At 42.3% G+C, this 72,089-nt stretch overlaps 2 protein-coding genes across 3 annotated transcripts in view; both read left to right on the top strand.

Moving 5' to 3' along the window:
* Positions 1-18,644, top strand: part of B3GALT5 (beta-1,3-galactosyltransferase 5) — a 19,240-nt gene extending 596 nt beyond the window's left edge. The window contains exons 1-3 of one of the 2 annotated variants that reach the window (XM_059467020.1): positions 6,316-8,512; positions 14,223-14,405; positions 15,546-18,644. In XM_059467020.1, coding sequence (XP_059323003.1) covers positions 14,325-14,405; positions 15,546-16,499 — 1,035 coding nt within the window. In that variant the 5' untranslated portion in view covers positions 6,316-8,512; positions 14,223-14,324 and the 3' untranslated portion in view covers positions 16,500-18,644. Of the gene's footprint in view, positions 1-6,315; positions 8,513-14,222; positions 14,406-15,545 lie in introns of those variants that run through there. The other variant, XM_059467019.1, reaches the window with a different exon arrangement.
* A 14,480-nt stretch (positions 18,645-33,124) lies between these two features.
* Positions 33,125-64,850, top strand: IGSF5 (immunoglobulin superfamily member 5). Its single transcript, XM_059465900.1, has 9 exons — positions 33,125-33,266; positions 35,104-35,301; positions 42,158-42,478; positions 43,607-43,915; positions 48,013-48,141; positions 48,629-48,653; positions 53,584-53,696; positions 54,793-54,869; positions 63,814-64,850. The coding sequence occupies exons 2-9, from the start codon at positions 35,244-35,246 to the stop codon at positions 63,880-63,882; spliced, it is 1,101 nt and encodes a 366-aa protein (XP_059321883.1). The 5' UTR covers positions 33,125-33,266; positions 35,104-35,243; the 3' UTR covers positions 63,883-64,850.
* The last annotated feature ends 7,239 nt before the right edge of the window (positions 64,851-72,089 follow it).

Genomic DNA, 72,089 nt, shown 5'->3' with positions numbered 1-72,089 from the left:
CCTCTCCTCTCCTCTCCTCGTCTCTCCTCTCCCTCTCCTCTCCTCTCCTCTCCTCTCCTCTCCTCTCCTCTCTCTCCTCTCCTCTCCTCTCCTCTCCTCTCCTCTCCTCTCCTCTCCTCTCCTCTCCTCTCCTCTCCTCTCCTCTCCTCTTCCTCTCCTTCTCCTCTCCTCTCCTCTCCTCTCCTCTCCTCTCCTCTCCTTCCTCTCCTCTCCTCTCCTCTCCTCTCCTCTCCTCTCCTCTCCTCTCCTCTCCTCTCCTCTCCTCTCCTCTCCTCTCCTCTCCTCTCCTCTCTTCTTCTCTCCTCTCCTCTTCTCTTCTCTTCTTCTCTCCCTCCTTCTCTCTCTTCTCCTTTCCTTCTTCTCTCCCTCTTTCTCTCCCTTCTTCTCTTCCCTTCTCCTCTACCTTCTCCTCTCCCTTCCCTCCCTTCTCTTTCTCTCCACTCTCTCCCTTCCCTCCATTCTCTCCTTTCTCTCCCTTCCCTCCCTCCATCCCTGGATGTGCCCTCGGAGCCGTCGCTCCAACTTTCCCAGACTCTCTGCTGGGTGGGAGAGGGAGAGCAGAGCAGAGCAGAGGGGGGCTGCAGGTGTGACCCTGCTGGAAACCGGGATCCAAATCCAGCCCTGCCTATCCAGGGGTGTCCAGCTCCGGGCTGCCGTGCCCATCCCCTGGTAAAAGGGGTGTCACACACAGATTTGGGGGTGAAAACGGGATCATGAGTAACCTGACTTGCTGGATTTTATGGGGGGAACATTTTGGCAGCCCCACATAAAGACCAGGGATCAGTTAGGACAAAGCCAGGGCTGCGTTCTCCTCGCTGTCCTGCTCGGATAAAATGCTGAAAAACAGAATATCCACAAGGCACAGGTAAGTAATTTAAAATCCCTGCCACTGGCCCTGATCCCACAAACCTTTCTGTGTATAATCAGCACTTTTAAAGCCAAGTAGTGATTGACAAAGGATTTGACAGCATGAGGGCCCCATGGCTGGATTTGTGTTCCTTTGCCCAGGAAGATTTTTCCTCCCAAAGTACCAGACTTGATGCTTGAACAGGCACATGAATGCAAAGACTTAGTTCAGCTGTTAGGGGAGTATAAAGTTCCAAACACCAAAAAATGGCTTTGCCAAGAGGCAGAATGAAACAAAAGGGCAAAGCAGGAGCACCTGGCTCACCTGCTCCATGTGCTCTCCAAGCTTAAAATAGGGAAAAAACCATTTGCAATGTAACATCCCACAGTGGTTCTCATCCTACAGTGAGAGCATCAGGAATGAGCAGCAATCAGAGATTTAGGAGTGGTACTGGAATATCTTCATTGGCAATTTTTCCCATTTTGAATTTTTTTTTTTTAACTTGCATAATTATCACTTCTCTTCAGTGCTATTTTACTTCTTCCTTCATGTGTCTTGAGGCTGTTTCCAAGGGAGAAGAGCAAGATCCTCATTCTATCTGAAATAACCATTTCCTGTTTTATTTCTCTTTTGCATTAAGGTAAGGAAAAACAACCAGCAGTACTACTTGTAAAAGAGGGTGCAATAAATAATTTGGTTTGGGGCCACAAAATTACTTGGAGAGCTGGACTTTTGGAGTCCTGGCAGAGGCAACAAGAGGCAACAAGAGCCTAAGGAAGAAATTTCCTCATTACTTTGTTTATGAAGATAGGAGGAATGTGAGCAGGGTTCTATTCCTGCTCAGCACAATGAAGCACAGGGGTTTGCACAGGGTCAGGTTGCTCTGATTCCTCCCGTGCTGGACAATTGCTTATCTGTGCTGGGATCTGGGCTTTGGAATAGAGCAAGGAGGGTAAAATTGCTGATTCATGAGGCCACGCCGAAATAAGTTAAATGTGCCCATTAGCATCAGGGATAAAAGAGAGACGGTGGTGTTGTAGGAACAGAGGAAGCATTAGGAGAAGAGTCTATTAGCACTGGGGAGAAATCCAGACAGGGATGGCTGGCACTCAGCAGGTGAAGGGAGGACAGAAAGAGGAGGAGGAGGAGGCTTTTAGGCTGAAGGTTTGGGAAAAAACGCTACCAAGATGGGAGTGCCCCAGGGCACTGCTCCTCTCCCTGCCTGAGAGAGGATGGGAGAGGATGCCCTTGGCTGGCTGCCTGTCTGCTGTGTTTGCGTCCCCCAAGCCAGGGGAACGAGCCCAGAGTGTCCAAATGTGCTCCTGGCAAGGACACAAAGCACCTGCAGGGGAAGTTGGACCGCACTGGGTGTCCTGTACAGTGTCCCTGCATGGATGGTCTGAGCTCTCCAAAGGAGCCTGAGCCCTCACTGCAGCATCCCCTCCACCCTGGGAAAAGGATCTGGCCTCCAGAACACCCAAACTGAACATTTCTGTGGGTGTTTAAGGGCCAGGATCCATCCAGAGAATGTTGCAGGTGGCTCGGGAAAGCAAGCTGATATTTTAAAATAGCAGCAAGCTTCCTTAGCTTGGCTAAAGTCCCTGGGGATTCTATATATTTCTTTTGACTCCTCACTTGCAGCACTTATTTCCTGTGACATTACCAGAGCAGTGGCACCTCCTGCCAGACTGTTTCACTTTGAGTCACTCCAAGACACAAAAACTTTTTGTGTTTTGGTTTTGAGAGCAAAATTGCATCTAGGTCTGAGGATGCTTTTTTGGCTTATCAAAACAGATGTTGTGAGCAAGTTGGGTGGATGAGATCAAGGTGCATTAAGAGCTAATGGCTCTTGATTTCTTTTTTAATAAGGAGGGAGATGCATCCTCTGGTTCAAAAGATTCCTGTGCCACAAAGGCCTTCCCTCCTGCCATGATCTTGATTTTTATTTAGGCATCTGTGTGGGGACAGAGGCAGGACCCAAGGACACCTGGTCTGGGCCATTGCAACCATATAAATATAAATATAAATATATAAATATAAGCGTACATATAAATATAAATATATAAATATAGATATAATACACAAATATAAATATATAAATATGGATATAACTATAACTATAACTATAACTATAACTATAACTATAACTATAACTATAACTATAACTATAACTATAACTATAACTATAACTATAAATATAAATATAAATATAAATATAAATGTGATAGACATCTGGGTAGGGACAGAGGCAGGACTCAAGGACACATGGTCTGGGCCATTGCAACCATATAAATATAAAGATAGATATAGATATAAATATAGATATAGATATAGATATAGATATAGATATAGATATAGATATAAATGTTACGCCACCACCAATAATAATAATAGTAATAGTAATAGTAATAATAGTAATAATAGTAATAATAGTAATAATAGTAATAATAGTAATAGTAATAATAGTAATAATAATAATAATGTGGAAATTTCCACATCCAAGGTGACACTTCTGGATCTGAGTTGGAAACACTTTTCTGAGTGGATGAAGCCCAGGAATGTTTGGTTTTTTTCTGTAAAAAGATGCAGCTATTAAATGTTTGAGCAATCTGCTGGGACTGTGGTTAACCACCAGTAAGGTGCCCTGTGTGGCACAGAAAATACAATTCAGGAGGAAATGATGCAAATTTGCCTCTGACTGACTGGGTGAGGTTAAGGAGTTATTGAGGGTCAGTTATTGTGGGTCATTTCTCTTCTGAAACAGCCTCATAGCACCATAGGGCAAGGAAGTGAAACTTGAAGAGACTCTTGCTCAGGTACTGAGCAATTTAATCAATTTTAAGCCTGAATTTTTTAAGCCTGAATTCTTTAAACCTTATTTTTTTAAACCTGAATTTTAACCTAAATTTATATTTTAATTTTTTTGCTTTTTATTGACCATGGTTTTGCTTTGATTGCTGTGAAAAATGTTTCTTTGCTTATTATAGCTGTGCCAGGTACTGAGCAATTTAACCAACTTTAAACCTGAATTTTTTAAACCTGAATTTTTTAAATCTGAATTTTTAAAACCTGAATTTTAACCAATTTATATTTTGACATTTCTCCTTTTTTTTTGACCACAATTTTTCTTTGATTGCTGTGAAAAATGTTTATTTGCCCGTTATAGCTGTGCCAGTGTTTAGGCCATGTTGGCCATGCATATATCTACATATTAAACCTGAATTTTTTAAACCTGAATTTAAACCAATTTATATTTTGACATTTCTCCTTTTTTTTTGACCACAATTTTTCTTTGATTGCTGTGAAAAATGTTTATTTGCCCGTTATAGCTGTGCCAGTGTTTAGGCCATGTTGGCCATAGATATATCCGTATATATCTAAATGGTATTTCATTTTAATCTATAATATGACATCTGACTCTAATTTTTCTTCCTCTAGAAAATTCATAATTTTTTTTTAATAATTGTTTTTAAAATTAAAATGAAACAATTAAAATTCATAATTGTTTTTAACCATACATATTTTTAATTATTCTTAATTCTCTCCTTCTCAAAACCCCAACTGGTAAATAAAAACCAGCCCAACCTTCCACAAAGAAAATTCAGTCTGCTGTTGGAGCCACAGGGTCAATCAGCTAAATGGGTGTTAGTAACATAAAGGCAGAGCACAATCCAGGCCACGCAGTGGGATTTGCAAATCCATAACAGAAATGCTCCTTTTCTATCTGATCTCTAATTGATGGCTCTGGGACAGAGCCACTGCCTGGACAGAAAACATTTCTGGAGAACCAGGGGCTCGTTTTAAGCATGGAAATGTTACAATAAAACCCATTTTTTTTTCCATGCAGATCCCATCACAGCGAGGCTGGGAGGAAAAAATGGGAGAAAAACCAGAGAGATGAAAATAATCGAGACAAAAACGAACCCACGACAAAACAAACAGAAACCCAAGCAAAAGAAACCCCAACCAAACAAAACAAAACAAAACCAAAAAGCCCCCCAAAAAACCCTAAAACAAACAAACAAAAAAACCAAAAACCCAACCAAACAAAAAAACCTGTGTGGGTTCACCAGAAATGGGCACCAAAATTGGCAGGAATAAACTTTTCTAACTTTCTTGCTGTTGCTTCTTTTTACATAATTTGCCAAAAGCCCACTGGAATGGGTTTTTGGCAAATTATGTAAAAAGAAATTAAATGAAACAAAAAAACAAACAAAAAAACCTCACAAAAAAAACCCCAAACAAACACACACACACACACACAAAAAGGCAAAAAACAAAAAGAAAAAAAAAAAGGGCCCTAAATAATGACAAAAACAAAAATTAAACAAAAACAAACCCAAAAAACCTCACAAAAAAAAAAAAAAACCAAAAAAAAAAAAAGAAAGGAGAAAAAAGGGAGAGGATTTGGCCATAAATAATGACAAAAACCAAAAATGAAACAAAAAAAAACCCCAAAAAAACTCACAAAAAAAAAAAGGAAAAAAAAAGAAAGGAAAAAAAGGGGAGAGGATTTGGCCATAAATAATGACAAAAAACCAAAAATGAAACAAAAAAACCCCAAAAAACACTCACAAAAAAAAAAAGGAAAAAAAAAAGAAAGGAAAAAAAGGGGAGAGGATTTGGCCATAAGTAATGACAAAAACCAAAAATGAACCAAAAAAAACCCAAAAAAAACTCACAAAAAAAAAAAAAAAAGAAAAAAAAAAAGAAAGGAGAAAAAAGGGAGAGGATTTGGCCATAAATAATGACAAAAAACCAAAAATGAAACAAAAAAAACCCCAAAAAAACTCACAAAAAAAAAAAAAAAAAAAGGGAAAAAAATAGAAAGGAAAGAAAGGGGAGAGGATTTGGCCATAAGTAATGACAAAAAACAAAAATGAACCAAAAAACCCCAAAAAAACTCACAAAAAAAAAAGGAAAATAAAAGAAAGGAGAAAAAAGGGAGAGGATTTGGCCATAAGTAATGACAAAAAACCAAAAATGAAACAAAAAACCCCCAAAAAACTCACCAAAAAAAAAAAAAAAAGGAGAAAAAAGGGAGAGGATTTGGCCATAAGTAATGACAAAAAACAAAAATGAACCAAAAAAACCCCAAAAAAACTCACAAAAAAAAAAGGAAAATAAAAGAAAGGAGAAAAAAGGGAGAGGATTTGGCCATAAGTAATGACAAAAAACCAAAAATGAAACAAAAAACCCCCAAAAAAACTCACCAAAAAAAAAAAAAAAGGAGAAAAAAGGGAGAGGATTTGGCCATAAGTAATGACAAAAAACAAAATGAACCAAAAAAACCCCAAAAAAACTCACAAAGAAAAAAAAAAAGAAAAAAAAAAAAAGAAAGGAGAAAAAAGGGAGAGGATTTGGCCATAAATAATGACAAAAAACCAAAAATGAAACAAAAAAAACCCCAAAAAAACTCACAAAAAAAAAAAAAAAAAAAAAAAAAGGGAAAAAAATAGAAAGGAAAGAAAGGGGAGAGGATTTGGCCATAAGTAATGACAAAAAACAAAAATGAAACAAAAAAACTCCCCCCCCCCAAAAAAAAAAGGCACAAAAAGGAAAAGAAAGGGAGAGGATTTGGCCATTAATAACCCCAGCAGCTCAGTGCTGAAGTGATAGAAACTGGTGTGTGTGCAGAAGAGGCTGGTGACAGGTATCAAAGGGAAAAAGGCTCAGAAAATACAGCACAAAAAGTTTTTCCCTTTGTCCTGCATTTTTTGGGGGGGTTTCCACTCTTTCTGCCTCCCAGTTTGGGGAGCACACTGTTAATGATAAAGCTGGTGAGCCAGGCACTGCATCAGCAGAAATGTCATTTTGGAGAGCTCCAGACTGGCCCCTGCTCCTCTGAAACTCTTGCATTTAGAAAAAAAAAATGTTTTCTGCTGTTCTTGACATTTTCTTATTATCTATGTATGCTTAATCCTTCTCTGTGTCATGCTGAGCTTATGGAAAAGCAATTTAGGGGCTTTATTCCAAGGAAAATTGGGAGTTAGCAGCTTTTACCAGTCCTTATAGCAGGGCATGTGTTCCATTCAGTGATTAGGAGAGGCAAAAGGGAATAATGCTGCTGACTTTGTGCAGGATCTGAGTCTGGAGCTCCTGGTCCCACTCTTGAGTTGTGCCTCTGATTTTGGAACTGTTTCAGTCTTTTTACAAAGCAAGGACTTCTGCAGGTGGCCCAAAGCATTTTTGCTCATTTGTGGTTTGGGTTTTTCCCTGGCTGATGTGGGTTTGACCTGGGTGCAGAACATCAGCAGCTGAGCCTGACAGCAGCTCTGCCCCAGAAAAGGTAAGAAAAGTTATTTTTAAAAATGGATATTTCCAGAGGGACTCCAGACCTACTTCCCTGCCTCCCTGAGCTCTCTGGCACGCAGCCCTCATCTCCTGGAGCTCTTCAGATAATTACACTCATTAAAGGAGATGCCAGGTTAATTCTGAGGCAGTAATTAGGTTTTGGCATAGGAGTAACCATGGCTTGATGTCTGGGAAACACAAAGGATTTGCACCAGGGTCAGAGGTGTGAACAGAGGGACCCCAAAACCAACCCATGGCAGGGTGCAGGAGGGATGAGTCTGGTGGAAATAGGGACTTGAAAAATACAGAGTTTGGGACTGGGATCCCGGACCTTGGCCACCTTCTACATAGAATCCCAATGATAAATAACACAGAGAATAAACTTTCCACCTCCCCTTTAGAAGAGTTTAAAGACTAACTGGCAAGCAGAAATATAAAATAATGTATTTTCTATATAAAATGATGTGGAGGCGTGCCCAGAGGATGATAAACGTGTCTGGGACAGTGGAGGAACAGATAAAGAGGCTCGGTTTTTGGCAAATTATGTACAAAAAAGCAACAGAAAGAAAGTAGAAGAGTTTATTCCTGCCAATTTTGGTGCCATTTCTGGTGAACCCACACAGGACAAGTGCCTGGTGTCCCCTGAGGCAGTAATTGGGTTTTGGCATAGGAGTAACCACGGCTTGATATCTGGGAAACACAAAGGATTTGCACCAGGGTCAGAGGTGTGAACAGAGGGACCCCAAAACCAACCCATGGCAGGGGGCAGGAGGGATGAGTCTGGTGGAAATAGGGACTTGGAAAATGCAGAGTTTGGGGTTGGGATCCCAGACCGTGGCCACCTTCTACATAGAATGATAAATAACACAGAGAACAAACATTTCCACCTCCCCTGCAGGATCCCAATCCCGGACCTTGGCCACCTTCTTCACAGAATCCCAATGATAAATAACACAGAGAACAAACTTTCCACCTCCCCTTTAGAAGAGTTTAAAGACTAACTGGCAAGCAGAAATATAAAATAATGTATTTTCTATATAAAATGATGTGGAGGCGTGCCCAGAGGATGATAAACGTGTCTGGGACAGTGGAGGAACAGATAAAGAGGCTCCAGCGGGTTTTTGGCAAATTATGTACAAAAAAGCAACAGAAAGAAAGTAGAAGAGTTTATTCCTGCCAATTTTGGTGCCATTTCTGGTGAACCCACACGGGACAAGTGCCTGGTGTCCCCTGAGGCTCTGGGATTTTCCATGCTGGAGAAAATGACAGATTCCCCTGGGATTCCTTTGGGACACAGGGAGGAACCCACTGTGACATTGAGGCATTCTCTTGAGTTTGGGAATCCTGCCCACAAAAGACACCTGAAAATTGGTATTTTGGAATTGGGTGGTTTAAAATTTAATATCTTGAATATCTTGGGTTATTTTGATATTTCGAAGCTTGATGTTCTGGTATTTTGAGGCAGAATTATTTTAGCATTTTGGAACTTGGTATTCTAATATTTTGAAACTGGGTTGGTTTGGTATTTTGGAGCTTAGTATTTCAATATTTTAAATATGTGTGACTTTGATATTTTAAAACTTGGCATTCTGGTATTTTAAAACAGAGATTTTGAAACCTGGTGTTCTAATATTTTGGTGGAACAGCTACCAGCATTTATATTGTAAATGAAAAATGAAAGTTTAAGAATTAGCTGTAAAGTCCTGTGCATAGAGAACTGAAAAAGGCAGCTGCAGGCATGGACAAGAGAGACATTAAGATAAGAAAACATTTGGGAGGAAGGTAAAAGTTGCCTGGCTCATATTTTCATAGGACAATGCTCAAATGATATTAGAATTAAACTACCAAAAATACAAGAAATGGATGGTTTTAATACAGGTAAACTACTGGATGTTGTATGGGCAGTGTATCAAAAAAAGGAAAGGGAAAGGAAAGGAAAGGAAAGGAAAGGAAAGGAAAGGAAAGGAAAGGAAAGGAAAGGAAAGGAAAGGAAAGGAAAGGAAAGGAAAGGAAAGGAAAGGAAAGGAAAGGAAAGGAAAGGAAAGGAAAGGAAAGGAAAGGAAAGGAAAGGAAAGGAAAGGAAAGGAAAGGAAAGGAAAGGAAAGGAAAGGAAAGGAAAGGAAAGGAAAGGAAAGGAAAGGAAAGGAAAAGAGAAAACTAAATAGAGAATGATAGCAATTATAAAGAAAACAGCAAAAATTCTTAACCCCAAGGAAGAGTCCTGTAACAAGGGAAGGGCTTCAGTTCCTCCATCTTCATTAGGAAGATTGGGAATTCATCAACACTTAAATTACAAAATAAATATAAATATTGGAATTAGGAGTATGCTCAGGTAAAACCCAGGACTCCTCCAAAGCCTCTCATGGCAACAGCAGAGCCTCTGGTAAGAGCCATCCCAAGAAATCAAAACCTGCAATTTTCAGAAGACACAAGAACCAATTATTCAGTATTAAATATCAATTAGTCAGTATTAAATACCAATTATTCAGTATTAAATATCAATTAGTCAGTATTAAATGCGAGGGAAGTTTAGATGCCTCCATCACAATTGTTGGTGCCACTGGAACTTGTGAACTCTGTCCCTTTTTCAAACCTGTTAAGTTCAAACTAGAAAAAATATAATAACTTTTAAAATAATAATAATAGTAATAATAGTAATAGTAATAGTAGTAGTAGTAGTAATAATAATAATAATAATAATAATAATAATAATAATAATAATAATAATAATAATAATAATTTATTTAATTAATTATAAAATTATGATATTATAAATAAATAACTCATCAATTTTTGTACCCAACTCTCCAAAACTGTTATTAAGGAAAAACTTACTGGGAAAATTGAGTACAAAAATCAAGTTTCAGGAAGGATACATTCAAATTAAAATCCCTGATCTAAATACATGGAAGCTTCAATTTTTATATTACCCTGACTTCCCAATCTGAACCCATCCCAAAGATAATTAAGGATGCAGTAATCCCCTTTGTGTGGGCCAGGGAGATTCCTGGAAAATCAAAAAGAGCAGAACCTGTGAGAATGAAATTGAATCAGACAATGGCCTGGTAAGACAAAACCAACATCCTTTAAAATTAAAACATTGAAAAGGCTCATTACCTAAGATTAAGAAAATTTTAAGGTACAGGCTGTTGGTGAACTCCAATTTTGCCAGACAAAAATATGAATTGTGAAGATTTTCAGTTAGTAAAAGACTCAGGAGCAATTAATAAAATGGCTAACTAACCCAAAAATTGCTAAATTACCCAAAACACTCATAACCACACTAAAAAAAAAGTAAATAAATAAATTTTGAATGGCTCACTGTAATAGACTTAAAGGAATTTTGAATTATTAGTTCACCCGTTGTATGGAGTTTTAAATATTTTATATAGTAATAGCCAAACAGAGTTTATAGCTGTAAATACTTTTAAAAACATAAATACTTTTAAATACAGAAATACTTTATTATATGGCCTGATGCTACTCAGGCTGCTTTCAAATGACTCAAAAAGCCCTGATGAGGTCTCCAGCTTTGGGCTTCCTAGATCCTGTGAAATGTTTTGAATTATTCTCTCATGCCAAGGCTGGCCCTGCTCTTTGTGAGCAGTCACAGTTACAGAGATATTAAACCAGAACAAAGCAAAAAATTTCAGGTAATCAGAATTTTATATTCTAAATTTCCCCCTGGTGGATGGGCAGTCACCCCTGGTGGACAAGGAATAGTTTCTGAGGGAATAAATTAGGGATGGAGGTTATCAAATGTAGGAACTCTCCTGGAGATTATTGGCAAATTGGCTTTACAGAACTGCCATGCAAAGAGAGCTGTAAATTTCCTTTTAGTGGATCCCTGTTCTGGGTGGCCTGAAGCATTTCCCTGTTGCACCAACATGGCAAAAGCAGTAGAGGGAATATTTCTAAATCAGTTATTTCCATGCTTTGGAGCTCTTCTAGGAATTTCATCAGACAGAGGGTCTCATTTTATAGCAGGAATTGTGGGATAATTAAGCAAGGCTTGGGAATCCAGTGGGATTTACACACTCCATGCTGGTCACAAGAAAGGCAGAAGGAATGAATTATGCTATTAAACTTAAATTATTACCCCCAGCCAGAATAAAATTGAGGATAAAGTAACTTACAGATATGAGCAACTGGAGTATTGCTCATATCTGTAAGAGGCGTCTCCATAGTTCACCAAAATCTTTGTTTGCCAAAAACACCTTTGGAGTTTCACTGAGGGGTTAGGCATGAAAATTCCTATGAGAATTTCAAGTAGCTGAAATATGAAAGGTAATTAATTGCTGGATATGTTCTCAAGGCTCCACAGAACCACATGGCCTTAAGGAAAAATTTGCTATTATGGGACAAGAAGGTTGCATTTACATCAGGGATGAGTTTGCAGCCCAGCAGACAAAAATGGATAGAAAAAGCAATGGAAGAGTGGCAGAAATAAGAAAACTCTTGGATGAGGTTGGTTTTACTCATGGCCACCAATCTGGGGACTGCTACAAAATGCATTTGTGGAGTCATCTGTAATAATTTCAGTGTTTACTTGTTTGTGTTCACTTGCTGTAACACTTTGTGCTGGAAAATAAAGTATTGTGACTTGCCTAAAAGAGACAGTCTCAAGGAAAAGGAAGGATACAGTCTCAAGGAAAAGGAAGGATTTGATAAATAACAAAGAGAATGAAACATTTCAGCTCCCCTTAAGCTGCTGGGAGAGAGCAGAGTGGTTTTTAATGTGTTCATTTCAGGTGAGTGTGAGCAGAGGCTGCAGCTCCCACATGGTTTGGTGCCAGGATTCCATGCAAGCCACAGCTGCAGAGACCCATGAAGTGCCAGTCAGCTTAAGAAAAGTCTCTAGGACATGGAACAGGCAATTTTTTTGGCAAATGTTTTGCTCTTGGAACAACAAGAGATGGAAATAGCGTTGAGATAATTAAAAACTATGGTTTCTGATTGAGAGCACAGAGAAAAATCAAATATTTCATCATGCAAAAAGACTTTATATAAAACCAGAAATATTTGTTTTGGTGCAAAATGGGGAGGGGAGGGGGGGCTCAGCATCTCAGGGGTAAGGAGACAACACCAGGGTGGTTGAATTCCCTGACAGAGAAACTTCAGTGCTCCAAGGAACTGCCCTGACTGCATTATTACAAAATGGTTTTAGTGTTCAGGAACAGTTTTAGTGTTCAGAAACAAATTTAGTGTACAGAAACATCCCTGTTCGTCTGAAAGCAAGGATTGAATGGATGGTTTTCGAAGAAATATGGCCTTGGCAAGAGGAGGAAGCAGCTGTGTGTCTGTCATCCTTTCCCTTGGAGGTTGGACACTGGGGCTGGAGCAGCCTGGGACAGGGGAAGGTGTCCCTGCCATGGCACTGGGTGGTACTGGGTGATGTTTAAGGTCCTTTTCAACACAAACCATTCCATGGTTCTTCTCATCATTGCCACTGCCCACCCCTTGATCCCTGGGAGAGGATCCATGGATGCCTGTGCCACTTGCAAAGCTTCTAAAATAAAATATTTACAATTTGCATGCATTTGGCAGCATTTGCATTGCCCAGCTGTGTGTGTTTGTGGGTTTTTTGTGTGTGTGCTCCTTCACACATGGGCTGAGAGGGGAAGGCAATCAGATTCCGGAAATAAAAAATGGTAAAGGTGGGAGGCTGCTCACCCAGCTGTCCAAATCAAGGACAGTTTAAAAGTTTTTTTTTTGATCTGTTACCAATGCTGGAAACAAAAGTAAGTAATGGTCATTTTACATCAGTCTGATTCTACTGAAATCTTGTAAAATGGTTGTTGTGTGTTACGGCACCTTGAACATTTGTGGAAAGGTTTTCATGGGTTTTAACAGAATGTTGCTCTCCACTGTTTCCTTATTTCAGTATTTGGTTTGTACATGTTCTGGAATTTCTGTAACAGAGAAATATCAGACTCTCAAACACTCTTCTGTGAGCTGGTGACAGGAAAAAACCTCTCTAGATCTCCATTGTCAACCTCAGAACACCTTCCTGTCCTGAAAACATAATTCAGGTCATTCCTGTGCTTCCTCCCAGGCCACTGAAAAGTGTGAGAACAGATGCAGAGCAGAATTTAGTATAATTTTTTGTATACACATATAATATAACTGCAATTTTACATAGGTATTTAACTAAAGCACTTGTAAAATTAATTACAAAACTACAGTGAGCTATAAATACAAGAAAAAATCAGATCTGAGAATTACTCTATTTAAGGATAAAGCGTATTAAAATTTAAGTGCCAGAAGAAATGTGAACTTTTGAAATATTGTCAAAATTGATTAGTGAATCATTGCAAAAATGCACTTCACTGTGGGAGCAATTCCAGTAAACTAAGACTCCAGTTCTATTTGTTTCATGCTTTGAGAATTCCCAGAAGTCAGTGGGATTATTCTTGGGGGTAAATGAGCAGGATTTGGTTCCAGGGACACCTGGAATTTCCGAATGAGTTTCAATCCTGCAATGCAAAACCTTTGATTGCCTGGAAAGGGGAATTTGAGCAAAAGGAAGGCACTGAGGTGATTTGGGGGAGTCTCCACAGAACATTCCTGGTCAGAAGGCAGAGATCAGATTTCCATGAAATCTGCAGCTCTGGCCATGGTTTAACTTGGTTTGCTGTGTTTCCAGCTGTGTTTCCAGATACAATTCCTTGTTGAGGAGGGGGAAGGTGGAAGGTGTGCCCTGGTAAAAAATGCCCCATCCCAGAGCTCTAAAATAGCAGTAGGACAGACTATGGATTACTGGAATGAGAAATCAAGTCTTAAATTCCTCTCACCAGGTTAATTCGTGGAGATGTGTCATATTTTCGGCACAGTAAGGATTTGGGAGTTGCTTTGATAGTTTTTCTCTAACTCAAAATTTCTGTTAGATTTATAACCAGATGTCCAGCTCATTAATCTCTTACAAGGTAAAATGTTGTTGTTTGGATCTTTCTCATTTAAAAAGGGAAGGGGAATAGGAGAAGCCCCTTCTCACCTCAGCATGTCCTGGTGAGTCACTCAAACTCTGCACATTAAATAATAATGTGACCCTCTGCTGTTTTGGTTCTTTTCTCTTTTTCAGAGCAGCTGACCCAGCTTCAGAAATGTGACTCATGGCCCCTCCAGCAAAGGGATCAGGAGCAGTTTCTGGGTTGGTGCAAGAGCCCCACGGGAGGCAGAGGTGATGAAGATGAGAGGAACCTGGCTGGCTGTGACCCTGGGACAGCTGCTGGCTCTGGGACACAGGCACAAATGGAAAAACATGGTATGTAAACCAGAAAAAAAAAAACACCCAAAAAACCCAAACCAAACCAAAACAAAAAACAAAACCAAAACAAACAAAGAACCCCAAAACCCACAAAAAACAATAAAAAAACCCCAAAAACCCACAAAAACCAACCAACAAAAACCCCAAAACCCACAAAAAAACCAATAAAAAACCCCCAAAAACCCACAAAAAAACAAGCAAACAAAAAACTCCAAAAAAAAAAACCCCAAAAAACCCCCAAAACACCCCCAAAAACCAAAAGACTGTAATTGTTATTCTCTTCCCTCTGAGATAGATACATAAATCTGCTCCTTCTCTGGCCCTGGTGGGTGTAAACCTGGTTAGTAGGATGCTGAATATGGGGAGGGGGCTTGAAGCATCAGCTTCATTTCTTCTGCTGCTTTGCACTTGGGAGAAGAGACCAAGCCCCATCTCACCACACCCTTCTGCTCCTTCTCTGGCCCTGGTGGGTCTAAACTTGGTTTGTAGGATGCTGAAAATGGGGAGAGGGTTTGAAGGACCATCCTGGGTAATCTAGTGTCTCAGTGGACAGGCTTGAGTGTTTTTTCTGAGGACACACTGGCCTGGAGGGCAGTTCAGGTTAAGCCCAAGTGTGAATCTGCCAGCAGAACATCTCCTGGGGGTGACAGGAGGAGAAATTCAGGTGGCTGAGTGCCCTCAAACAGGATGATGAAAATGGGGAGGGGGCTTGAAGCATCAGCTTCATTTCTTCTTGTTCTGCTGCCTTTCACTTGGGAGAAGAGACCAAGCCCCATCTCACCACACCCTTCTCTGGCCCTGGTGGGTCTAAACCTGGTTTGTAGGATGCGGAAAATGGGGAGGGGGCTTGAAGGACCAGCCTGGGTAACCTGGTGTTAATGGACAGGCTTGAGTGGGTTTCTGAGGACACACTGGCCTGGAGGGCAGTTCAGGTTAAGCCCAAGTGTGAATCTGCCAGCAGAACATCTCGTGGGGGTGACAGGAGGAGAAATGCAGGTGGCTGAGTGCCCTCAAACAGCAGCTTCCCTTCAGAGCTGACCTGGCTTTGAATCCCCGTGCAGGGACTTGGCAGAGGAGCACTGAGAGGAACAAGAGATTACTTTTATGGATGTGCTGCTCCTCTTTGTTCCTTTTCAGATGGATTCCAGGAAGTTCAGGCTGTTTGTCTGCCTGGTGGGGCTCAGCAGTGCCAGCCTCTGGCTTTTCCACACCTGGACCGAGCTGTGCCTGTTCTGTGAGAGCAGCCAGGGCTACCTGCTCCCCACGGAGCCCTTCAGGAGGATGGAAGGGAACTTCTCCCAGCTCCCAGACGTTGACTGCCACAAGGACCCCCCTTTCCTGGTGCTGCTGGTGGCGTGCTCGTTCCAGCAGCTGGATGCCAGGATGGCCATCAGGCACAGCTGGGGCAGGGAGAGGACGGTGGCTGGGAAGCGCCTGGTGACCCTGTTCCTGCTGGGGAGCCCTGGGGAGCCCAGCCAGCAGGCTGGCCTGGCTGCTGAGAGCCAGACATACAGAGACATCATCCAGAAGAACTTCACAGACACCTACTACAACCTGACCCTGAAAACCATGATGGGCATGGAGTGGATGCACAGGTTTTGCTCCCAGGCCAGCTTCGCCATGAAAACCGACACGGACGTGTTTGTCAACGTGTTTTACCTCACCGAGCTGCTCCTGAGGAAAAAGAAGAGCACTGGGCTCTTCACAGGGTTTTTAAAACTGCACGAGTACCCCATCAGGACAAGAAGGAGTAAGTGGTATGTGAGTAGGGAAGAGTATCCAGGAGCGACCTACCCACCCTTTTGTTCCGGGACTGGATATGTTTTATCCAGCGACGTGGCCAGCCAGATCTATAACATTTCTGAGAGTGTTCCCTTCATCAAACTGGAGGATGTGTTCATAGGGCTGTGCCTGGACAAATTAAAGATTCAGCTGCAGGAGCTGCACTCAGAGCAGACGTTTTTCCCAGAAAGGATCAGGTTCTCTGTTCCTCGCTTCAGGAAAATCGTGACGTGCCATGGGATCAAACCTGCTGAGCAGATGAGCTACTGGAACCACCTGGTGGCAGCCACCCAAGGAGGAGTGCTGTAGCACCTGCCCTGCCCCACTGAACAGACTGAAATTCTCTGCTTTTACAGGGCTGCTCCCCACTCCAGCAAAATCCCAATGAACTCCAGCTCTGTCAGGTTAAAGGATTCAGAAATGGTTATTTTAATCACAGGATCAGAGAATGGTTAAGGTGGGAAAAGATCTCCAAGATCATTGAGTCAAACCTTTGACCAAACACCACCTGGTCAACTAAGCCAGAGCACTGAGTGCCACATCCAGTCACTCCTTGAATGCATCCCTAGGCAGCTCCTTCCAGTGCCCAGTGATTTCCCAATCCAGTCATTCCTTTCCTTCCTTTCCTTCCTTTCCTTCCTTTCCCTTTCTTTTCAAATCCTTCTTGGCAATGATTTCCCACATCCAGCCATTCCTTGAGCACCTTCCTGGGCAGCCCCTTCCAGTACCCAACGATTTCCCAATCCAGTCATTCCTTTCCTTCCTTTCGTTCCTTTCCTTCCTTTCCTTTTCTTTTCAAAGCCTTCTTGGCAATGATTTCCCAATCCAGTCATTCCTTTCCTTCCTTTCCTTTTCTTTTCAAAGCCTTCTTGGCAATGATTTCCCACATCCAGTCATTCCCTGAGCCCCTCCCTGGGCAGCCCCTTTTAGTGCTCAACCACCCTTTCTGTGAAAAAATTCCCTATTTCTGCCCAAAAACCTGCAAACCTCCTTCTCTCCATTCACTCCCACCTCTGTGCATTCCTTCTCTACACAAATTACAATTTTTTTTTCCCTGAAATATCCAGGCCTGCTAACTCACCCTCTAAACCTTGCTGCCAGAGTCCTGGGAACATTTCTGCTGTGCCAAAAAAAAAAAAAAAAAAAAAAAAAGTCAAAGCACTTTTGTTCAGGGAATAAAATCTGCAGCATCTTCTTGATGAATTGCTGCACCCATCTGTGCAGGCACTCAAGGGATGGCATTTGTAGCTGTCAGGATGCTCCTCCTGGCACAGGGAGCTGCAGCCCTGCCCTTGCAGCCAGCTCTGAGTGGGCTGAGCTGCATCCTGGCACAGATCCCTCCTTCATCTACACAAATTTTATTTTATTTTTGCAGAGATGGCAGAAATTGCCCATGCAATGCTCTCAGGACAACCTTGGGCAGTGCAGGTCAGCTGATGGAGGTGTAAAAGCTGCTGCAGCTCTTTCCTTGTCTGTGCTTCCTGCTGAAAATAATCCAGTGGTGGAGCCAGTGCAGGGTGTCTGCTCTTCCCATTAAAACAGACCCTGGAGACATCTTTTATATTTGTGTCTCACTTGGATTGCCTGAGAGCTGCTGTGAATGGCTTGCCAAGGCTAAACCAGAGTTACTTGCAGTGATTTAGACTTTTTATTTTTTTTTTTCCAAAGAGAAACTGGGTGTGTGAGGGAGAAGACAGGAGGATTTTTCTCCTTTTATAACAAGACCTAGTGGAAAATGTGCTCAAGTAATCATTCAGGCTGGGAATGCTATTTCTTATTTTCACTCCCAGGCAAGGACTCATGAAATCTTTGGGATGATGATAAGTTTCAGAGATAAGGAGAGGGGTCTTTACAGCAGATGCTGAAAAATCCCTCAGGGCTCTGAGGAGGCAGAAGGGAGCTGAGAAATCCTCCCTTATGCAATGGTCCTGTTTGATTTTCCTGCAGGCACAGTTAGAGCTGATAACAGCGGTCAGTGTTATCAGCATGGAATGCCTGTAATGTCTGTGGGAAGGGTTTTTTCTAAAAAAGCAGTGAAAGTGGAGCTGTTCCCAAGGGGAGCTGAGGGGATCCAACATCCAGCATGGGAAAAGCTTGCAAGAAAGGCAGGAAAACAGATTTTATTGTTTTGGAGTTATTTATTTTTATTGTTTCTTTTCATTGAAGAGAAGGGTCTTTCTTTCTTTCTTTCTTTCTTTCTTTCTTTCTTTCTTTCTTTCTTTCTTTCTTTCTTTCTTTCTTTCTTTCTTTCTTTCTTTCTTTCTTTCTTTCTTTCTTTCTTTCTTTCTTTCTTTCTTTCTTTCTTTCTTTCTTTCTTTCTTTCTTTCTTTCTTTCTTTCTTTCTTTCTTTCTTTCTTTCTTTCTTTCTTTCTTTCTTTCTTTCTTTCTTTCTTTCTTTCTTTCTTTCTTTCTTTCTTTCTTTCTTTCTTTCTTTCTTTCTTTCTTTCTTTTCTTTCCTTCCTTCCGACACTTCCTTCCTTCCTCTCTCTTTCTTTTCTTTTCTCTTTTCTTTTCTTTTCTTTTCTTTTCTTTTCTTTTCTTTTCTTTTCTTTTCTTTTCTTTTCTTTTCTTTTCTTTTCTTTTCTTTTCTTTTCTTTTCTTTTCTTTTCTTTTCTTTTCTTTTCTTTTCTTTTCTTTTCTTTTCTTTTCTTTTCTTTTCTTTCCTTGAAATTTCCTTTCCTTTCCTTGAAATTTCCTTTCCTTGAAATTTCCTTTCCTTGAAATTTCCTTTCCTTTCCTTTCCTTGAAATTTCCTTTCCTTTCCTTGAAATTTCCTTTCCTTGAAATTTCCTTGAAATTTCCTGAAATTTCCTTTCCTTGAAATTTCCTTTCCTTGAAATTTCCTTTCCTTTCCTTGAAATTTCCTTTCCTTGAAATTTCCTTGAAATTTCCTTGAAATTTCCTGAAATTTCCTTTCCTTGAAATTTCCTTTCCTTGAAATTTCCTTTCCTTTCCTTGAAATTTCCTTTCCTTGAAATTTCCTTTCCTTTCCTTGAAATTTCCTTTCCTTGAAATTTCCTTTCCTTGAAATTTCTTTTCTTTTCTCCAAGTATCTCATTTTACTTGTCTGTGTCTGAAGAGCAGGGTAAATATTTTCAGCAGGGAGATCCTGAGAAGTGTTTAATAATGGTTATAATGTATTATTTATTTTCCTCTGGTGTAACCCAAGATCATGCACTTATTTTTGACCACTGATGATGAAAGAAACAATGTTTATTTGTTTGTCAGAAGAATGGTCTTTTGCATTTTAAGCTTCTTTAATAAAATTTTAATATTTTATTTAAAGAATTAAAATATTTAAATAGCTGCATTTTGCTTAAAATTCAGCTATTTTTTAATACTTTAGCTGCCTTCAGAAGGCATGATGGCTCAGACTGATAAAGCAAAACCAACATCTTTTTAATCACTATTTTTTCCATGTAATATGCAGAAATATCTTGTGTCATTCATTGAGGTTGTGCCCAAGGTGCAAGATTGTTATTCCTTTAATTTATGGAAAATTGGTGAGCAGAAAGGGATTTACCCTGGTCATTCATTGCTAGCTCTTTGTCTGGAGGGGCAGAGCTCTGTGAGCTGGGACAGCATCATCAGCCTGATGCTCTCTTCTTGTTCTCACAGGTAACAATTCAGTCATAAAAATAATAATATAAAAATGAAATAATCCTGCGGGCAATTGCAGGTCTCACTCCCACCTTTGTGCCTGGTGCCAGCACTTTGTGGCTTTGCATCCACATAAAAAAAAAGCCACCCTTGATGGTGGCTTGGCCTCTTGGCTGGGGCTTTTATTTGAGTCAAGGAATGTTCCAAATTACTTGAATCCAGCTGCTGACTGTTCTTCTGCAGACTCAACCTCTGTATTTTTGGGGTTAAATTCCAGTGGAAGATGTCCCTGTCTGTGGTAAGGGGGTGGGAATGGATGTTCTTCGAGGCCTCCTCCACCCCAAACCCAGCCCCAAACCCAACTCCAACCTCAAACCCAATCCAAACCATTCTGTGGGGGCTCCATGAATCCATCTCTGCAGGATCAGGAACAAGGACCTGACACCAGATGCTGAAACCATCCTGGCACCATTTCAGGGAGATGGAATTGCCATTTCCAGTGACCTGGGCAGGATGTCTCTGTTGCTGCCTTCAGGATGTTTTGTCCCCACCTCAGTCTCCAAAGTATTTAATTTGGCCCTGCTGGAGCTCTGCGGAGGAGCAGATGAGTTTGGGTTGAAATGTCAGGGATTCAGATTTTCAGGGATTTTTCTGCTCCTCTCCTCTTTGCAGAGGGGTTTCCCAAGTGAAAGCTTTCAGTTTCTGCACAGAATTTTCCTCGGTGTAATGATTCTCTGTGTAAATGAGAAACTGATATTGTAATTCACAGAATCATAGATTTGTTTAGGTTGGGAAAAGAACTGCAAGTTCCCTGAGTCCAGCCATTAGCCCCAAAAGGTGTCCCTAAGCACCACATCTGCACATTTTTAAACACTTTCAGGGACAGATTCCACCACTTCCTTGGGCTGCCTGTCCTGTGCTTTACCACCCTTTCTGTGAAGAAATTTTTCATAAATTCAATCTAAACCTCCCCTGGTGCAACTTGAAGCCATTTCTTCTTGTCCTGTCGCTATTCACTTGGGAAAGAGACCAAACCCCATCTCAGCACACCCTCACTGCACTCCTCCATGAAGTGCAGTGAAATCCCCCTGAGCCTCCTTTTCTCCAGAATAAACCCTTCCCCTGCTCCCTAGGCCGCTTTGAATAAGAATATATTAATTGAGTAATTAATTACTTAAAACATAAAGTTACCCTGCTGGAAATTGTGATTTAAGAAAAAGCAGATGATTGCATGTAAGGCAAATCCATTTGTTTAAACAAAGCCACTGTGCTAGTGAGTTTATATGTATCTGCTAAATTAAATTAGCTTTTGCAGCTGAGGCCTCAGATCATGAATTTTAAAACAATCAAAACAGAATTAGTGGCCTTTTGTGAAATTAGATTAATTTTCCTATGAAAGGCCATCACAAAACGATCAGAAATGTAAGCAGAACTGTAAACACAATTCGGCAGTGTACATATACTTATTTTTAAAATTTTGTGTAGACTGATAAAAGAATTCAGGAAATTTGGGGACAGTTTGTCTGCAGAAGTTGAACACTACCCCTATGTTTTTATGCATTCTGGGTTAGAAGTTCATTAAATGTTTGTTTTTTGTTTTTTTTTTTTTTTTTTTTTAATGAATAGCTTTGAAAAGGTAATCTAAAAGTTACTCCACTGCTTCTAAGTGGGGAGGAGTGCAGAAATCAGCAGAGCTGGCAGTGTCTTAGAGTTGGTTACATTTCAGCACACTCTATTTCTTCCAAGATCAGTTTTTGGATGCATAAAAATTATTACAATTTTTCCCCCCACAACCCTAATTCATCAACTAACACATTCTCAGTTTAAATTAGGATTTTCAAATCTGTGCACAAAGGATTTGGTCTCGCAGCTCCTCTGACACAGACTTATTGAGGAGGCACAACCCTCCCAGGCACTGCTGAAAATACAGAAGGGGATTTTTGCAATGGAAGTTTTGCCTTATTTCAGAGTGGAAGGGGAGAAAAGGGCTCCTGGGGTGTGCTGGATGTGACAGGGACGCTGCTCCTCATGGATGTGTGCAGGTGACAATGCCATGTTCATCTCAGAGGCGTGACAATGTTTGTGTTATTTGCATAGAACATGAGAGTGTTGAGCCAACAGTTCCATGTTTGATATTTTATTAGTAAAGAATTTTGCTACCAGAGTTTTGTGTGTGTTCTCTTGCCTTTCTGGTTGTGAATGTATCAATGTTTTGATGTGTCAGGGGCTGCTTCCTTTTCAAGTTAAAAGCAGTAAAATTTGAGAATCATTTGGGTTGGAAGTGACACTGAAGGTCATTGAGTCCAACCTTTAACTGAGTCCTGCAGTCCCCATGTCCCCAAGTGCCACATCAGCACAGCTCTCGAACCCCCCCAGGGATGGGCACTGCAAAACTCCATGGGCAGCCCCTGGCAATGTTTTACAACCCTTTCCATGGGCAAATTGCTGCTGCTGTCCCAGCTGAGCCTGCCCTGGCCCAGCCTGAGGCCGCTCCCTCTGCTCCTGTCCCTGTTCCCTGGAGCAGAGCCCGACCCCCCCGGCTGTGCCCTCCTGGCAGGGACTTGTGCAGAGCCACAAGGGCCCCTGAGCCTCCTTTGCTCCAGCCTCAGCCCCTTCCAGCTCCTTCAGCCCCTCCTGGGGCTCCAGCCCCTGCCCAGCTCCGTTCCCTGCCCTGGACACGCTCCAGCCCCTCCAGGGCTCTCCTGCAGGAGCAGAACTGGGCCCAGCCCTGGAGGGGCCTCTCAGAGCCAGCACAGAGGGACAATCCCTGCCCTGCTCCTGCTGCACACACAATTCCCCATCCAGCCCAGCTGCCAGGGGCCTCTTGCCCCCCTGGGCACCCCTGGGCTCGTGTCCAGCCCCTGTCACAGCACCCCCAGGGCCTTTCCAGCTCTCCAGCTCCTCTGCCCAGCCTGGAGCTCCCCAGGGTTGTTGTGACCTACAAGCAGGATTCAACACTTAGTCTTCTTAAATCTGAATTTGAAGCTGTTGAATTTTCTCCCCTTCTCAAAAATTTTTTAGGAAATAGTGAGGGAAATTGAAAGAAAAAATAAATTTAACCACAGCTGATACCTTTGGGAGGAACAAGAGCCAAACTGTAGTGATTTCTGCCCCACTGTGTGCCTGAGGATGGCTGCCAGGGCCCTTCTGGGACCTGGAAGTACAGGGCTATTCACTTAAAGGAGAAATGTGAAATAACTGCAGACTGTCAGACTGATTTTCAAACACAAGCAGTTATGAACAAAAAAACCCCATAAAAGTCGCCCCTTACTGCCTTTATCTTTTATTTTATTTTGCTTACATTTCTGATGTATTTTGCTTGAGTTTTTTTTTTTTTTTCACTGGACTTCAATTCATTAGTTCATGACGGCAATATATTCCCAGGAATATCTGCAAATATTGTCATAGGTCTTAGACATATGCAGCACATAGGAGATCCAGCCTGAAAAAGCAGAATTGAATTTGCACATGTTCTGGCTGAGCAAACAGAGACTTTTTTTAAAACCTTGTAATACAGTGGATTTGAGGCTGTTCTTCTAAAGAGTTCACTTAAGCACATTTTCACTGCAAAATGTAATTGGATGATTTTAATGGTTGAGAAATAATGTTTCCCATATTCAAAGATGCATTATTTTTTTCAGGAAAAAAGAAATAAATCCATGTCCCTTCTTAAAATCTGCCCAAGTGAACCATGTACACAACATTCCTTGCATTCAGCTACTGACCTAACCTGACCTTGTTTAATTTATGACTTTGGGTGCAGGGACAGAGGTCTGCAATCACCTTCCTGCTCCTCAGGAATCCCAGCTCCATTTCCAGTTACACAATTCCACTCCACAAACTCCTGTACATGGAATGCCATAAATTACTGATGTGCTGTGATTTGCACCTCCAGCTCGTGGATCTGTCAGGCAGCTCTAATCCCTCCGTGTTTAGTTTAATTTAATTATTCCTGCTGAAACAGCAGTTGTAAGTAAATGTTTGACTTGGGTACACAAAGGGACCTGCAGCTTTTCCACCCTGAGCTGCTGCTTGTCAAGGTGCAGAGGGGAATGAGAGAGCAGAGAGAGCTGAGCTGGGAGCAGGATGAGGAGTGGGAGTGATGCTGCTGGGTGCTGGCAGGCTGAGGAGGGGTGGAGCAGCTCAGGGAGAATAGAATAGAATTAGAATAGAATAGAATAGAATAGAATAGAATAGAATGGAATAGAATGGAATAGAATGGAATAGAATAATAAATCAGCCTTCTGAGAACATGGAGTCAAATTCTTATCTCTCACCTGGTCCTGGGGACCTCAAACACCACATTTGTCTTCTGATCATTGGGCAGTTTTCCTTATCTCTTCCACAGTCATTCCTCCCTCAGGAGGGGGCATCTGCTGCTAACAGCTATTGAATGTCACTGCATGGCTGATAAGAACTACAGCATCCCACTGGGAGATGTGAGCCCAGAGGGAGGAGCCAAGCATTCCTACCTGGATATAATCTGGAGATTCTGGAACACCAGCACGGCTTCTGCACTGGATTCCCAGAGGAACAGCAGCTGCCTCTCCTTCCACTGGATCTTCAGAGGAAGATGCCCCTTTCTCCAGGATCCCTGCTCCAGCAGAACCACCCCTGACACGGCAGGAGGGCTGAGCCACAATTCCAATGGGACTGCTGCCAACAGCCTGACCCACAGGGTGTCAGGTTGGGTTCTGACTCTGTCAGTGTTGTTTTGGTTTACTGCATTGTTTATTTAATTTTTTTTTCTTCCCTAATACAGACCTGTTATTCCTGCCCCCATATTTTAGCCTGAGAGCCCCTTATTGTTTGTCTACAAGTGTTTCAAAGGAAATGACCAAACAGAATAATGAAATCAGAGTGGTTGGGTTGAAAGGACCCTTTAAAGTTCATCCAGTCCCACCCCCTCTGCTGTGGGCAGTGACATTTTCAACTTTGTCAGAGCCCTGTCCAGCCTGGCCCTGAAGTTTTCAAAGGATTGGAAATCCACCACTTCTCTGGACAACCTGTTGTGGTTTTCTTCATTGTAAAAAATTCTCACTCATATCTAGTTTAAACTGACCCTCCTCCAGTTTAAAGCCATTACCTCCTTTTCCTATCAGTACAAGGTCTTGTAAAAATTCCCTCTCCAGCTCTTTTGTAGCTCCTTCAGATAATGGAAAAGTGCAGTAAGATCTCCCTGGAGATTTCTCTGGTGTGAGCAGCCCCAACTCTCTCAGCCTCAATATCAAAATAAATTCACTGCTCCTCTACAGGAGAAAGCCAAAACACAGCAGTGATTCTGCCACATGAAGAGAAATTGAGTATCTGAGCCCATCTCTCCAGAGCCTCACAGTGTCCTACTGCAAAAGGGCAGCTCTCAGTCACAGACCTGGTACCACAAACAGTGCAGGGGAAACATTGATTTCCAAAAAACAACCCTGCTATTTCTACTTGGTGATCTTGAATGAATGCCCAAAGGGAGCAGCAAGACGTCAGCCATAGGGATGGATGTGCTTAATGAAAATGTAAAAGGGAGACAGGCAGATCTCCCAATATCACACCCACTGTGCTTGTGCCACTCTGGATCATCCCTGTGGGGCACTGTAGAAACCCAGGACACTAGGAATATTTCTGTGTCTGCTCTGACCCCCAGGGCAGCACTGACTCTGACCCTCATTCATGGAGAAAGTTTCCCAGACTTCAGGATAGACCAGAATCCACAAAAGTGTGAAATAGATTATAGAGAGCAGTGTAGGTGTATCACTTGGTGAGAAATTGAGGGTTTGGGGTTTTTAGTGTGTTGTGGATGGAAGCAAGATGGAGGGCACAGGGTGTTGTCCTGGGTTTCTTCTTCATGCTGCTTCTTCCTTCTTCTCCATGGGTTTGGGTGGCATTTTGTAATTAGGCAGAAAAGTCCCCATTGCAGCTCTGTGGGATCAGTTATTGGGGTAAGAGGGAAAATAATCCAGGTGTCAGTTCTTCACTGGATAGTTTAGTCTTAAAAGAGCTTGTACCAAGAGATTGTTGGCCATTTTGTGCCTTCTAATGAAAAGCTGCTGAACTCACAGTAGTGAGACTGTTTTACTGATAAGAAATAATAAATACTTGAGTGTGAACATGAAACACCATCTCAAGTGCCTTCAATCCAGATCCAGAGAAACCCACAGCTGGTATCCCCACAGGGCACTTGGGGAATATTCATTAATATTCTATTTTCAGAGGTGTGAGTAGAAATCTTTCTCATAACTGGCAGCCCTTGCAAAACCATCAGGAAAACAAGAAAGGCCTGGGGGTGTTGGACAAGATGAACTTCAGAGGTCCCTTCCAATACTATAAATTCTTTGGGATTCTGTGTGAAAAGGGGTTTAATTCCATAGTCCTATGGTAATTTTTCTGGGAAGTCCTGTGGGATTTGGAGCCCTGGACTCAGTGTCTGTGTGTGCATTCCTCTGACCAAGCTTTGTCCATCTGCTGTGCCCAGAGCTGGACTCACTGTGCTTGCAAGAGAGAGGTGGTGAGCACCAGTTTTAGAGGAGCTCTGGAGAGATTTGCACTTTGCTTGAACTCCTTGAGTAATCTGTTTTCCATGTAAGCCTCAGGAAGAGTGTAAAAAGCATGACCTTAAGCAATAATGAAAAATGCAATCATAATTATGAGTGTAGAGAATGATGTTTCCCTTTTCCTGGCACATTATCACGCATTGAAAAGTTCTTTAGAATAAACTGGAGGATAACCAGAGCAATTAAAGCTGTTTGAATCAGAGACAAAGCATTTCTAAAGCTAAAGAAAATGTTGCCAGGGGAACTGATGTATTAAAAAATTTCCTTCTCAGATTTACACTCCCTCTGACAGCACCCAGAGCTGCATCTTCTGTCACTGTGTGATAAAGTTTCTTACTTCATCTTGCCTGAACTGGCAAGATGAAGTAAGAAATGATAAATGTCTTCACCTACCTGGCCTGAATGATGACATTTTCATTTTTTCCAGCTACAACTCACTGGTTTCAGGGCTGGAGAGGAGAAATGCACCTGGCAAAGGGGAAGCATGGAATGTGGTTCCCAAGGAGTGCTGGCAGGAGAGGACTGGAGCACTGCATTCCAGTTGTGCAGATTTATTCAGGACAAATAAAAACTGTTGAGGGCATTTGTGCCAAAAAAAAAAAAAAAGTGTTTAATCCTGAGGCCTCCTGGGTGTGAAAGTCTGGAAGAAGATTATGTCCAAAGCTTTCCTCATTAACGGCCCACGGCAATTCTGTTTATAATATATAATATATAATATATAATATATAATATATAATATATAATATATAATATATAATATATAATATATAACATATATAATTAATATATAATATATAATATATAATATATAATATATAATATATAATATATAATATATAATATATAATATATAATATATAATATATAATATATAATATATAATATATAATATATAATATAGCTGTGGCTTCATTATAATCAGGAAATAATAATAATCAGCAAGGGAAAAAAAAGAAATTAAAGAAAAAAATCAGATTAGTTAAATTTGTGTTACAAGGTTTTTGAGAATTTATCCTGGCCTAGATTCATGGCAGCATAATTCCATGAAACTTTACAGCAAGGCAAATATTACCTGATTTCCTTAGAAAGAGACAAAGCAGGATTCCTCAGACCAGTGGGAAGCAACCTGGTGGGATTGGTCTCAGCAAATTTTGCAGTTTAAACCAGAAAGTCCAGTCCAGTCCTTCAGACTCCTCTGGAGTGAAAATAAGGAGGGAGACAATGGGGGAAAATGCATCTCAATGTTTACAAGGGTGACACAAAGAGGAAATGGCCCAGCCCTGTTATTTCCAGAGCTATTTTTCCCTCTAAGCTTCTGATTAACGAAAAATGTGACTACACTAACAGACTAATTATAAGATTTAAAAAAACTCATTAGAGACAGAGAGGGATCTGTGTGTCTCACTTAGACTTTTACAGTGAACACTAATAAAATCTGTTTTGAATGAGAAACACCTTGCAGAGCACCAGATATTTTGGACAACAGTAAAGGAAAGGAGGAAGAGCATAAAAAGAGAGGAAAAACCTGAGGCAGAGGTGGAAAAGTTATGGCTTAGCATCTCTTTGGCCTGATTTGCTGCTGGAGAGCAGCATCCTGTAGGCAGCAAGACAGAGATAACTAATTCAGCCCCATGGGCAGCTTTTTTCCTGCCTTTGTCTTTTCTAGGGGTTTCAACTCCCTTGCTCTTCATGAGAGAAAACAACATTTATTTCTTGGATAGGGAGCCATTTCTCAAAATCCTTGCAATGGTCCAACCTCCTTTTAAGCCCATTTTCATGAAGAAATGAAGAATCTTATTTCTGTTTCTGTCACCGACCTCAAATCAGCTTTAATCAGAAAGTGGCTTTTCTCTGCTGTTTTAGTGCTCAGACAATCTGATCATTATTTTCTTTGACTCAGCTAAATAAGCCAAAATACAGCATGGAACTGTAGGGCTTGGTGATTTTGCAGATGAAGGTGTCTAAATATTGCTCATTTTCTATCACAGAATGGTTTGGGCTGGAAGGGAACTTAAGGATCATCCAGTTCCATCTCCTGTGCCATGGCAGGGACACCTTCCACTGTCCCAGGCTGCTCCAAGCCCCAGTGTCCAACCTGGCCTTGGGCGCTGCCAGGGATCCAGGGGTGTTGGATGAAGTTTTTTTCTGACTTAGAGATGGAGTAACTGAGAGGCATTTTTAAAAATTTTGTTTTATTTTCAGTCTCATGTGAAGGGTGAGACAATACAGATGTTACAATTTACACTACTACAATCAGAAGTTAACTATTTCTTAATTACAATACATTATCAGCATTTCTTGACGTATTAGCTTTAGCCACACCATGTTGTAAATGCCTTAAAGCCAATAATTTAAAATTACCCCTTGTGGGTTTTACTACAATGCATCTTTCATAGTTCTATTTCTCTAAAATATCTAGTGTTTTTTGTAAGACTAGATACCTATTTGTATTTCTTTGAAACTTGTTTCTAGTTCTAGTTCTCACTCAACCATGTCTGTCCTATTCTACGGTATTTTTAAATCAGTATTTCTTATCTTAAAGTTTGCACACAGATGCACACACTGTGTGAGCCTTCTGTGTTTGAGAATTTTCTACAAACCCATTTCCCACACAGGGGCAGCCACAGCTGCCCTGGGCACCCTGTGCCAGGGCCTGCCCATCCTCCTAGGAAGAATTTATTCCCAATATCCAATCTAAACCAGCTCTTTTCATCTGAAGTCATTCCCACAGTGACAATTTGTCCCGTTCTCCTGCAGGGGAGACAGAAATTACACTTGTGGCCCCAGTGGCAGTGACAGAAGCTTTCCCTGAGTGAATCCCAGGAAGTCCTCAGAGCTCCTTGTGTGGAATGGCACAGCAAGCTGTGCAGACATATGTTCCAGCCTCACACACCCCAGAACAAAATTGTGGGGGTTCCTTAGGAGTTCACAGTGTACACACCATCCAGAAATGGGCATGGAAGGGCTGGGGGGGGCGGGGAAAAAAAGGGTGAAAATCCTCCTACTCACCAGCAGAAGAAAAAGGAAAAATTGGAAAGAAGTGTCTCGGGGAAGTGGAGTGGGAGGCAGGACTTGCCTGGTGATTCACAGAGTGACCAAGATGCTTTTCCATTGAAATCAGGCTGGCAAAGTAAGGACCTGGTCTTTTAAACATCATGAGCAAGGGTAGCCTTGTGCATGCACACTGGGGAACACATCTTACCACGCTCCATCTTATCACACTCCATTTTACCCACTCTGTCACAGACATCTTTTCATTAAAATCTTTCCTTAAGATTTTTTCCTCAAGATTTTTTCCTCCTGAGAAGCTGGAGGCCTCAGGGACAGAATGTAAACATTGATTATCTGCTGCTGTGGAATGCAACAGGTGCATCTGGGATTGGTCTCATGTGGATGTTTGGAATTAATGGCAATCACAGTCAGCTGGCTCAGAGAGAGAGTCCTTGACAGCTGCCTTTGTTATCATTCTTTTCTTTTCTATTCTTAGCTTAGCCAGCCTGCTGAGATGAAACCTTTCCTTCTATTCTTTTATTATAGTTTTAATGTAATATATATAATAAAATAATAAATCAAGCCTTCTGAAACATGGAGTCAGATCCTCGTCTCTTCCCTCATCCTAAGACCCCTGTGAACACCAGCACACCATTCCATCCCATCCCATCCCACTTCATCCCATCCTACTCCATTCTCACCCAAGGTTTTACTCATCCCAACACCATGGTTCATTAGGAAGGCCAAAGGAAGGAAGGAGCTGACAAGGGCAGTAATTAATAATTAATAAAATGTCAATGCACGTGCTGGTCTTTTCTAACATAGCTGACTTTGGCTCTGCCATCTCTGAAATTGCTCTTCATTGGTTCTTGCCCATCCCCTCAGTGTAGAGAGGACAATCTCTTCCCAGCAGTGCCAAATGATAGCTTTGTGAAAGTTCTAAAAGCAGCAATTATCCTTTCCAAAGCATTTTTATGAAGGGTTATCTTGATTAATTCAAGTTGAAAATTCATTTTAACCTTCTGCACTTCTCCTGCTTGGGCAACCATAGATGGAAAGTGCTCATTAGATGTTATTTATCTCTTTTTTTTTTTCTCTAGCTTTATTCAGACACACCTGTATGGAAAGCATTTCAACAATACTGTTATTTGAGTAGGTGGAACAAGAGTGTGACGTTTTAGACTTTAAAAAAGAAGGTTTGTAAAGTCAAGGAAATAGTAACAAAAAATTATAACTGGTCAAAAAAACCTCTTCCTGCAGCTTTCATGGTTTTTTTTTTTTTTAACAAATCTGGTAAATACTTTTTCTAATAAAGCAAAATTTTTAAAATTCATTTGCAGAAATTTCTCACTATTCCCCAAAGTGAATGATTAATTTCTCTTTGCTGAACCTTTCAATTTTGAGTCACTGTGGCACTAATTTCTTCTTGCTACTGTTACTGTGCTTATAGGAAATACAGTTTAGGGAAGTTTTACATCCCTTTTTTACAATTTAAAAATCATAAAAATTATAAGTTTAAATTGTAAAAAAGGGATGTAAAACTGACGTGTCACATCAGTTCAAGTTATCCCTTGACGTGTCACATCAGCTCAATTCACTGACCACAATGGCATAAAATGCAGGCTGCAGTTCTTGGAAGGAGACAAAGGCTGTAGGAACATCTCACACACACAACCCTCTCAGTCTCCCGGGCCATCAGAATGAATTTCATCACGGAAAAGGTGATTAAACACTGGTAAGCACTCCCGGGAGGTGGAGTTACTGTCCCTGGAGGCGTTTGAGGAAAGGCTTTGAGAGGCGTTTAAGGGTGTGGCACTCAGCGCTCCGGTCGGGTTGACGAGGTGATGTTAGGGCAAAGGTTGGACTTGATGATCTCAGAGGTCTTCTCCACCCTAATTGATTCTGTGACTCTGTGATGTTCCCCAGTGCTGCCACAGCCTGATCCATCCCTGCCCTTGTCCTTGGATGGGCACCTTGGTTTTACATGCAAAAGATTTACCTGAAAAGTTTTACACCTGAGCTCTTGCAAAGCCTTACCTGCAGCCCTGCCCCATCTCCTCCAGCTGCAGATGATCCCCTGGATGCTCCCTGGGCCTGGCCCAGCCCCTCACCCTGTCCAGGGCTGCTGGTGGACCCCAGCACCCCCAGCTGGGGTGACAGTGACCACTGGCAGCAGCATGGCTGGCACAGGCACTCCTGCTCTCTGCCACCCTGCCTGGGCATTTCAACAGTGGGGTGTGCTCCAGCCTCATACACCTGTGCCATTGTAACAGAGGACATGCATTCCAGACACATCACACTCACCTGTGTCACTGTAACAGGGGACATCTGTGCCAGGCACCATTACACTCACCTGTGTCATTATAACGGGGGGAATTGGGACCATGACAGTCACTGTGACAGGGGAAATTGGCACCATGGCTCTCACCTGTGTCAGTGTGACAGGGGATACCTATTCCAGACACAATCACACTCAACTGTGTCATTATAACAGGGGACACCTGTTCCAGGCACCATGGCTCTCACCTGTGTCACTGTAACAGGAGAAATTGGCACGATTGCATTCACCTGTGTCACTGTGACAGGGGACACCTGTTCCAAGCACTATCACACCTGTGTCACTGTGACAGGGGAAATTGGCACCATGGCTCTCAAGTGTCACTGTGACAGGGGACAGCCATCCCAGGGACTATGGCTCTCACCTGTGTCACTGTGACAGGGGAAATTGGCACCATCACACTCACCTGTGTCACTGTGATGGAAGACACCCATTCCAGACACCATGGGCGTCACCTGTGTCCCTGTAACAGGGGACAACTGTCCCGGGCACCATGGCTCTCACCTGTGTCACTGTAACAGAGGACACCTGTCCCAGGTACCATGGCTCTCACCTGTGTCACTGTAATGGGAAATTGGCATCATGGCTCTCACCAGTGTCCCTGTGACAGGACCACCTGTCCCAGGCCGTCCCTGTCTCGTGCCGGTTGCCCCCCTGGCCGCCCCGAGCCCTGTCCCCGGCCGTGCCCGTGTCCGGTCCCAGCTGTCCCACGGTGCTCCGTGTGTCTCCATGCGGGGCTGGATCCGTGTGTCACCGTGCGGGGTTGGCTCTGTGTGTCACCGTGCGGAGCTCTCTCTGTGTGTCACCATGGAGTGGTGGCTCCGTGTGTCACCGTGTGTCACCATGCGGGGTTGTTGGCTCCGTGTGTCACCGTGCGGGGCTCAGTTGTCTCCGTGTGTCACCATGCAGAGCCAGCTCCGTGTGTCACCGTGCGGGGTTCACTCCGTGTGTCACCCTGCGGGGTTGTTGGCTCCGTGTTGTCACCGTGCAGAGCCAGCTCCGTGTGTCACCCTGCGGGGTCCGCTCCGTGTGTCACCCTGCGGGGCTGAGTTCACTGCGTGTGTCACCATGCAGAATTGTTGGCTCCATGTGTCACCGTGCAGAGCCAGCTCCGTGTGTCACCGTGCAGGGTCCCCTCCGTGTGTCACCATGCGGGGCTGGCTCTGTGTGTCACCGTGCGGGACTCAGTTCGCTCCATGTCACCGTGCAGAGCCAGCTCCGTGTGTCACCGTGCAGGGCTGGCTCCGTGTGTCACCGTGCAGAGCCAGCTCCGTGTGTCACCGTGCGGGGCTGGCTCCGTGTGTCACCGTGCGTGTCACTTCCTCCGGGCCGGTTAAACATTGACAGGCACAGGGCGGGGGAAGGCAGAGGCCATCCCTGCGTGTCACAGTGCCAGGCACGGCCTGCGGCTGGGGCACAGCTCGGAGCGGCCTCCCTTCCCTCGCAGACAGCGTCCCCAGCACCCGAGGGACGTTCCTGGGGACACAGGTGCGGGCAGGCCCGGGACCCTCCCCTGGATCCCCTCAGGCCCCTGTGGGCAGCGGGAGCCGGAGCTGCCGTCAGAGGGGAGCGGTGACAGAGCTCAGCACCAGGGATATGATCCAGGTAAAGCCCTGGATTTGCTTCCCGGATGGAAGATAATTTAACCCTTTTAGCCCCTTTCCCTGCTCCTGCCTCAGCATGGAGCTGCCCTGGGTGGCAGGAGGGGTTTGTGGCTTTGTCTGCTGTTCTGCTTCCTGGCATTTGGGGTTGGTGTCTGTCGTGGGGTGCCCAAAGCGCTGAGCCCCTCTCTGGGTCCAGCTGCCATTCCTGGAGGGAATGATTATTGTTGTTATCCCCTGCCTGTGTCATGGATGAGGAGGGAGCAGGCTCAGAGCAACCTGAGTCACCCATGCGCCGGCAGAGGAGGGGAAAAGCAGCCCAAAACAAACCCAGGCATTTAATTCATCCTCGGCCAAAATATCCTGTTTCATCTGGAGATCAGATTGTATTTCCCAGCCCTTTGAAAGTCCATTTTGAAACCAAGTAAAACAAAATATTATAGATCCCTCCCTTTCCTGCCTTGCTTTACTTCACCCCAAGCTGTTGACTGATTTTTGTCCTGGATTTGGCACAATGCTCTTGCCAGTTTATTCCTCACCATGTAAAACTTTGCCCAGCTCAGATTGCTTTGGATTTGTCAGGGGGGGTATGAAGGCTGCTGTTCTGGTTGGAAATCCTGCTTGGTGTCACAGCTTCCTGGAAAAGGACCCAGCCCTGTGTTTTGGATTTGTTCCCTGGTGCTTTACTCGGGCTGTTTCCCTTGGTGTGACAGATGATACCAGCTCCTGTAATCCTGACTGCTTTGTGTGTGACAGCCAAGAGCTGTGACAGTGACAGAGCGCAGAGAAATCCCTGCAGGCCCTGCACAGTGACCCTCCCTCCCCACCTGCCTGCTGGGGACTCCTCCACACAGAAAATATGGAGATAAAAATACCCCAAAACCTTTTAAAACACACCAGGAAAACCTGAACAAACAGGTGAAGAAATCAGCCCACAGGCTTGGCTGAAAATGTTGATTAAGTTGACAGGGAACCTTGAAGGTTCCCAGGGTAAACTGAAAGCTTGAAAAACGGGAAAATGTGGATGAAAATGGGAAAATGTGGATGGAAATGAAAGCTGAGCCTGCCAGATTCCATCCAGGAACGGAGCTCTGGTACCTCCTGGTGCTGAAGAACCCAGGGTGTCCTTATGGTGACACTGAATTGTCATGCCCTGCACAGAGCTGCCACAAAGAGCACCCCAGCAGTCAGAAACACTTTTCCTGACAAGAAATTTGGTCTGGCCACAAAACCACATCCCCTGGCCCGGGTTCCTTTCACAAAGGCAAGCTTCAGTGGCCCAGATGAGGAATTTGTAAACCAAGCGCAGTCAAAACCTCTCCCACATATTTTGAGGGGGAGGAGGAGAATATCTGACAAGTGAATCACAAACACTGAAAAAGCAGAAAATATGGGAGTCAGGTGGTGTCTCACACCCAGAATCTGTGCATTATTTCTGACCACAGTGGAGAGCTGCAGGTGGTTTATTGTGGGGTATATAGGAGGTACTCTCAGGTTCTGAGGAATAACTCTGGGGATCTTTTTTTTGCATTCTCAGCCTTTCTGAGGGCTCAGTCTGGGCAGCTGGGGGGAGATTTGATGTTTCTCATCCCCACAAGTGCAGCAGCTCAGAGAATTATTTTTCCTAATTGTTCAAGGGTAACTTCAATGATGCAGCTGGAGCTGCCCTGGCCCTGTCAGTGCTGAAGCAGGAGGGGCTGAGGAATGGGAGATCTGCAGGAGGAGGTTTCTCTGCTGAAAACAAGTTCCTCTGTGTCTTTAAAAACAGTTATTTGAAGAAAGATTCTGCTCTGCTTCCAAACCCTCCCTCATTTAATCTTTTCCCCTTGTTGGTGGAACAGGTCACACAAAGTCACCCTTGTCACAGGACCCAAACTCATTCCTGAGTTTCTCCAGGAGTTCTGTCCTTCAGCTCTGTCCTCTCAAGCATGCAGTGACCACTGGTGGCTTCCTGCCTCGGGGACCAGGAGAGAATGCTCCAATGGAGAGTTTCCAGAAATGCATTTTGCTCCCCCTCATCCTGACTGCCTCGCTGCCAGGTAGGACCCGTTCATAACCTGTGAGATGAACCAGCAGGGATAAAATGTGGGCTCTCATTTCAGGGTGGTGGAAATGGCCTTGGGGATGAGCTCAGGCTGATTATTTCAACTGTTTGAAAGGAGATGTTTGTATTTCAAGCCTGAACAACCTAAAGTGTGCTTGAGTGTGAAGGACTGAGCAGAATGTGGGGTGGGGAGGAGGTGGGAGGGCTGCCCTCTTTCAGTTTACTTGTTTTTCTGTTCCTCCTGTTTGGGACTGCTTTTGCATCTGTAGAAAACTCAGCATCAGCAGCTGGTTTTTACTTCCAGAAGTAAATGCAAATTATCACATTGCTGTTTTACCACCAATTCACATTTCACAAGTCTCAAAGTCAATTCAGATTAACTGTGTCTTGGTGGCAAAGCTTTAGAGGAAAAGTGAATATTAAGTGACTAGTTGGGTAATGGAGACAAGGCTGATTTTTTTTTTTTTTAATTACAGTCTAGCTGGAGTTTTAAGAGGCTCTGACAGGAATGAGCTGCAGTGGGATGAGGGGAAAGGTGTTGTCATGGATTGATAGTGAAAGGAAACACAATGCAGGGATAAACATGGAGTGTTCTGAGCACGGAGCTGCACAGGGATGTGTGACATTCAACAAGCTCTTAAACAACCTGGTGAAGAGGAGGGAGCTGTGAGGTGGCAGACTCTGCAAGCAGTGCAGAATTACTTAGGGCAGCCAAATCCAAAAAGGGACCAGGAAGATTTGCCAGAAAATGTCACGATGTCAGATCTGTAAGTAAGAAAGGCAGAAAAAGCATCTAATGCAAAGCATCTCTTAAATGCAGTGTCTAGTGGGGAAAATAATAGATGTCTTGGAAAGAGAGTAAATTGCTGAAAAAGAGAGAAAATTTCACCATTTAATGTCTTCAGCAAGGGCAGGTAAAATGAAACCTGGCATGATGTAAATCCACAGAAAGGTTTCATCTCAGATATTGCTGTTTTGTTAACCCTTCCATCACAAACAGGACTGAGAAAGCTACTAAGTGTGATGGAGCTGTTCTAAGGCAGAGAATAAAGAATCATTGGAGGGTTTGGGTTGGAAAAGACCTTAAAAATCTTCCAGTTCCAGCCTCCCTGGTTGGGCAGGGACATTTTTCACCAGAGCAGCTTCCTCAGTGCTCCATCAGCCCTGAACGCTTCCAGGATGGGGCATCCAAAGCCCCTCTTGCCCAGGAGGGAAGAATGAGGAGGCTTCATTAGACTGGCATATCTTTTTCCTGCTTGTAAAGAAGAATAAATGGTAAAAATGTATTAAAAAGATGAATTTTATGGAAGTGAATGGTGAAATGATTATCCACAATTTCTCGTAACAAAAAGAATTTGAGGTAACCACTAAAAGTATCAGATTTAAGGCTAATCAAAGACTGTTCTTTTCTCAGAGCATGTCATTAAATAGTAAAGCTCATGGTCACTGGCTGTGAGGGGTATCAAATTATAAACAGGCTGAAAAAACCTAGAAACAAATATCATAAAGGGTAGATCCATAGGTGCAGAAGTGTCACCATCACATTTTCTGAAAAATCCCTTCACCAGGATTTCTCCTCCTGGGAAGCTGAGAAACCTCAGAGGAAAAGGAAAACAATAATTATCTGATTTGCTTCTCCTGTGTTTTGCTGCTTTGGAATATGGTTTGGAGATTTTTTTTATCCAACCTGTGAATTGTTTTGACTTAATGACCAATCACAGTCAGGCTGTATTGGGACTCTGGGGAGAAAGTCAGGAGTTTTTAATTAGGATCTTGTTAAGCCTTCTGTCTGTATCCTTTATCTATTCTTTAGTATGATTATAATATAATATAATATAATATAATATAATATAATATAATATAATATAATATAATATCCTCCTAAGAACATGGAGTCAGATTCATCATTTCCTTCCCATGATGAGGACCCCAGAGAATACCACAAAAAAAGCAATTTTTGGCTCAGGAAATCCCAGGATGTCTATTTTTTTGAGCACTGGGAAGTTCTACCAGGGATTTCTGTCAAACATTGAGTGAGAGGAGAGAGCAAGACAAGCCTGGGGGCTGTGGAGAGGTTTGTGTGCAGGTGGGAGGAAATAACAAGTTGCTGAGCATCAGGAGTCTGGTATTACTTGACAGAAACATCCTGTAAGCATTTAAAAATTCTTGTTAACACAAGTGAACGAGCCAGTGCCTCGCTGCAGGCTCTGACAAGCTCTAACCTACTTCGGTTTTCAAAAAGCTCAGCTGCAGGGCTCTTGGGTTTTGAGACAAACTCGAGCTGCTTAATTAATTTATTTATTTATTTAGTTATCTATTTATTGTTGTTTATTTATTTATTTATTTATTTATTTGTTGTTGTGTGTTTAGCAGCTGATAGCAGAGCTGTGGCTGGAGCAGTGGTGAGGAAGGGGAGGTAGGAGGCAAGGTGGGGTGAGCGGGAGAATGAAGAAAAAGTGAAGAGAAAAAGGAATTTCAAAGAGACTGGGAAGGAAAAAACAAAAAAGATGTAGAAATTCAAACAGAAAGGCAGATATTGGATACAAAAAAGTGAAGGATGAAAAGCAGTGTTTGTGGATGGGCAATATGGGTAGAGAGGGGGAGATTATTTTGAAATACGATAATGAGGCTGAAAAAAAAAGAGGAATCATTATGGCAAAAGGATAAGCTCATCCTGTCCTTCCCTGTGCTGCATCCAAATAGGTCACTCACAAAAGAGGAAAGGCAGAGCCAGCAGAGGACAGGAGGCAAGGAAGAGGAGGTAGCCAGGTCTCAATGCTCCTGTTGTTGAAAATCCAGTGTGGAAGAGAGGTCCTTTGGGGTTCATTCAAGTGTGGAATAAAATCATTGCTGATGATGGGCAAGGGTGGCTCTATGGCAAATGAGCTTCCCTCAGTGCAGGCACCATCCTGCACAAGGTGCATTTTCATTTCTTCACCACCTGCAGTGGTGTCACAGGGAATTTGTGTGGCAGAGGAGGGAAAACCCCAGCTCGCAGAGGAGTTGGTTTGTGTTGCTGGGAGGCGCCTGGGACACCAGAAACACCATAAACGCTTCATTTAAGCAAATTTTCACCCCCGCTGACTGCTCTGCAGACATTGAGTGATGTGCCTCAGAGAAGGTGTCCTCCCTCAGCCCAGGGGTGATCAGGGAGCCAGCCCAGCATTTCCCTGCTCTCTGCCTGGGTGGGATCTCTCCCTGCTGCTGTGGGGGGGAGCAGATGCTAAAGCAGCTGTTAAGAGCTGAACACGTAATTCCTGTAAAGTGCAATGAGAATCTAGCCCTTAATTTGTTTAAAAGCAACCATCTGCAAGGTATTTTTGAAGCGGGATGCAAATGAAAGCAGCACTAACATTTTTCCCCCCAGTGCATGAGGCAAGGTCCAGCACTGGCTGGAGGCATTGGTGGCTGGGTTTAGGTCCCTTTTGTGCCATGAATGTCCTCTGTGACCTCCCACAGGTGACTTTGTCACTGTTTGTGCACGGCTTGGACAATGGAACACGCTGTTGGTTCAGGACTCCACGTGCAGAACAAACAATAAAAGCAAGGAGATAAAGAGGCAGAGGAGAAATCACCAGAACCATTCAGGCCACAGGTGGAGAAAGCTGATGGAACTCCTTCATGGGCTGGGAGCTAAATGCAGGAGAGGTGATGTCCCAATCCTCAGCCCTTCTGCCTCCCCAGGGATCCCCATGCAGGGCTCAGGGACCTTTCCCCATGGGGCAGCAATCAGGGAAATGTCATTTATTGCTCCAGCAGACATGGCTGGTGGAAGGAGATGTAGATCCTTCCTTACCTATGGACTGATAAAAAATAATTATCACAGATAAATGATTAACTCATACCTACCTGCCTATACTGCCCTGAAGAAAGCAAAAGCAACACAGCCAATTATTTTTGGAGCCAATGATCACTGATTATTCCTGTTTAAGGATAAATTTAAAAGATTAATTAACAGCAAGCATTGTCCTGAAAGTTGAACCATTTATTCAGAGCCCTGGCAGACCACAGCTCCTTGAAAAAGCAGAGTGTTTGCACAGGCATGGAAATAAATTCCAAGTGCACAGAGAACAGTTTGCATTAAGAGGGGCAGAGTGGGTAAGTTTTAATTTGAACAGAAATATGATTTACTTAATCTTATCTGGCTTTATTAATTATCAGTAGGTAAAGTTTGCTTTTCATTTAATGTTTTGTTGCTCACACAACAGATATACTCAGCAGACTGAGGGGAATGGCAGAGGTAACATAATCCAGGAAGGTGGAAAATTCTTGTGGAGGTTTTTGTAAACATGACAGAACTCAGAGTCAGCCATACACAGAGCCAGGGAGAGCGAGGTTTGCAAAATCCTGCAAAACAAAGAAGTCTGAAAATGCCTGCAGCAGGTGGGAGGAAAGAGAGGAGCTATTTATATTAAAGAACAATCCCTGGCACCAGCCTGGTTGGATGTACAGGGCTTAAATGTGGGCTGGGTGTGGTGTTTGTGAGGGTCCCCAGGACGAGGTAAGAGATGAGAATCTGACTCCATGTTCTCAGAAGGCTGATATATTATATTATATTATATTATATTATATTATATTATATTATATTATATTATATTATATTATATTATATTATATTATATTATATTATATTATATTATATTATATTATATTATATTATATTATATTATATTATATTATATTATGTCATATCATGTCATATCATGTCATATCATGTCATATCATGTCATATCATGTCATATCATGTCATATCATGTCATATCATGTCATATCATGTCATATCATGTCATATCATGTCATATCATGTCATATCATGTCATATCATGTCATATCATGTCATATCATGTCATATCATGTCATATCATGTCATATCATGTCATATCATGTCATATCATGTCATATCATGTCATATCATGTCATATCATGTCATATCATGTCATATCATGTCATATCATGTCATATCATGTCATATCATGTCATATCATGTCATATCATGTCATATCATGTCATATCATGTCATATCATGTCATATCATGTCATATCATGTCATATCATGTCATATCATGTCATATCATGTCATATCATGTCATATCATGTCATATCATGTCATATCATGTCATATCATGTCATATCATGTCATATCATGTCATATCATGTCATATCATGTCATATCATATCATATCATATCATATTATATTATATCATATCATATTATATTATATCATATTATATAATATATTATATATTATAAATATAGTATATATTTTATCATATATATAATATTTTATAATAAAATATAATTTATATTATATAAAATATGTTATATCATAATATATATTCTATAATAAAATATAATTTATATTATATAAAATTTATGATGTTTTATATAAAATATATTTTAAAATATAATTATATTTATATATAAATATAAAAGGATATGATATGATATTAATACTATAATAAAACTATACTAAAGAAAGAGAAAGGATACATCCAAAGGCTTAACAAAAATGAATAATAAAATCTTGTGACTGACTCCTCAGAGTCTGACGCAGGTGATGGTGATTGGTCATTAATTAAAAACAATTCACATGTTTGGATAAACAATCTCCCGACCACATTCCAGAGCAGTAAAACATGGAGAAGCTGAGGCTTTTCATCTTCCCAGGAGAAGAAATCCTGGCAAAGGGATTTTTCAGAAAATATCACAGTGACAGCTGGGAACTGCAGAAGGCTCTGGGCAATGGAGCAATGAGGTTCCAGACCCCAGTCCTGGGAGCAGCTCACTGAGGCACTGGTTGCAATGTCCTCACTGAGTCTGGGCTCTGGTTGTATTTAAATAAACTCCAAACACCCCTGTTGTGTGAAAAATACAGTGTGTCCTTCTCACATCAGCTGCTGACTGAAAGGAATTTTTTTTTCTATAATTTATAGCTAATCCATTAATGAACAAACTACCTAAAAACCAACCTGGTGTGAACAAAACCCTTAAAAATTACTTCATTGCCCTGAATACTCTTAGCAAGGGAGTGACGACCATTTCAGGCTTCCTTTCTCCTGGAACATAACTGAGCACTTATTCTCAGGCCAAATTGGCTGGCATGGGGTTTTAATTAGGCTGCCATGGGCTGCAGTGTCTAATTGCTGTCATGGTGCAGGGCTCAGCTGGAAGCACTGGGGCACCACAGCAGGAATATTCCCTTGGGGAGCAGATCCCCCTGGCAGGAGGGAAATGTCCATGCTTGGACTCAAAATATTCCTGTGCAACTGGGGGAGTTGGCAATGGGAGGCTCTGGGTCTGTGAGGAGGAAAGGAAAACAAAGTGACTTTGTTGGGAGCTTTCAGCTCTGAAAAAATATTGGCCAAAATTCACACTGCCTTTCAAGGAGTTAAAACTAATGAGTTCAAGCACACCTTGGATAACAGAAAGCCTTTAGGAAGGCTTTAGAAGAAATACATGACAATGTGTGTGATGAATGATTGAGGAACAGGGGAAAGAGCACTGATGGGGCTGCAAAAAATCAGTGGCAAGATATGGAAAAGGGACTGGTTACACACTCCTTTAATTATTTCAAGTCTAGGCAATTCATGTATTTTCCTACTTAAAATGGGATTTTTCTGTCGGTAAAATAGTAGTCAGTGAATTATTGAAGAGAAACAGGTGATTTTGGAGTGGGAAAAGGAGAGACAAAATAATTAAAGGCATTTTTAAAGAAAAGCACTTAATCTAAAAATCTGAAAGAATAGATTGCACACCTCCATCTCTGAACTAGTTAAGATGTTTTACCCTATCCAACCACCTCTGCTGGTGTTGTAAATGTATTTATGGACTGATTTTGGCTCCCTCACAGGTCTGGGCTTTTGTTACTCCATCACAAAAGGCCCTGAGAACGCCACGGTGCTGGCTGGCTCTGAGGCCAGGTTCAACTGCACGGTGTCTGCAGGATGGAAAGTCATCATCTGGCTCTTCCAGGGCAGCCCTGTGCTCACTGTGCTCAGCTCCCAGGGCTCTGTGGAGACCACAGAACGCTTCACCTCCAGGAACTACAGCACTGGGGATGAGTTCACCTCGGAGCTGATCATCCACAACACCCAGCTGAGTGACTCTGGCAGGATCGAGTGCAGCATCCAGCAGCCCAGTGAGAACAACTTTGCCTTCCTCTCTGTTCAAGGTGTGTATGGCTGATGCCCTGGGAAGGCTGACCTAGAACAGAGCTACAGAATAAAGCAGGGATTTATGAAAATGGATGCACCTTGGGCAGCACAAGAGCCCAGCCAGGGCTGCACCCAGGATGAACCAAAATGGCCCCAAAATGCACGGCCGGGCACGGGCTCTGTCCCTGGGATCAGTTCTGCTCCATTTGCACCTTGCAGTTCATTGTCCCATTCCAGCTTTAGCCCTGCAGTCCCACCCTGCTTGTTTTTCTCTCTCCAGCCCACGGGGTTTGTGCTCCTGGGCTGAGATTTGGGTCATTTGTCCTTGGTGCCCAGCTGGAGCAGGAATTGTTTTGTCTCCCTGCTCTGTGCACAGAGCTCAGCATCCCATAATGGGAACCCAGCCCCACACACTGAAGCAGCACAAAATCTGAAAAACAGAAAAGCTCAAACCTGAAGCATCACAGCCACCAGCAAAAAGCTGTTTTATTGTGCTGCACTTCAGGGAATCCTCTGAAGAATTGCTCAGGTTATCCCTGGGAAGAAGCACAATGCTCCCATTTCCCATCCTTGGCCTCCTGCCCTCCTCATCCTCATTTTACTGATTGGGTTTGAGTCACATGCAGAGTGCCAATAACAGAGGTTTTAACTGCCCCTGTTTTTTCCTGCTCCATCTCTTATTCCTTATCATCCTGCAGCCAGGAAAGCAGGATGTCACCACCAGGCACCATCCATTTGTCAAGGAGGGACTTGGTGCAGTGTTGATCTCATCACCCACCTGTAAACCTCTTCTTATATGACCTGAGCATATTTAAAACTCAGAGAACAACACTGTTATTTCACTGTGTTGTCCTCCAGCTGGATATGTGTCAAGATGTCCAAAAAGTGCAATTTCCTGCTTTTTATTGGAAAGGTACTGAAAGTTGAGACTTGTGCTTTAGCATATTGGGTAATGGGCCAGTGTAGCTGAAATATCTGCATGTTTCCATCATGCATGTGGTGTATCTGTATTAATAATTGTTTTCCACTTCATATCTCAAGGCATAGCTATTTCTGGGTAGCGAGATAAGATTTAAAAACCACCAGCAGGAAAGCAATGCAGCGAAACGTTCTGAAGGAACAAAAACATCTTTTCCCTCCCACAGTTAATGGATCTTTACTCATCAAAAATAGCACCTTAACAGTAAAAGACAACCAAACAATTGAGATTGTTTGTGAAGCCTTAGGATGGGCTCCAGCTCCAGATATTGCCTGGATGACAAATGACTCTTGGGTTGATAAGTCGAGCTATGTCACCCAGCAAAGCCCAGGATCTCATGGCCTCCACAATGCCCTGAGCACCTTAACTCTGACTCCGAGGGACACGGAGGTTTTGACTTGTTTAGCTGACATAGAAGCACTCCCCAGCCCTCAGAATGCATCTGTAACTCTTATTTTTGACAACTCTGCCACGGGTAAGTGAATGTTTGTTGTGCTTTTCCCGGTCCTGTGCTCAGGGCTGTGCGTTTTGTTCTGGTTGGTTTTGCTTTAGAAAGTTGTTTATTTGCCAGTGAAATCCTCTGGGGTGTGGGATTCGGGGCCAGGAGTCACAGCATGATGTACAGGTAGGGTTAAATGAGCTTTTAGCAGTCTAATGAACCATGAAGCCCAAGGTAGGACTGAGCAGGACAAAGCCTCTGACAAATATCTCTGCCTCTGACTCCTGCGGATTCACTGCTAGGAAAACCAGCCTTTGCTCCTTGACCAGGAAAACACCCAAGGAATTTAGATGTTAAATACCCTTGATCAGAGCATGCCAGCCATATTAAATTAATTTCTTACAAAGCCAAACCCTTGTGTGAAATTGTTCTCTGGAATATCCAATACCAGTTTTACCCCTGATTTGGGAAAAAAAAACCCTCCCGGTTTCTGCACACAACCCAGAATAAATTCTGTCCTAACATACATGGAATTTTTTGGGCAGTGCATTAGGTTGCTTTTTACTGGCTTTCACTTAAAGAAATTCAACGTTGCTTTAATCCAAGTTGGGATGTCATGCAAATCTCTTCAGAGCAGTTAGCAAGGCCTTTGATAACTCTAAATATTTTTGCTAAGGTTGTAATCATGCTGACAGCTTCTCTTGATGAACTGATTCTTCTTCTGCAATGGGTGAACAAGGCACACACAAAACGTCCTTACAGGGTATCAATGAGGGGTTTGGTACAGACATTTTGACACATAAACAACTGAGAAGATTGAGTGGCTGTGCCCTTTGTTTTCTGTATGAATCATTATTAGCAGGCCTTTTTCAGAAGTGTTTGCTTGGTAATGCAGTTGGAAAAGGTGATTTTACCATCCTTAATATGGCCTTTTGTAGTCACATTGATCTTAATTACTGACTAAGCAAAACAGGACTATCCTGAGAAAATTAATAAATTCCCCTGCCCACTCATTTGTGATGTTTCCGTAGCTACTCCCTGCAAATCAGAAGAGGAGAAAAACAGATGTCATGAAGCACTATTAGTGTATAATTTGTGATTGTACAGGACCATCATTCATTTCTCTTTGGAAATACCATTGTGCAGCAGCAGCAGCAGCAGGCACTCAAAATTTGACAGGAGAGGAGAATCTGAAGTCTTTAAATGATCGGGATGAAATAAAAGCATGGGATTTGTGACACAGGAAGGTATATAATGTACACATCACACTCAAAATCTAAGAGCTTGTCCCAGTTTTCATACATGGGCTCAGCCTTAGCTGGCTCTTGGGAAAGAGCACAACCAGCTTCAAACATGTAAGAAATCCTTCCCAAAACTACTCAAATTTTCCCCTTAAAAGCTGGGGGAATCAAATTCCTTGTTTCTCTCAAGCAATACAAGAACTACAGAAAACCTGATCCTTCTCCAGCCCCTGGGGAGGGAATGTCCCACCTTCCTGCACCTCTGGGTCAGTCTTTCCATGCAAAGTGATGCATTTTCATGTCATTCACTATTCTACAGGGGTTTTTGGCTGTGCCTGAAATTTGGCAACTCCTACAGAGTTATCCCAGGAGATGCATTCACAGAGCTGCTACTTGGAATGGGATCCATGGGGCAGCTCCTTAGCTGGGTCCAAGCTGTCTTTGGCTTTGGTGGTGAATTCCTGCAGGCTTTTTGACCTGCAGAAGTTGAGAGCAGGGGGTCTCCCATGAGCCTTTGGATGTCCTTTGCTTTTGGGCTCAACCAGAAAGCTCCAAAGTGTCCAAGGAGACACGTGCAGGTTTTTCCAGTCTCTCATTCCTCACTGCCTCGGAAAATCCCCTTTTCTGCAAACACTTTGTCAATGTTTGGACAACTTAGGGAGGAGCCAGAGGTCGGGATGGCAGCAGAGGATGGGCCCTGTGGAATGAGGAAGTGGCTCTGTCCACACTGAACACTCCATGGAGCTTGGTTTGCATTTCCTAAGGACTCAAAGGGATTTAACTCCTTCACCCCTTTGTGCTGCCCTGTTTGTGTGTTCACCTGGCAGCTCCTCATCCACACCCAGCTCCAGCTTCTTTCTGCACCCTCCAAAACTGCAGAGACACAAAAATGCTGAACCTCTGGGAGTGTTTGTGTCGTTCCCTCTCCTTGTGGCTTCAGCTCCATAAATCTCTTGGAGATAACCTGACCCTGGCAGGGAGTGAAACACCTTGGTGTGGCTGGTGCAGGTTTGTTTATCCCCTCCCTTCTCACCAGGGTTAAGCTTTCCCCTCTAGCTAAATAGATGTAATTCATATTTTAGTCAGCTTGAAACCCCCATGGCACCTCTATGGAACAAAAAGTACTAAGATGTAGATATCTGTTGCAGTACTTCTAGATAAAAATACTATGAACAAGTTTATCACCAATTGATGGCAGCCTGCAGGATTTATTGCTAATTTTCAGCAGTAAATCCTGTAATTTTTTTTTTCCAATAAAACTGAGTGCTTGTTTTTTATCCTAATAGAAGAAATTCCAAACATGCTGGTTGAGCATTAGGATTAGAGAGGACTGAAACAAATTGCTTAATGATAGTGACCTGAGCTTTGGAGAATGCAGGTTCCTGGCAGAGGTTCAAGCTTAGTAGGAAGTTTTGGTTCTGTATCTTTTGAGTTTGAAACCTCCAAACCCCAAACACACAGCCAGGAAAATTCAAAAGGATTTAGTTTGAAAGGATTTAGTTTGAAAGGATTTAGTTTATTCCCTGCCACAGGTAAACCTGGTTCCCACATCAGGGAATTTCATCAATTGCCCTGACCTTGAGCAGCTCCCAGTCCCCCTCATTCCTGTGGTGCCTTTTCCAGAAGCTGTGTGCCCATGGAGTTGTTAATTGGGACCTCAAACGAGGAAAAGGCAATCACAGACCCATGGGACAGGACTGTGCCAAATCTGCACATGCCTCACACCTGTAATTTGGATTGGAAGATTGTTTCTAAACTGCCAAAAGTGTTTTGGGGCTGCTTTCCAAAGGGAACCCAAATTTGAGGTGCTTCTGGAATATTTGGTCAAACCAAGGGGCAGGATGATGTGACAAGCAGAACTGGCATCTTCCTTGTACATCCAGCTGCCTGAGAAATATTCCCCAGCCCTGGAAGTGTCCAAGGCCAGGAACTGAATAAACCTGGAATGGTGGAACCTGCCCATGGCAGGGGGTGGAACTCAGTGATCTTTGAGGTCTCTTCCAACCCAAACCATTCCATGATTCTCTAATTCTAAATGCAAGATGTTTTTAAAATTCTGTGCATGTGGGAGCTCTGTTTGGTCATAGCAGCTGATTTCAGCAAGACACTGAATTATCCTTAAATCCCCTCATTTAGCCCTGTAGATTACAGCAAAGATGAAGGAATCAGTTAAATGTGAGCATGCTGTAGAGAAGATGGGCCAGTAGCTGTGTGTTCTTCACTGGTTTTGCTCTTTGGTGCTCTTTAAGTGAGGAACAGGAGTCCCACCAAGCACATCCCAAAATCAAACACTTGTTGAAATCATTGAGAGATATCCCAAAATGGAGTGGATTAGAAAATCATTTTTCCAGGCTAGAGATCACCAACTGTTCTAATCCTCTACAACTCTTGCTGTGGTTTGTGGGGAGAAATGGACATTTTTTTCAAAGCAGTTCACCTTATTAAAAGGGACACATACACAATTGATCAAATTAATTGCAACCCAAAATACCTGTTTTCTCTCCACTGACAAGAGCAGCCAGGTAAGACATTCAATATTTGCAGTATGAACACCTAAACTGAATCTTAACGCCTTTCCCCAAATGTCTCCAAAGGACTCTGGGATGCCCAGCATAATTATAAAATAAAGTTAAGTTTGATGTTTGCAATCCTGTGCTCTTCAGACAAGAAGAAGCAGTGGGAGAAACTACAACCACAATAAAGGATTTGAATTCAGGAATATTTTAAATTCTTGGGTGCCATCCATAGAAACAGAGTCTGTCATTTGGAAAACAGAGTCTCCTTGTTAAATACTCACCAAACATTTAATAGCATCTCCCAGACAAGGCAAACATGCTGAAAAGGGTGTTGTGAGGGTCTGATAGTCCAATGTTTCTCCATTTAATTTAACAGAAAATTATTACAGTGAAGACAACACGAGCACGTGGGTTATTGTTCTTGCAGTTGTGCTCTCATTCCTTGGCATTGTTCTCCTGGTCGTTATTATTGTGGTCGCTGTGCGCTGCTGCCTGAAGAGGAGAGGTGAGTGAACCCTCACAGCTGGGCTAAACATTAAAAAGGGGTTTTGGTAAGACATAAATCTACTTGTGTCAGCTCTGATGCTGCACAAATTTTAATTTTACTTCTGTAAGCAGAAGACTGAGCAGGCAGATCCTGCTCTTAGCCATGACCTGTTTAAGATCCTCCTTAATTTCACCATCATGTTTCTCTCATGAATTTATTCCAGTCAGCCTTTCACATTAACTCCCGGGGGGGGTCATGTTTTTTGGGAGTTTTGACTTTTAAAGACATTTAAAGGTTATTTATTGAAGAATATTTTCAGTGCTGCGTGCCTAATTCCAGTTTCCACATTAGATGCTCTACAGGGCTGCCCAATTTTGCAGACAGGGTGGAGAGATGCTCCTGTGGTAGCTGGAACTCAAGTCATGCTCTTAGAGAACTCATAGAAGTTTTAAATTTGAATTTCCTGCATTTTAAACACATCTTTTTTTTTTTTTTTCATTTTTAGGATCTACTTATCAAAATGAAATAAGGTAAGACAGATGATGAAAAATTCTTGGTGTGTTTGCTGGATTCTTTGAGGTTGCTGCAGGGTGGCAAGAGGGACGTGCCAGTGTCCTTGTCCTGGCATCCATCATCCCAGAACTCCTGGGCTGTGTGAGCTTGTGGGACAGGTCAGGGATGGGGAACAGCATCCAGGGAAAGGGATTGAATCAGAGATGGGGGACAGCATCCAGGGAAGGGGATTGAATTAGAGATGGGGGACAGCATCCGGGGAAGGATCTTGTGACAGTGTTCACAGGGCCTTAGGATGAGGGAAGAGACAAGGATCTGACTCCATGTTTCAGAAGGCTGATTTATTATTTTATGATATATATTATATTAAAACTATACTAAAAGAATAGATTTCATCAGAAAGCTAGCTAAGAATAGAAAAAAAAAGAATGATAACAAAAGGATGTGTCTCGGACAGAGAGTCTGAGCCAGCTGACTGTGATTGGCCATTAATTAGAAACAACCACATAGACCAATCCCAGATGCACCTGTTGCATCCCACAGCAGCAGATAATAATTGTTTACATTTTGTTCCTGAGGCCTCCCAGCTTCTCAGGAGAAAAAATCCTAAAAAAAAAAAAGATTTTTCATGAAAGATGTCTGTGACAGACACTGACTCAGGGATGGGGGATGCCATCCAGGGATGGCACTGACTTAGGGATGGGGACAGCATCCCGGGAATGGCACTGATTTAGGGATGAAGGGAGAGCCCCAAGCTCTCAGCAGGCAGTGAACTCCGATCCCACAGCGCTGAACACCCCTCGGAAGCCCCAAAGCGCTGATGCGGCTCAGATGCCAGCTCTGTTAAAGCTGAAGGACAAAGCGGATCCCTGGAGCCGGCTGTGCCCCGGGTGTGCCGGGGAAGGCACGGACGGGGGAAGGCGGGACCGGAGCCGAGCCCGGCCGGCGATTGCCGCCGCCGCCACAGGGTGGCGCTGCCACACCGGCCGGCAGCGCGCCGGGAGCCGGGAGCGGCCGGCAAATTGCACCGGTAACCGGGGAAAAAAGGGTTCACAGGGCAGGTTTCGGAAAAGGAAGAAATTAAATATTATATATGAATACATATATTATATGTATGTATATATATTAGTTCTAGATATAATATATAATTATATATTATATATAATTAAATATTTGTATATATAATTATATATTATATATATTATATATATTATATATTATATATTATATATATTATATTATATTATATTATATTATATTATATTATATTATATTATATTATATTATATTATATTATATTATATTATATTATATTATATTATATATTATATATTACATAGTATATATAGGGAAGGTTTGGATTAGATATTAAGAGGAAGAAATTAAATATAATATATGAATATCTATTACATATATATTAAATATAACATATATCATATCATATCATATATATTAAATTAATCATTATATATTTGTATATATAAAATATATTTCATATAATAATTAATATAATATAATATAATATAATGTAATATAATATAATATAATATAATATAATATAATATAATATAATATAATATAATATAATATAATATAATATATAAATGTATTATATAAAATATATTTATTTTATAAATATATTTATTATTACATAAAATATACATTTATATTTTATGAACAATAGAGAATAATTTAAATAAATAAACAATATTATAAATAATTAGTATTTTATAAATAATAAATAAATAACATATATAGTTTCTATATAAATATATAAAATACATATTATAAAATAGAAATAATCTATAAAGATGTAATGTAAAAATAAAATATGTATAATTTATAGTATGATTACATTATATATTACATATTAAGAAATTCTTGACTGGGACAGGTTGTCCAGGGATGATGTGACTCTTCATCCCTGGCGGTGTTCCTTGGAGCAGCCTGGGATAGTGGAAGGTGTCCATGCCTACAGCAGGGGCTTGGAGTGAGATAATCTTTAAGGTTTCTTCCAAGCCAAGCTATTTTATAATAATAAAAATATAATATAATATAATATAATATAATATAATATAATATAATATAATATAATATAATATAATATAATATAATATAATATAATATAATATAATGTTTTAAGAATGCAAAAAAGTTAATAAAACTGTCCCATGGATTTTTAATTAAAAAATTAATAAAACTGCTCGGAACAAGATGATCTTTAAGGTTTCTTCCAGCCCAAGCTATTATATAATAATAATTAATATATAATATAATATAATATAATATAATATAATATAATATAATATAATATAATAATAATCTATTAAAATTTATAAAGCTGCCCCATGAGTATCAGCACCTCATACACTGATTTTCAGATGTATTTCAGTACAAAGTTGTTCTATTATTGCACTGAGATGGAAAACTTTAGAAATCATTAACTGGTGGCTCTCAGCATTAAGATCCCTTTTATCAGCAGCTGTGACAGCCGTGGCAGTGGGGTTATTAATATTATTATTTATATTTAGGCAGCATTGTGAATTCATTCCCTGCCTACGCCTGTGGGGGTTTAAGTCCCTGTCCCTTAATGAGTTTGCAGAATGTTCCACCCCGCTGCCTGGCACGTCAGCAATTCCCAGTTTCATTAGCAGCCTCTTGTGGGGAAAGTCTGTGCAGGTCTGTTGACAGATTTCCATTTTTAAAGCACTTTATTGATGGGAAACAAAGTAAGGAAATTAGATACCCTCAGTTTTCTCCCGAGGAAATGATGCTTATTATGCCATGCCATACGTGTAAACTTTGTGATTTCTTACTTTGTGGGGCTAAATTCATCATTTTGCCAAGTGCAGCTCCATAAATAGGGCAGGACTAAATCAGCAGGGATTGCTTGGATTCTGGCTTAGTTCAGAACCCCAAAAACTTCCACAAGGATCAACCCTACAAAGGCAAAACCAGTTAAACATGAAGGGAAGGACCTGCCCCGCAGTGGGGTCTGTGTCCTTGCCAGACCCTGCCTTGCTGCTGTGGATGTGCAGTGCTTCCTTCAGACAACCTGAACAGGTCCAGAACAGGGCATAACCTTTCTTTCCCCTTGTGTTTTTGCACCTGATGTGGGCAGAAAGAATTTTACCTTCATGGCAGAAACGTGGTTTTAGCTCACAATACTACAAAGTTACTATTTCTCCATTAAAGATGAGTTGTCTCACTGTGTTCACAAACCTTGCTTATACTTTAAAGTTCAGGCTCTGAGGCCCAGTTTGGACTTGAAGATTCAGTGTTGATTTCAAAGTTTGAAAAACAATGACCCTGAAATCACAGGAAGGATTATTAACAATCACAGATTTTGTAGGCTCAGTGTTTTTTCCCTTGGGGGGGAACTTCCCTGAAGAAAAAGAATGATGCTTGTCCAGATTTTGGAAGCTGCATTGCTGTGGTAGCAAAGAAGTAGTGAGACCAAACATACACTGGTTTATTTCTCACCTTTATTTTTAACTTGGCTGGCTATCTTCCTATGCCTCCCACACACCTTTTCTTTTTTTAATTTTTTTTTTGTAGCTGCTTTTTATTTGGCTACTCCACTGAGTTTGTTGGGATCTAAGGCTCAGATAAAAGTGACAGCACAGTGTCATGTAACATGTAGGGGTGGTAGCCCTAAACATTTGCTTTTGTCTTCTAGCAACCATGGCAGGGCTCTTAGTGGTGTCCAGCCTGTTCATCTCCTAAAAAAGCCCCATAGCTGAGAGCTGAATCACCAGATTTGTGTGTGTGCATTAGTGACACCCCTCTGAAGCTCTGGGGGCCTGCAAAGTGATTCCTACTAAATAGAAAAGAAGGAGAACTACAGAATAATGGAATCATTGAGGTTGGAAAAGCTCTGCAAGGTCACTGAGGCCAAGCTGTGCCCCATGGGCACCCTGTCCCCAGCCCAGAGCACTCAGTGCCACCTCCAGGGGACACCTGCAGGGATGGGCACTGCAAAGCTCCCTGGGCAGCCCCTGCCAAGGCCTGAGCTCCCTTTCCATGGGCAAATTGCTGCTGCTGTCCCAGCTGAGCCTGCCCTGGCCCAGCCTGAGGCCGTTCCCTCTGCTCCTGTCCCTGTTCCCTGGCAGCAGAGCCCGACCCTCACTACAACTTTTGTACAAAGAATGCAACATTTTCCACAAACGTCACCAACATCCCTTCCCGCCAAAAATTCCTGGTTTTCCATGGTGGATTTGTGTTTGCCACACCTCAAACCCAGGCAGAAGTGGACCTGGGAGTGTCCTGGAGATGGGTCCATGGTAGCAACAGATCAATAGTAGCATCTCTTCTGGCATCAGATTTTTGGGTGAAAAAGCACCCAAATTCTCCCTGTGCAGCTGTGAGGGCAGCATTCTGCAAATTCAGAGATGTGTAACTTTAACCAAGGAGTTTCTCTCTCATGTAAGGTAAATTTCAGAGTGAAAGATTAACTTCAGAGTGCACAGATGGATCCCTGACTGTGGGGATGTGAGAGGACACGCTTTGGGTTTGTGTTTGCAGCTGGGCACCAAAATGATCAGCTGTCATAACTGACCTGGCTGGTGGTCCACTATTGGGCACATAAATATCCTACAATTCACAATCAGAGATCATAATTAATTTTCTGCAAAACCTATGGATCTGGCACACTTTTGGAAGGTTGCTTTATTTCCATGTGTTTTGACATTGCAGCTGATGGAAACTTTCCAAACAGAATTCCATGGGCAATACCTCCATGCTAATTGCTTGGAGTATGTTTCACACCTAAAAAAAAATTAGGTGCAAAAATTTTAGGTGTAAAAAATTTAGGTGTAAAATTTTTTATATTTTTTTAGGTGTAAAAATACCATTTTTTGGGATGTGAGACATTTACTTCTTTCTAGTCTGCTACCTAAGAGTTCTCCCACCATGAAGAACTTCAAATGACACCTTTTTGTTTTCTAGAAAAGTTTCAGCTGAGAAGAAGAAAGAAGGTGGTTTGGAAGACAGGCAGAGGAGTGGCAGTGAAAATCTGGGATACATTCCAGAGGAACTGTGGAACACAGAGCACAGCTCAGGTGAATCACAGATTGTTAAATTGCTTCTCAACGTGGGCCTGTTGGACAACAGGTCAGACAATTAAAATTATGAGCTTTCACAATATTTAGTGAAGGACTTGTGCTTTTTCTGGACCTCTCCAGAACATTTTTGATGTTTTAGACGAAGATCCTCCAAAAATATTGTGGAAACACCCAAGTTCTTTGCAATTGAATTTAGATTTAGTCCTGCGTTAGTTTTTTTTTTAAATGCCTTTGTTCTTCTAATTGTCTTCTGGGGCCAGAAGTGGGAGGACTGGATTTTCATACAAGCAGCAATTTAGGCAATATTTTGCAGTTGGCCTGTGAAAATAAAAGAAAATTCACCACTGCCAACACACACACACACAAAAGAAAAAAAAATTAAAATAAGAAAAAGGAAAGAAAGAGAAGAAAGAAGGAATAAAGGCAGTTAGTGAACTATTATTTTACTGATAAATGACTAAGTTAGCATTATAAACTCTTGTCCTTAATCACAAAGACTCTTCAAAAGCAAATGTAAATCTCCACCAAATCATTGCCCACCACTTGCATTTTTAACCACGTTATTCTCAAAACATTTAATCAAACACTTAATGGCACAAAATTATTGTGCAGAGTCTATTATCCAGGCACACATCCTTTCCTCTCTGACAAATAAGTGGTGAAGAAATAAGTACAGGGGAAAGATTTTGTAGTACTATAAAATGCAGCAGTTATAAAAATTAAAAGGGAAATTAAGTGGATCTGGACAAATTGAGTCCACATCACCTCCCTTCTCCACTGATCTAGGTGTCTCCAGGACTGTTTCCTTTTCTCTCTCCTCTTTCCCAGGTCTTTCTGTGCTGGGGTTTTTACCTTTCCTTAAATAAGTTATGGCAGAGGTGCCACCAATGTCACAGCTCCTGGTCACCTCACAGAAATCACCCCTGCAAACTCCCTCAGTACAAAAATCCGGCCATGTTAGCCCAAAATATTAACCTTAGTTTTGCTCACAATATTAATCATTAATATTATTAATTAATAATTAATATTAGCCATTGTGTTTCCTGCCATGATGGACACTGAGTAACATTAATATTTTATATTCTTTTTGCAGGACTTTCCTCTCTTCCCCCAGTGTTTTCCAAGTTTGCTGGCCCTGATGACAATTTGCACATCAGTTCTGTACCAAAGGTAATGCTGATTTCTTGAATATCTCGACCTTTATTTTTTTTTTGCTTTTTCACAGAGTGTGTATTGTGCAAGAGCCAAACAGATTTTGGGCAGGTAGACAATTAGAAGTCAATTACAGCTGTAATTGGGTAAGTGGAATGTCCCCTCAGCATTCTTGACTGCATTTTCCTTCAGACTTGAAGGAAATGTGAAAATAAGATGGAGGCACTGTGAAGGTGAGGTTTGAGGTTCCTCTGCAAACAAAATCCAGTGTAGAGAGAGTAAATAAATGTGAATTTTCTCTGGATCATTTCTTGACTGTATTTTCCAATATTCTAGAAGTTGCTTCAATCAGGAACTTTACATTGATCTTGAAGTCTTTGTTATCTCAGGAGAGACAGCAAACACCCAACACCCAGTGCCCCCAGAGCTTTGCCCCTTTTCCATGTGGATAAAATGCAAAAAGAAGAGCTCAGTGTTTGCTCCTCCACTGGTTCCATTCTCAGTGACCTCATTCTGAAGGCTGGTGCTGCTCTCTCTTAGCTTCCTGCACAAGAGCAATGTGAACCTTAATTTATGCCATAAAATTTATGCCATAATTTTATAAAATCCATTTAGCACCTCCAGGATGGTTTTTTTTTTTTGCCAATATTCTCTTGAGAGAGTGGTGGTGATGTGGTACTGAGTTCACTCCTCAACACAGTGATAACTCATTTATTTCTGAAGAGCTGCTTCAACATGTACAATGCACAAATCTGTCTTGGGGATGACACTGCACATAAATCACAGCAGAGTGTGTCAACTTCTCTTGGCACACAATGAAATTTAGGAAGCACTCAATCAACAATTAAAACAATGATCACATAATACCAGTACAAAATAACAGCAATGACACTGATGCATTTGTGCCTGCTAGTTATGATGGTTGACATGAATTACTTGTCAAACAAAATAGTTTTAAAGGAAAGCTGAAAAGTCTGCACAAAACAGTGGAGGCATCAGTGTGGATCTGTAACTCCAAGCAACACTTTCAGACAGAGTTTGTGGTTGTGAATGGTTGTGAACAGAATTATGGGGCTTTTATCAGCTCCTGCATCACAATATACTGAGAAGCCATCACAATATACTGAGAAGCCCTGTTCAAAACTGAAAAATTTTTGTCTTCACCAAGCCATTTTTAGATTGCTAAGTATTCCTCTAACACATGAAAAATAGTTATAAATAATTTTCACCTCTTGATTCTCTCTTGGTGTTTTTCAAGAATGTGTGTGCAGCTCTTGATGCAGGTAGAAGCCACTGTGACAGTTTTTATATTGTCCAGGGACAACTGGTTTGAAAATCATAAATATTTCAATTTTATGCTGTGTTCCTGTGATGGATTCAAAGTTTCCCTGGCCACTTGATCTCCTGGGCCACCTAACCCAGGATTTCATGTGGAGGCTGCACCTTTCATGTCTCAGTTTGAATCAGGACAGTGAACCCTGATGCTCCCCACTCACAACATTATGGTGCTCACAGTGGATGGAGCTGCCTGAGAACACCCAAATTTGGTGCCTTTCAGATGTCACTAAATGCCTTAATGCCACCACAGTGCCCAACCAGTGCCCATGAACCATCAGTGAGCACCCAGGCACTGGGAAATGCCCAAAGGGATCCCAGAACCATCAAGTCCCAGAGGCACCAAGGCTGGCAGAGACCTCCAGATCATCCAGGCCCATCATCAACCATCACCACCATCATCACCCCTGAATCATGTCGCCACATCCAGACACCTCTGGGATCAATATCCTGCCCTTAAATGTGCCCAGGGTGCTCAGCACAACCTTTACAGGTTGTCAGAGCAGACACCACGTGCCACATGCATGGAAGCTTCTCTTCACTGTCCTGATTGAAACTGTGACATGAAAGGAGCATCCTCCACATGAAATCCTGGGTTAGGTGGCCTAGGAGTTCAAGTGGCCAGGGAAACTTTGAATCCATCACAGGAACACCGCATAACATTGAAATATTTATGATTTTTAAACCAGTTCTACAAAAACTCTGTCACAGTGGCTTCTACCTGCATCAAGAGCTGCACACACATTCTTGAAAAACACCAAGAGAGAATTGAGAGGTGAAAATTATTTATAACTATTTTCCATTTGTTAGAGGAATATTTAGCAATCTAAAATTGGCTTGTGAAGACAAACTATTTGTCAGTTTGTGTTGTATTGCACTAAATAGTTAAGTATATTGTGATGGCCCCATTTGTGCATGCAGGAGCTAATAAAAGGCTGCTGAAGTTTTACCCTAAATCGTGGATTTGCAGTCTGTGATTTAATTTTATCGCAACAAATGCAAACTGAGCAGCACATTTCCCAGACAAAAAGTGTTTTCCTTTTACATTCACAACCTTCCCTGTTAACTGCATAATACAGGTTTTCTCACAAAAGGTGTTTCTGGATATATTCCAATAAAGTTCAATCACCACTGATGCCAATACATTGCCTAATAACCATTGTAGTGCTCTTTCATCATATTTCTTGTCAAGTAGGTGAAATCAGATGCTCACTCATTTTGCTGTTTGCTGGCTAGTGCTGAATCAAACAAATTGTTCAGAAGCCACCTGCCTTCCTGCCATCTTCCAAGCACAGGAAGTTGTGATTCTCACTTGGCTTTCCCTGCCTGACTACTGGAGACATTCCCAAAGATTTTCATCTTTATTCTCTAGGGCCTTTTAGGGAGAAGCAGGGGGTAAAAAACCCAAAAAGCAACAGGAGGAAGAAAAGGTGAGGATTTTTTCCATAGTGAAGGAGGTTAGGAAGGGGTGGACTCCAATAAATTATTTCTCTCTACCTGGGTAATCAGGAAAAATGAGCAAAAGTCCTTGCAGTGCTTCTTTAGAGGTCAAGAAGAAGGAGGGAAAATCCAAGGCCTCTCTGAGGAGCAGGAAGTCCATCTACTGATGGAAAAAATGCAGATTGAAGATGTAAAACCTTGTCTATTCCTGTGTCTCTGAGGGTAAGGGCTTCAAATCTGATCCCTTCTGTTCCAGATGTAAAAAGTTACAATTTTAAATGATTTGGGAGATTGAAGGAGCCTTCATATCAAGGTTTTGCTTCCTCAGGATTTGTTACCCATAGACCCAGCTGGGTACAAACCTGAAGTCTCTGGTGTGTGTCACACAGGGTGACAACAGAAAAACACTGAGCTCAGCTTTTGGCCATTCAAACTCTTTGAATCAGAAACTAATGCAAAACGTCCACAGAAGATAAATGCTGCCCAGTAATTGCACTGATCAATTCACAAGCTGAACGAAAGGTTTGGCAAAGAACAAGGGAGGAAAATCAGAAGTGTGTGAGACGTTTAAAAAATGATGAGTAATGAAGCAAATTGTTGAGCTGAGGGAAAAATGACCAGGCACTGGAAGAAGAGGCCAGAAGCATCAGTCAGAGGTGCTGGAAGGTCTTCATTGTGATGATATTAACTGAGAAAAGGTCAAACTGAGAGCAGAGGTGCAGGCTTCTGTTTAATTGCAGATGTGGTTCCTGTCAGGGATGGGTGAGTGTGATCCTTGCTCCCAGTACCAGGGCTGAGCTGCCACAAAAATGGCTTTTAGGGACCAACATCCACTCAGGGAACAGTTCCTCATTCCCTGCCCCACCCAAGTTCCTCCTTCCCTTCCAAAACCCAAGAGCAGTGAGGGGGTGTGATGGTGTTCACAGGGGTCTCAGGATGAGGGAAGAGACCAGGATCTGACTCCATGTTTCAGAAGGCTTGATTTATTATTTTATGATATATATTACATTAAAACTATACTAAAAGAATAGAAGGAAAAGTTCTCATCAGAAGGCTGGCTAAGAATAGAAAAGAATGAATAACAAAGGTTTGTGGCTTGGACAGAGAGAGAGCTAGCTGTGCTGTGTTTGGCCATTAATTCCAAACATCCACATGAGACCAATCCCAGATGCACCTGTTGCATTCCACAGCAGCAGACAATCAATGTTTACATTTTGTTCCTGAGGCCTCTCAGCTTCCCAGAAAGAAAGGAATGATTTTTAATGAAAAGATGTCTGCGACAAGGGGCATCCCCTGCCTGGGATTCTGCAGATTTTGGGGCAGTGCCACCTCTCAGGAGCTCTGTTCTCCAAATTCCCACAGAAGGAGCTCTGAGGACTGAGCACCTTGCAGGATTGGACAATCTCCATAACGAGCTCATTTAACATGCCATGAAGGTCTCTGTGACAAACCAGGAGCCCATTCCATGAGGGAGGGAATGCTCATTTCCAATGGGCTGGGCCCATCCCTGCTGTAACTCCAGCACAGCTCCAGGAATCTTCCACAGCCTCACTCCTCCTTCCCAGTCCAGAGTGAGTCATGGCTCCCTTAATGGGGAAAGATCTATTTTTCTTCCTAACTACTCCAAATGACACTCTATAAACTGGAAATATTATTTAGCTGTGCTTGTGGTTTTATCCTGAGAAGGAAATGAATGATGAATTGCAGCTCCATTTATTGCCCCATATAGAACTGCTCTGACTCTGAGGGTTGTTGGAAAGAAAAATTAAGCTATCAAAATTGAATTAAAAGGTCAATAAATAGAAAAATAAATCGATGAAAGCAAACAATTTTACCCCTGCTGATGAAATGGGCTGCAGATATGTCATGTTATGATATCCATTGGTTAGCATATCTTGATTAAGAGAGCAATAAATATTGATGATACAGATAAAGAAATGGCAGGGGAAGTTTACAGATTTTTTTCTCCTAAATATCTGTGGGAGAAGGGGAGGAGTTAAGGCATAAGGGTGGGATTAACCCATGAAGAAACAAGGGGGAATTTCCAGGCTGTATTGGTGGGCAGGGAAATGTGCTGAGGGTCCAAAAAGTTGACAGAATGGAATTGGTTTGTTACTTGAAGTAATAATGTGTCTGAATTATTTTGTGGGTATCCACAATTTATGGGTGTAGGTGTTTTCCTGTAAAAGAAGCAGATTTCGAGTCAAAATTGAAAACTAAGGGCAGGGAGAGAAATAACCTTCAGAACCAGAAATCTGTGGCTTTGCCCCTCTGGGAGCAATAAATATTGATGATACAGATAAAGAAATGGCAGGGGCAGTTTACAGATTTTTTCTCCTAAATGTCTGTGGAAGAAGGGGAGGAGTTAAGGCATAAGGGTGGGATTAACCCATGAAGAAACAAGGGGGAAAGAAGTGAATTTCGAATCAAATTTGAAAAGTAAGGGCAGGGAGAGAAATAACCTTCAGAACCAGAAATCTGTGGCTTTGCCCCCCTGATTCTTTGTTCTGTTTTTGTCAGCCCAGTGTGTGATGCATGCAGACACATTTGGGAGCCCTCCTGCCACATTAATGTCAGCACTTTGTTCTCATGCAGTTGGGCTAGAATATTTCTTGGCTGGCTGGTAGCAAGCCTTGAGTTTATCTCAGCATCAGTGTCTGAGGATCTACCATCCCTCCCCTCAGTGCTGAGAGTCCTGTTCCACAGGGCCAGATGTGCTCATCATTCACATCATATCAAACAGGGTGCAGAAGTGACTGAAACCTGCTTGTAAGAGCAGAAATCCTTCTTTCATTGACTGAAGATCACTATTCAAAGCATCATGGAAGGATTCACCCCTGAAAGCAGCTGATACACACTCAGTTTACCTTCTGATTCATCCATGTGTTGCTAGCTCCCTTTTTGTCTGGCTGAAGAGCTGGAGGAGATGAAAAGATCTGTGCTGCATCTGTTTCCCCAACCAAACCAACAAAACTATGTGAAGCTTTTCCCAGTATTACAATCCTTTTACAGCAATCCCTGTGAAAAGGCACCCAAGGCAGATGATAAATCAACAGCATGTGACTGTCAGATATCCATGGTTAACTGGATGCCAAGCTGACAGCACAAAGAGATTTTAAACTATGTAAAAGAAATGCTGATGTTAGCACATCCTTCCTGATGGGGTGGCCACCTCAGGAACTCACTCCTGTGATGTTGTGCTGTGGACAAGCCACTGGAAATGGGGATTTTCCCCTTCAATCTGTAGGGTGTAATGAGTTATGAAGCCCTTTTTCCTCAGACTAGGACTGGCAGGAGTAGTAAAGCACTGAATTAATCTAAAGAGGAAACAACTTTGGAATCAGAACCAAGCAGGGGCTCCAGCATCTCCAGCAGGTCAGGGTATAAATAGGAAGTGGTTGTTGTGGTCCTGCTCCTCTGCATTATTATTTGTGATGTGTTGTATGAAATCTTCCATTCAGAAAATGAGTTTTAGGTCAGTGACCAGCAGCCAGCAGCCTCCATTTCAGTGAAGCGCAACCTCAGGAAGGCTCTGCTGCTTCAGAGAAAGCTTCCCAGAAAATGGGCCAGCACACAGCATGAGCTGATTGAAATTCATTAAATCATTCATTAATTGACACCAGAGCACAGTTAGCTTGAAGGAGAAGCAACTCTAAAGCAAATAACTGTGAGAGATGCAGCAGTGCAAGGGTGAATCCTCATGGACATCAGCGCCACACTGGGAGCAAACCCTGCTCAGGTCCTGCTTTGGTGGAGAGGAGAAATGCCATGACTGGGCTGGATGGTTCATTACTGAGGATGGGATTTTAAAAGAAAAATAGCCCTGGTGGGGTTTTCCTTTCCCCAGTGCTGTCATGGGGCTGCCTGGATCCAGCTGCTGCTCATCCTCTGGCTCCCTGCTGGTCAGGATCATCTACAAGCCTAAAAGAGAATATCAGAGTTATTGGGGTTGGAAGGGATCTAAAAAATCATCCAATTCCACCCCTGCAATGGCAGGGACACCTTCCACTGTTCCAAGCCCCAGTGTCCAACCTGGCCTTGGGCACTGCCAGGAATCCAGGGGCAGCCCCAGCTGCTCTGGGAATTCCATCCCAGCCCCTCATTTCCATCACAGGGAACAATTCCTTCCTAATATCCAATATAGGCCTTCCTTCTATCAGTAGGAGCCGTTCCCTGTGTGCTGTCCCTGCATCCCCTGGCAATTGTCTCTCTCCAGCTTTCCTGGGGCTCCTCCAGGCCCTGCAAGGCCACCCTGAGCTCAGCCCAAAGCTTCTCCTGTGCAGGTGAGCAATGCCAGCTGTGCCAGCCTTTCCTGCCAGCAGAGCTGCTCCATCCTCTGCCCATCCTGGAGCCTCCTCTGGGCTCTGCAGCAGCTCCAGCTCCTCCCTGGCTGGGGCAGCTCTGCAGGTGGGGAATCACCTGAGGGGACACAGGGACAAAATCTCCTCCCTAAATCTCCTGTAGCATTGCCCCCACATTGCCCCGAAATGTTTTATTTTTCTCTTTCCACAACACTGCTGGGAGAACTTTCTGATTTATGTCTTTTTTTCCTTAGGCAAATCTGGTGCAATAGAAAATTTTTCTCCAGCAAGTTCTGGGAAATATTCTCACCTCAGTATCTTGCTAAACATGGGATACAAACCATGACCTGTTTCAGGGAGTTTTAGAGACAGGGTGTTCTTGGGCCCCCTCTGAAACCTTCTGGTTGCTCACTATGCTACTGGTTCTGTATCCTTTATTCTCACAGACAACAATATGTGGGAATATTTCCCTTCCACAAACATAAAACTTGCCTTTGGATTTTTTTTTCAGATTTTTTCCCATTCTACTTGAAAATTTGTTATTTTGGTGGGGGTGGTAGTAGAGAGCTCCTCTGCTTAACACTGAGGTCTTTGGGCAAGACCACTGAGGTCTTTGGGCAAGAAATCAAGTGCAGCAGAGGGATGTTGGAAAAGGTCTTTGAACAGAGCCAGGCAATGCTGTTACTTCCCAAAGCACCTCTCCTCTGTGCAAAAATAAACAGTAAAGAAGGGTAAATTTAGAAAACAGCAGCATGTTCTGGCTACAAGAAGGGATGGGAGGGTGGAGAAAGAGAGTTGTGTTTAAAACAGAAGGCAGCTGTCTCATGAAATGCTCCTAGGATGGTTAAATTTATCCCACAGTGGTGCTGGGGCTCATTAAATACCAGAGCTGTGTTGTCCACATTTGTTATCTAACATTTGCCTCCATCTGTTATTCAATAATGTATATGTACCAAATGCATTATTGAGGATGTTTAATACTGGAAGAATACCAGAGCAATACAGACTGTGCATGATTAATGCTCCAGAAACAAACCTCAGGAAAATTGGTCAATAGTCAGAGAGCCAAGTCTGCCTTGATAAAACATTTCACTGAGAAAAACAGTGAAATTTCCATTAATTTCCAAGGCCTTGAGACCAGGTGAGGAATTACAGGGAGGAGCTGTTGCTACTACATTTAAAAATCCACAGTTTTTGTTACTCAGATGCATTTGAGAGCGAATTTTTCCTTGTCTTTTCCTCTGCAATGATATTTTGTGAAAGCACAGGAGTAGTTAGGGCTGGAGATGCACCTGCCCTTGTTTCAGATGAAGGAGGAGAAGCTTTCCAAGGCTGCTGAGTATTTTCCCTGCTCTGATCCCACAGTGCAGTCAGTGGCAGTGGAATCCTGGCAGTCTTGGGAAGTTTAAAAACGATAAACACTGAGACACTGAGAGTGATCTTCCAGCCACGTGAAATGCTGCTGTGCTGTGATTTCTGATGGGTTTGGAAAGCAAATACTCAGATTTTTTACAGCAATGTACAAAAAGCAAACACACAGATTTTTAAAAGGAAACATTTGCAGGTTCCTTTAAGAGAACCAGAGGAGGAACGCCCCAAATCACCTTTTGCTTAGGATCACACAGGCTGCAGAGGCCACAAGGAGTTCTCAGGCAGATCATGAATTCCCAGCGCTGCCAGCAGCAGCGTGGTGCATGTGGAGCTTTTGTTTCGCTCTGCTCTCGTGCTCTCCTTTGTGTTTGGAGTTTGAGTGGGCTGCTGGTGATAAATTCCATTTTGCTGTCATGCTCTGGGCTGAGGGGTTGGCAGGTAACCTCCCGAGGCCCTTGTGGGACTGCTTCTCTGGGATTTCTTCCAGCTCTCTCACTGGTTTTGCTCTCCCCTAGGTGCGGCCTCAAAGGCGTCCCGATTATCCCATCAGCCCAAAGAAAATCAGGAATGTGACACTCGTGTAGGATGTGCTTCTCCAAGAAGTTGCTTTTTCACATGTTTGGATGCCTTCATGCAATGCAGAGAAGTTTAAACCAGTTCTCTCAGTTTAACTTATAAGTTATTTTTCTTTTTTTTTTTTTTCTTTTCCCCTCCTGCAATGAAATAAAATTGCAACCTTTATAACACAGCATATGTTATCACAGCAAAATAAGGGACATGAATAATAATATAAATAGACTGCCCTCATTTCCAAGACAATGAGTTTGATGGGACTCTGAATGAAGAATCCAGGTTTTGGGTCCCCAGGAAATCAGCAAAAATAGGAATGTTGTGTTACAGCAAGATCAAGGACTGGAAATGCAAGATATTTATTATTTCAGAAGAAAATGGTTAATATAATAATGGTTAATGCAATATCTATGCTTTTAAACATATTTTATGTACAGCTGATCATCCTGAGCTTTCAGATCAACAACATTTTTCCATTCCTATTCTGTAATAAAATCAAGGGAAGTTTTCATGGGGACTGCTTCAAAATTTCTAACAAAACTATCTTTGGATCAGAAATGACATTTCTCCATTTCAATGCATTATTTTATGAGACGTATTTGCCTTAAAATTCCATTTCAAAATAAAATCCAATCACCCATGTGCCAAAAAAAAAAAAAAACCTTTTTAAAGAAAATTGAAATTCAAATATCTTAAGCTGAAAAATGTAGGTTTGAAACTCTTGACTTTGAAGAGTTGTTGCTTGAATGTTTTATGTCTCTGTTCTACTTCTGGGCTGAGTTGTGTCACAGCAATGGTGGCTTCTGGAATTCAGTCTGAACAGTGTTTTTTCCTCAGGGATACAGTTGATAATGACCATGGAAAATGCACTTTAACAAAGCAGCTTCTCAGCAGAGCAGATCCAGCACATGGACCATATCTAAAACTGATGAAATATTTTGTCTGAAATTTTCTATTTCATAATAAAAAAGTTCAATGTTAATATTTTATTTCTTTTCTTTTACAAAAAGGCAAACTTCTTCCAGAAAAACAAGATATTTTCAGTGTGCTCTTCTTCCTTCCCACTCAAAAAATTCTGAATTATTCAGTGTGTCTCACGTTAATCTTTGGTACAGACGTGCTCCTGAAAGAAGCCCTTGCTTCAAACCCCTTCCAGTGACTCTCTGTGCCACAAAACTGAGGAATGTGAGACCTGAACTCAGGAAGGAGAAGTTGTTTTGCACATTTAGCATTTGGTATCTCCTTAATTTGTGGCAGATTTTGTGTGCTGGTGGCATTTTCAGCCAGTCTGTCAGAACAAGTGCAGGGTCTGCCATGTGCTGTTTGTACACAAAGCTGTTTCAAGTTCTGACCATCCACTGCCTTTCTATCTTGTCTGCCTAAGGAGGAGCTTTGAAATGAATTTTATAATGTTACACAGACAAAAATATAAGCAATTTACATTGTGGCATATTGAAATTATCCTTGAAAATATCCTTATTTTGAATTAAACACTTGTGTTGAAAAAATCTACCTTATTCTGATACAAGGATTCCTATTGCTGACATTTGCTTGCTACCACTGTAGCTGAAAGCAACCTAAACAAAACGAAAAATCCACTTTATTAGAGGAATGTCCACTGCATGAGAGAGGGAAGCCCAGGGTAACACCAGCCTGGGATTTGAGGGGGTAAAAATGGAGCTTTGGCTTTCTGTTCATGTGCATTGTTAACAGGACCTGCTGGTTGTCAGAAAAGTAAAAATAATCTCTAAACTCAGTGGTTTCCCAGTAGGAAGTGTTGATTTATTGGGATATATTTTGCAAAGGGTTCAAGCTGTACTCCTTTATCTCCAGGTCCTTATTCTCAAGCTTAGCTTTGATATTATTTGGTGTCATAGCAAAGCAGCCAACCTAGGACTGAAGAAAACCTTTTCTCCACTTAATCTGAATCCTTCCACACTAATCAAGCACATTTCTGTGTTGATGCCATGGGCCCGAGGACACAGACTGTGTCAGCAGCAAGGAGATTTCTGTGCTGGGGAGTCCCCACTGAGATTCCCAGGCTGCAATTTCAGGTGCTCCAGGCTCTTCAGAGAACACCAGCAATGCTCCCAAAATTGGTTTGCAGGGCCGAAGGGCTCCCTGGCACTCCTGATGGGTGAAAAGTCTGAGAAGAAAAGGTTCTGATGCCTTGTGAAGGCTGACCTAGAACAGAGACTGGAGAGAGCTAAAGAATAAAGCAGGGATTTATTAAGAGGCCTCCATGGATGCACCTTGGGCAGCACAACCCAAAATGGCCCCAAAATGCACGGCCGGGCACGGGCTCTGTCCCTGGGATCAGTTCTGCTCCATTTGCACCTTGCAGTTCATTGTCCCATTGCAGCTTTAGCCCTGCAGTCCCACCCTGCTTGTTTTTCTCTCTCCAGCCCACGGGGTTTGTGCTCCTGGGCTGAGATTTGGGTCATTTGTCCTTGGTGCCCAGCTGGAGCAGGAATTGTTTTGTCTCCCTGCTCTGTGCACAGAGCTCAGCATCCCATAATGTGAACCCAGAGCCACACACTAAAGCAGCACAGAACCTGAAAAACAGAAAAGCTCAAACCTGAGGCATCAGTTGGAGATTTCATAGCAACCTGGAGAGGGGCTCCAAGGAGTCTGGGAAGGGATCCTTCATCAGGAATTGTAGTGACAGGACAAGGGGGAATGGCTTCAAACTGCCAGAGAGCAGGGTTGGATGGGATATTGGGAAGGAATCATTTCATGGGAGGGTTGGAACTCCTGATTAAGAGAGCAATAAATATTGATGATACAGATAAAAAAAATGGCAGGGGCAATGGAGAAGCTGTGGCTGCCCCTGGATCCCTGGCAGTGCCCAAGGCCAGGTTGGACACTGGGGCTTGGAGCAGCCTGGGGCAGTGGAAGGTGTCCCTGCCAGGGCAGGGGGTGGCTCTGGATGAGATTTAAGGTCCCTTCCAACCTTAAGGCAGCTGGAAAAGTGCTCCAAGGTGCCATTCTCACTTCAGGAACCAGGAAAATGCCCCTGAACATCCCACAGCAGCAGGAGGAGTTCACAGCCCCTGACTGCACCCCTCAGCCACTCAAGCAAACCAAGCTTTCTGCACAAACAGGTACCACAGCCATGGAAACTGCACATTAACCAGAGTCTGGAGCTCTTCTCCCTCTCTGCCAGCTCAAGGAATGCATCCCACACAGCTCTGGAACACTCCTAACAGCGCTGACACGAGGTTAAAAAATTCTCATTGCGTCCTTGGGATTTATGGTTGGGGGCATTTATTTCCTTGCAGGTTTGTTTGTTTGGGCATGTTGTACAGCCTGTATATCATCTCCAGTACTAGCTGTTACTTATGTTTGCAAATAGAGCTCCACAAATAACAATACATAAAATACAGAGACAATTTTCAGCTCACAGGGAATATAAAATATACAGGCACTTTCAGAAGGCACAGTAGACTAAAAATATTGAATTTCAGGCACTTTATGGAGACACCAATCTTTTGTATGCATGCATATTGATTTATAATTATGACTTGAGGGACATTTTAGTAATCTAGAAGTATCCAGCTTTTTACAGCTCACAGACTGTGCGCAGTTTGATAACATAAAACCCTTCCCTGTTTCCTTACAAAATCTTCTAATTTGAATTCCGTGCTTGTACACACAGGGAAAAAAATGCACTGAAGATAAACAGTATTTCATGCCACAGTAAGGTTTCCTAAACTTGTCTCACCAGATTAGTGTTTCACAGAAAACTCAGGCTACCTTTAATACAAAACCACTTAAAAATAACACTTGGCTTCACAGGGAGGTTTCTTGTTTCAACAGAATGCACCTCAGGTTTGTGTGGGCTGAGTGGAATCAACAGATGAACTCTTACTGAGGAGCACTCACAATATTGACTGAACATTTGGCTTCTCACTGATCTGATTGAACAGAGCCACTATTTTCAATATTTATTTGGTAGAATGTACAATATATGGTGCTGTTGAGCTAAAATGCAGCATTTTTGAGGATTTGGGCCTCCCAGTGACACAGATGGGAATAGCTCTCTTGGGTTGCAGGGCTCACCATGCCTTTTCTCAAAAGGATACTGCATGAGGCAAGAAAAACACAGCTTCCTACCAAATTCCCCAGCAAAAACTCATGGAAAACAGAAATATGGTCTCCTTAAAGTGTCAGAGATATCTCATTTTCCCATCCCTCACTCTCCACCCAAGCAGATTTTCCCCATCCAAAGTGGGGAAATGAGGCCAAGCCCCAACTCTCCCTCTCTCTGAGTTTCTCTAAATCCCACACCCACATATTGAGTTTGTGGGGTCCCCAAGATGAAGGAGGAATTGAGAATCTGACTCCATGTTCTCAGAAGGCTGAATTATATTATATTATATTATATTATATTATATTATATTATATTATATTATATTATATTATATTATATTATATTATATTATATTATATTATATTATATTATATTATATTATATTATATTACATTATATTATATTACATTATATTATATTACATTATATAATGCTATACTAAACTATACTAAAGAAAGAGAAAGGATACATCAAAACGTTAACAAGAATGATTATGAAAAACTCATGTCTGACACAGCTGATGGTGATTGGTCATTAAGTAAAAACAATTCACATAAAACCAATCAAACACTGACCAGTTGGTAAACAATCTCCAAACCACATTCCAAAGCAGCAAACACAGGGGAAGCAATCAGATAATTATTGTTTTCATTTCTCTCTGAGGCTTCTCAGCTTCCCAGGAGAAGAAATCCTGGCAAAGGGATTTTTCCAGAAAATGTGACAGTGACACCCACATTCCCAACAACACCATAAAATTAATCCAGTGGCCTCATGGTAACTGTATAAGTGAAATTAAGCAATCAGGATGGACCAAAGTGGGCTCATATTTTCAATCTATAACAAAACCCAGCCAACCTCAGCTGCCATGGGGAGAGCACAGCTCCCCAAACACCTTTGGCATCTCGATACTTTTTTTCCCAGCAGCCTCCAAAACCCCTCCTGAGGATGAGGCTGAGCATTGAAATTCACAAAGCCACTTGATGTGGAGGAGCATGCACTCGGCAGATGTGACTTTTATGATTACTCTCCTCCCACTCAGCACGATTGACTCTTGTTCCCCAGGCTGTAAACTACCTGCCTCTTCCTCCCCCCAGGTGACAAGCAGCTTCACTTAACTTCAACTTTCTGTGTCTCTCATTTTCCGCCCTCATCCCCATCCTTTCTTCTCCGCAGCTCCCAAATACATTTCCTTTAAACAAAGGCCTAATTGATACATACCTAATTAACATCTGAGCGTTTGTTCTCAGCTTGTATTTAGCTCTGAAAATTGCTGCTTCTATTTCAGACCCGAACAAGGGCTTGCATACCTGAGAGTTTGCCTGATATTTCCAGCAATAACCAGTTGATGCAATAAAACACACACTGGTGGCTGTGTATTCCCATTATCCCATCTACCAGGATTCAGGAGGACACTGTGCCCACCTCAGCTGACCTTCCTGAATTAATGGTGGGAATAAATAAAAATAAAAGAAAACAAAGAGCCAAACCAGGTCTGCATTAATATGTGTGCACCAAACCTCTTCAGCCAGCAGGAAAATTCTCCATGTTGTTGTGAAGGTGGAATTTGACAGGAATGTTCTACATTGCTGCAGTTTGGAGCTCTGTGTGACATTTCTGCCCTTCTGAGTTCAGTTTTCTCTTACTCGTCCTCACCCTGCTCTCTGTTCTTTGGGAGGTGCAGGTTGGTATCAACTCCTTCCCATTACCCTGGAAATAATGGGAATAATCCCATGGATTATTTATGCTAGATTAGCACAGATAGTTATTTAAATGATGCATATTTGCAGGCTCAGAGGAATATTGCAACTTCTTTCCAGCTCAGAGAGTCAATGTTTGGGAGTTCCCAGCATCATTTGGCATTAGCTCTGATAGCAGAGCTCGTGTCACACAGATTTTATTTATATTGTTTATTTTCTCCTGTGCTATGATCACTCCCTCAAAGGAAGCTTACACCAAGTGCTTTTAAAAAATTAAAAATGTTCCAGCAAAATGCTTTGTTTGGTTTTGTTTTGGGGGAAGAATGCCAAAATGGAGGGAAAACAATACTGAGAGGTTTTTATTAGAGAAATCAACCAGATCCATCTCAACCCTGCCTCCCACTCATCAGCCTCCCATCAAATGTGCCCAGGGCCTGCCCTGACCTCGGATCAGCTCATTTGTGATATTGATTCCCTAATCCCAGTGCCTTTCCCAGCAGATACTGATGCTGTGGGCTCAGGTATTTCCTGGGCTGTGTTTTCTGCAGACAGCACACATTTCACACCTCCCGTGCAAGGTGAAGGAGGCTCTTGGCTCAGCTATGTTGCCCCTCTTCCAGAGAGGTTGCCAGGATGAATTTTCCTTCCCCAACAGAGCAAGGATTCATGTGGGGCTGCAATCTGCCAGATGCTGGGATTATTTCATGCCATGGGTTCCATTTAGATGTCACCCCACTGACACACAGCCCCTTGGTGAGCACTGCTCCCTTTGGGTTTGCCTCTTGCATGTTGCAGCATCTTTGGAGAAGCCTGATCTTCCTGACAACTGCTGATCCACCCTGAAATTGTGTTGGCGAAACAATTCCTGTTTGAAAAATAGCATTTTGTTGTGGTGTTTTCCAGTATCAAGCAGACAAACACATTCAAAATCTGGCACAGATTTCCCAGAGCAGCTGTGGCTGCTCCTGGATCCTGGAAAAGTCCCAGGCCAGGTTGTACATTGGGGCTTGGAGCCACCTGGGATAGTGGAAGATGGCCCTGCTGGTGGCAGGGGATGAAATGGGGTGATCCTTAAGGTGCCTTCTAACCCAAACCATTTTGTGATCTGATGATTCTAAACCAGACACTGTTCTGTTAAAAGGCCAGCAAATTTAGCCACAATTTTTGTAGAGATCTTCATCTTGGAAATTTGCAAGTCTGTTCCCTGATCCTCTAAAATCATCCTGATGAAGATCTGAAGTCACCAGCCAAGCCTCTGATGCTGCCTGAGCTCAGAAAACACTTTAAATTTGATCACTGCTTCCCTGTCTCCATTTGCAAAATGATAACTAAAAGGCAGCAAAGAGGGAAGCAGTGCCTGTGCCAGCCTTCAAAACTCACAGGAGAGGAATCTGAGCTGGCAGAGGAACAATTATTTTCCCCTGTTCCCTTTATCCATTGCCAGGGCAGGAAACAAACAGAAGGGAGTGGTTTGGGAGTGCTGCTCACCAGGAGTGCTCACAGTGCTGTGCTGGGTGGAAGGGAGCAAAGGACTGGGAGAGCAGCTGAAAATGCTGCACAGATTAAAGGAAAATCTACCATTTCCCCCTAAAGTGATATATGATGGTTACATCGTGGATTCTGTGATGGTGCTTGCTACTAATAATAATTATTGATTGTTTACCCTTCCCTGGGAGGGTGGGTAGGCCCTGGCACAGCTGTGGCTGCCCTTGGATCCCTGGCAGTGCCCAAGGCCAGGCTGGATAGGGTTTGGAGCAGCCTGGGATAATGGATGGTGTCCCTGCCATGGCAGGGGGTGGAAAGATGTGATCTTTAAGGTCCATTCCAAACTGTTCTAAGATTCCATGATTACCTTTCCTTAGAGATACTGAAAAGAATTGTGACATTCTAAGCTCTGTTGTGCAACCAAATTTGAAGACATTTTAGAACTTTGTGTGAAATGACAAGTCAAAATTCTGTTCCCTTTGCTCATGCAAAACCTTTGCTGATCTCGGTGGGGTTGAGCCTATTTTTAAAACTAAAATACCTCTCTTATGCAATAGGACCATCCAGAGTTACAAATAAATGTATTCTTTCCAAGGCTTTTGTATTTTACCTCTTTTCATAACGTTTAAAGGTTAGCTGAGTGTATTATATGTGTTTACAAGAGGCAGGTACTGATGAGGATGGAACATTGAGAGGTGCAAGGCTGCAAAGTACAAGGTGAGGGAGGAGGTGGCTGTGCTACACAAACATTTCCACTGCTCTGAGCTGGTACCTGAGAGCTGAGGTCTTGGGGGAGCTGCTGAAACGACTTAGGTGCTGTAAATGCAGTTTTGAGAGCATTCAGTGCAGTTCCTCAGGGCCCTGGGAATGCCAGCAGCCTCTGGAGCCACCTTTCCCTGTAATCCTGCTTTGCAGGGGATTCCACCCTGCACATGCAAGGCTTTGC

This window comes from Ammospiza nelsoni, chromosome 2 (assembly GCF_027579445.1).
Source record: "Ammospiza nelsoni isolate bAmmNel1 chromosome 2, bAmmNel1.pri, whole genome shotgun sequence".
NCBI lineage: Eukaryota > Metazoa > Chordata > Aves > Passeriformes > Passerellidae > Ammospiza > Ammospiza nelsoni.
This window is presented reverse-complemented; position numbering and strand designations above follow the sequence as displayed.

Coding starts and splice junctions, on each gene's coding strand:
- IGSF5 (XM_059465900.1), top strand. CDS start 35,244: ATGGAGAGTTTCCAGAAATGCATTTTGCTCCCCCTCATCCTGACTGCC. Junction 48,142..48,628: donor CTGCTGCCTGAAGAGGAGAG/GTGAGTGAACCC, acceptor TTTCATTTTTAG/GATCTACTTATCAAAATGAA. Junction 54,870..63,813: donor ACATCAGTTCTGTACCAAAG/GTAATGCTGATT, acceptor GCTCTCCCCTAG/GTGCGGCCTCAAAGGCGTCC.